The sequence below is a fragment of the Pinus tabuliformis genome, chromosome 8, assembly GCF_031772625.1.
Source record: "Pinus tabuliformis cultivar Carrire ecotype Pingquan chromosome 8, CPIR1, whole genome shotgun sequence".
NCBI classification, from domain to species: domain Eukaryota; kingdom Viridiplantae; phylum Streptophyta; class Pinopsida; order Pinales; family Pinaceae; genus Pinus; species Pinus tabuliformis.
This window is the reverse complement of record NC_142294.1, coordinates 1,182,516,878-1,182,588,966: the sequence shown is the minus strand read 5'-3', so window position 1 is coordinate 1,182,588,966 and position 72,089 is coordinate 1,182,516,878.

Genomic DNA, 72,089 nt, shown 5'->3' with positions numbered 1-72,089 from the left:
AGAGGGCGAAAATTGGTGACCTAGAGATTCTTGTGGATGTTAGTTTCATTTCCAAAGTAAGTGATCTTCCCACCATGGGGGGGAAATGGTCAAAAAAACTACCCTGTGCATGAGATACCTTGGAAGAAGTATCTAGCCAGCAAGGATTGCACATACGATGTTAAATATTTGCAAGTTTCTTTCCTAAAACCTAAGTGGAAAGATTTGGTGTTTTTCCTGCATCATTATATAACATGTGAGGGAAGTTACAGACTAGTGTTTATTTATCATATGTGTCTCCTCATGGTGTTTTTGGGGTATAAACTTAATCTTCGATATTATTTGTATAAAATCCTAGACAAAATAGCCAAATCTTATTAGACCCAAGATAAGAACCTTGAGAGATCCTTATTCCAAAACAACCTTATTGTATTTTGGTTAAAAGAATATCTAACAAACATAAACAATGTGTGGGATACGTCCCTCCTTCGAAATAGATATCAGGAACACCAAAGTGTTGAGCACCTAGGTCTTATAGCTAGGGTTTCGTCTATTCCTCCACTAATCGAATCAATTATGTTTGATCCTGATATTGAGGATGATCTCAATGAGTCTTTCCATGCAGAGAAAGTGGATTATTTTGACAATAATGGGGTTGTAAATCCTTAAATTACATCTCTTCATGTCACCAAGAGAATGGATAAGAATGTTGAATTCCATCATGTGGAATTGAAACTAGAATTTAGGGAAAAATAGGAGTTAAAACCTTTTGACCATAGCCTTTGATTTAAACCTAAAAAATGAGTAGAGGTCAGGCATTCTGTGTATAATTATCAGTGAAGTTTAAACAAACTGAAAGAAAGATATCAAGGACTTGTCATAATAGGTGAAAGAGTATCCCTAAAAAGGAGGTTTTCATTAATCCTAAAGTGCCACCCAAGCCTTCACCGAAGAAGAATAAACCTCGGACTAAACATAACTTAGGTTTTGTGGAAATGATGAATATGTGTGTGATGGCAACAATCCTTTAGAAAAGACTCCTTAGAGCAGTACTCGACATGTACTAGGACCATGAATTTCTCGTTACAATGCCTCACCTAGAGAATCATATTAACCAATTGTTATACGTAAACAACCAACTAAAATCCCTAAACCCATCAAGGAAGAAAAATAAAAATATATAGAAAATGAAGTCAAAATATAGTTAGGAGATACTCATATAATCATTAAGTCGTTGAATTTCAAGGTTGTCATCTCTCCAGACTCGAATCACACTTAATAAAGAATTTACATTATCTATATTTTAAGGGATTTCTAAGATAAATTTTTGTTTTGATTTCAATAACCAAATTTAAAATGGACACTACAAAATATTGATTCTGTAATGTCCTTTGTTTTATTATCATTGTAAGTTGTTAATTCTTATTATGATATTAGTTTCAATGGAGCAGCTAATGTGGATTCCTTTCAGCTATGTTACGATGACTTGTTAGTCCTTGTATGTTTATTTCTTTCAAGTATTTCGGATATGACCATTAGGTCAAAAATAATATATTGTAATTTTGTAAAAAAAAAATGTAGATTTAGCTTGAAATCTAGGTAGGCTCTCGGGGCTATATAAAAACATTTAATTTTGACCAGTAATTAGGAGAGAGAAATGAAGAGAAATGTCGGAAAGCATACAATGATTTTGAAAAGATTTTAAGTCTTTCTATAAGTCTGTTGATTTGGTTTAATTCAATCAAGTATTGCTTGTACTAGCCTTATTTTCCATACTTATTTTTCGATTATCTTCTTGATTCTTAGTAATTTGACTTCTGAGAATTTTGAAGATAGCATATTGTCATTCTAGTGACTTTAATACAGAAATAGATAGTAATTTTCATTGCATTTCTTTTCATTCATATTAATTCAATTTATGTTTGTTTGTATTTGATCATTACCATCCTTCAGTGACTTGTGTCCTAAGGGTGATAATAGTTATAAACATTCCTCTTATTTGTGTTTCTATGAATTGTCTACAAGAATTTAGATTACTTAGAGATGTTATTTTCTTTATATGAATTGAACTAATAACTATGTTGTAGTAGTTTCTAGTGTGTTATTTTATTTCGTTGTTGGTTTATTAAACTATTTCATAAACGAATAATTGGAAGAAAATTCTACTCATAGAAATAGTGATAGTCATATCTCTAGTATACCTTAGCCAAGAAATAGTAGTTAGAATGCATTAACTAGTTCTCTACATATATCAATTATTCTTGATGCAAATTATTAAAACGAACATTGTTTGATCTGCACTGGCTTAAAAGATAAGAAGCTCACATTTTCATAGTTATTTGTCTTTTATTTATTCACATGAAGGATTATTGTTAATTTTAATTTATAATTTCTTATATAAATTAAAATTAGATAGCATTTCATAATATTTTTGCAGAAATACATATAGTTTATTCTTTGAACCAATTACATTAAGTTCTAGTCTTTTATATGTTGTATTATAATTCTTGTACCATTTGTATAGAATTTATTTTATTTTAACTGTTGATGCGAATATGATTTCTGTATCATATTTTATTATTTATTATTTAATAGTTTTAGGTGTATTAACAATAGTTTAGGTTAGTGTGTATCCTATATTAGCTAACCTTTTAGGTTTCCCCCTGGTTCTCTTCTTTGTTAGAGGAAGGATCCAAAGGCCGATGGAGCCTTAAAACGCATTGGGAGTGACCATCCCAAACATCTTGGGATATTCAAAGAGCCACGGTATGGGTCACATCCCCTTTGTTGACTAAGGTATCAAAAACAACGCCAACAAAATGGAACTATATGGAGGGCATACTGGACTCTAAATGGATAGGGGTAGCCAAAAGATACAAACTGTTAGGTCTTCTATTGTCATGAGAAGTCACTTAAGAATTTTTACATATTTATATATTGTTAATCAATACTTCAATACACATAAAATAATTGTCACTAAAAAATAATAATTTGAAACATTCGACAAAAAATACACATTTTACATATAGATATCATTAAAAAAATACGTATTTTGGGACTTTCTTGCTAACAATGACATTTTAAATAAAATAATTTTATGAAAAATTTGAATAAAAAAGGATGGAAAAATAACAAATTTTACGAAATTTTTATGAATTTTATATCCAAAAATAATAACATTTGATTTTTTTTTTTTACCAAACTCACATACAATTAACAAAAAAAAATGTTTAAAAAGGAATTAAAACATACAATTAAAAAAGACAATACAATTTAAAAAAGTAGTAAATTAAAGAAAAACATTAAAAATATAAATAAAAATATAAAATATAAAAAAAAAAAATACAAAAAAAAAAACAAAAAAAAACATTAAAAAGATATACATTAAATAAAATAAAATGATCATTAAAGAAAGTTTAAAAAGAAAATATTTAAAAAATTAAAACATTAAAAATAATTAAAAAAACATTAAAAAATATTAAAGAAACAGAGAAAAAAATTAAAGGAAAATTTAAATTTAAAAAATAAATAAATAAAAATTAAAAAGAATCAACGATGACCCTTCGACACTCCTTTGGCCGGGGTCCTAAGGGTTGTCGGTGGGGCATTGAATGCTTGCTAATCCAACCCTTCGACCCCCTGTTGATGGAGGGTCGATTCTCCACTAGTGAGGGGTGAAGGTCGTTGATTTTTTTATAATTTTTTCTAATGTTTTATTTTTAATTTTAATTCATTTAACTGTTTTTTGTTTATATAGTTTATTTTTTTATTTTCATTTTTTTTTAATGATTTCTTTTTTAATTTTTCATAATGTTTAAATCTTTTATTTTTTTTATTTTTTCTTTTTATTTTAACGCTTTTTATGATTATTTTTTTAATTAAAAAAATGTTTTAATGTTTCATTTTTAATTTTAAAATTTCTTTTGTCAATTTATTTTGAATGTTATTTTGCCTGAATTCATTTTCATGTTTTTTTTACTATATTTTTTAAATTTTAATTCTCCAATATGTGTTTATTTATATGTTTTTAATGTTAAATTTTTTTCTTAGACTATGTTTTTTTTTTTTTTTCATTTTTTTTATATATTTTTTATCTTTTATGAATTTTATTTTTTTTACATCTTTTGTGTGTGATACGTGTGTGTGTGTTTTATTTCTTTCTTTTTCTCATTTTTTTGTTTTTTATTAATGTTTTAATATATTTTTTATTTACTACTTATTATTTTTTTAAACTTCTTTTTTTTAATATTTTTAAATCTTTCCATTTTTGTTTTATTTTGTAAAAAAGATCTGGTAAAAAATAATGCTAACTATAAGTGGACAAACTAAGAAAAATAGGATTTTGGTACTATATAACGTGTCGTCTCTAGGGCTCCTGCTCTGATGAACCCATATTTCTATAGAGATTTCATACTCTATACCTTTACTTCCGATTCCTATCCTTACATAGCAAACAAAGCCAGATGGTGAAATTCGTATTGCATTTATGAGCTCTGCCTTTATGGGAACTGAGCTAAATTAACCAACAATAGATAAACAAGTGTTTTATCTCTTTAAGATAGTAAAGAATTTCAAGTCATATCTACCAAAATATAAAACCAAGGTGATCGTTCCCTATCCAATAGTAATAAACTTACTAGTCCAGAAGGAATTAGGAAAAAAAGGCCCACTCGATGATAGCCCTCCAAGAGAATGACTTAGAGATCAAACTTGTTGATAGTGAAAGGTCAAGGTCTTTGAAAACTAGCCATTGAATCTATTAATCTTCCCAACTAGGATCCTTGTTCTCATCATGAAATATATTTGATCAAAAATAGATTTTATGTGTGCTAGATGATCCCAATTCTCAATATTATGATATTAGGTTTTATTTGTTGAACGGTTCAACATCGCCCCACTTGCAAGCTAAAAGGAGAAGATTGTTAAGGCTCAAATGCACTCCCTATTTTCTCACCAATAATTTTCTATTTTGTAAAAATTATGATGGGATATTACTTTGTTATCTAGAATAAAGTGATTCTTAGAAAGTACTCCATGAATTCCATTTTGGTCTCACTGGTGGTCATTTTGGCAAAGACACCACTACTCACAAGGTATTGAGGGTTGGATATTATTAGCCTACCTTATTTAGAGATGCCCATGCCCTAGTCCGAAGATGTGAGACTCGCCAAAAGACTTTTGGTAGGATTAAAAAAGAATCCTTTCCCCTTCAACCTACTATCGTTGAAGCTTTGTTTCAACAGTGGGGCTTAGATTTTGTTGTTACCATGAATCCTCCTTCATCTCAACAACATAAATATATCATAACAACCACTTATTAATTTATGATATAGGTGGAGGCATCCCCTCTACGAGTGGTTAATGCATAACAAGTACTAGCATTTTTAGATTCTGATATTTCCACTCGTTTTGGAGTTCAGGATTCATTAGTGTTTGATAATGTGTCATATTTTGCCTCTCAGGAGTTAGATGCTTATAACTTATATAAAGGGATTAAAATTAAGTACATAGAAAACTACTACCCTAATGGGAATGGTTTTGTTGAGTCCTCAAACAAAAACTAGCATATTGCCCAGTTTAATGCATTATGGGCTAATCGGGTAACCCCCAAAGATGGAATAAGGAATTATTCCTTTTTCCTTATCTATGGAAGAGAATAAATTTTACCTCCTAATATTTCCTTACCTTCTCTGCAACAATCTCAATAAGTATAGGAAGTGAAATCCTCTGCTATGCAAAAAATGATCATTTCCTTGGTTAAATTGGAAGAAGAAAGAGAATGGTTTAAGCACAAATTGCATCAACATCAGCAAATTATGAAACGTTGGCTTGATGGCAGATCTTCTTCTGATAGAGATTTTGAGGTAGGCGGCCTAGTGCTTAAATGGGTCAAGGCATACAAGGACAAAGAGGAGAATTCCAAGTTTCATAGGTTATGGCTAGGGCCATTCATACTTACAAAAAATATTGACCCAAACACATTTCATCTGCAAACTCTAGAAGATCAGTCTGAACACATTTCAGTTAATGGGAGCTTCTCAAGAAGTATTTTTCGTGAATCACTTTGGGGGTCTATTATATTTGTAAATATGTCTTTTTTAGTTTGCTTCCATTTTTATTTTCAAAATGTTTTTCTTTTTCTCTTGTTGCTTGTGTGATAAATCTGACATCCTGAAAATAAAATAATTTTGCCTGAAATATTTTTTGAGGAAATTTTATAAAACAAATGTTAAGTGTTGATGTTTCAAAATCTTAGATCCACTTGCTTCAAGTATAAACTAATACAATTAATGGTTTATGTTCAAAGTATTTGGTTATCACCATGGAAATGAATATGAATTAAATATTAAGAGAACCTACCACACAACCAACATAATTAAAATGAAGAGTGTGATTAATGTAAGGTTGGTGACCTTAATTTTTTTATGACATCATATCTCTCAAGGATATTTTAGATTTGCTTCCATATATAATAGAAAATCTCAAATGAGATTAACTGCAACCACTCATGGTCCTGGATTCTCTTTGTTCTATCTTCTTGGGGTAAAAATGCTTAGGTAAAATGGGTTTAAGATATGTCCTTGGTATGGTTATAGACGCTTGCTAGCAGTAGTGGCTTCATCTATGACATATGGGATTCTAAATCAATATTTGAATAAGTTTATGAACACATAATTCAAAAAAATGTGAGTCCATGATTTTAAGGGGCTTCTTAGTCTACTTCCCAAGTAGAAAACAACTAGAAAGCTTAAATATGAATCTATAACTAGTATATTGGGATCCAAGCATCTAATTTTGGTTAAAAGGCACCCCTATCAAGGTTATGGACACTTTCTGGCACCAAGGGCAATGCATGTGGTATCAAAATTGCAATTACACAACATCCCTGGTTAGTTATTCCATTTTCTCAACTTGTTGGTCATCGGTTCTCTAAAAGTCTATATGGATTTTATATGAAGTTTCTATTTACTGTTTTAATTTATAGACAAGTATCTTTGAAAAATTTAATATTAATTGTATTCAACAAAAACTGAAGCAAGCAACATTCGTATTGTTAAGCATGCATTTTTCATATAACATCTGATCTTTATTCCCATTACTTAACTCATTTGAAAATAGAGATAACTAGTTCATCCAGTGAGTCAAAAATTGTAGGCTACCTAACCAACTCCCCTCTCATTTTCAAATTGATATGGGCCCCTATTTTGATTTATTTGTTTTCTTTAAATTTTCATAATTGTCTTTCCACTAATATTTTGATAATGGTTTTAAGTATAGGTTTGATCTAGATTATGATATGGATTTCCCCTCATTTCATATTAAGCATTTTTCTTCAAAGAAATGGGAAAAATATCTTAAGCCTTGTTGACTATGATTATTGATCTATTTTTTTCTTGTTATATAAGGTTGTGTATCCCTTTTGTTGAAATAAAAACTTGACCTATGTGTTTTGAGTCACTTCATGGGGTCATAAATTTATTTAACCTAGTCAACATGTTCTCATTGAAGTCTTTAATATGTTACATATATATACTCTCATTTTGATTTTTGGCTTACATTCCATGCAAGCTATAATTGTTATTTGTTTCACATTATACAGGTCAATGGATTATATGAACTTTTTAGGTCTCAAATCCTATCACTACAATGGTTTGTTTGTTTTAGTAAGGTTTATTCACCCGTGTGAAAAGCGTCATTTTAAACTCGATGGTATTGACATTTGGATTTCATTAGTTTTATTGATATGTGGGTATATTTATTTTGGAAAGGGTCACATTCTAACATTTGAAACATTTGCTGAGCTAAGTGCTACAAATATTTGTTTCTTGTTGTACCAATAAATTGATGTTGACCCGACACTAAAGATAAATCCTGATGTGCTCTTCTTGTCTGACGGACTCCCTAACCAATCTGCATCTATGAAGCCTTGGAGATTCACTCCATCATTCTCTTTGTACCATAAACCAAAATCTATTGTGCCTCTAAGGTATCTCAAAACATGTTTTATTTATTTCCAATGAAGCTTGGTAGCTCCACCATAAATTGACTAAGATGAATAATTGCAAAAAAATTATTGGGCCTTGTGTTCACCAAGGACATACAAGACCCCACCAATTGTCTGTAGATAGTGGCATCTACTGCCTCTCTTATAGAAGCATCCTCTTTCCTCTAGATAGTATCTAGAGGAGTATCCATGTCCTAGTAATCCTGCATATGGAATCTCTGAAGGATTTCAGAGGTGTACTTCCCTTGTCCAACAAATATATCTCCATCTCCCTGCCACACCTTCAAACCTAGGAAGTACTACATCAAACCCATATCCTTCATCTTGAACTCTCTTGCAAGGTCCTTCTTGCAAGACTAGATAACCCTCTCATCTTCTGTCTGTATCAAATCATCTACATATAGGACTAAGATGAGAAAACTGACATCTACCAAAATGTAGTAGAGATTGGCATCTGCTTCACTCTTAGTGAAGTCCAATCCACTGAGATAGAAATCTATGTGAGTGTACCAAGAATGAGGTGCCTTCTAAAGACTATAAAGAGCTCTCCTGAGTCTACACATATGTTTCTACCTATCAAATGTCTCAAATACTTCAAGATGCTATATGTAGATCTCTTCTTTGACAATTCCATTAGGGAAGGAAGTCTTAACATCCATTTGGTGGATCCTCCACCCAAATGATGTTGCCAATGCAAGTATGGTCTTGATAAATGAGTATCTCACCACAGGAAAAAAATGTCTCCTCATAATCAACTCCCTCCAGTTGTGAGAAGCATTTGGCCACAAATTTGGCCTTGTACTTCTCAACACTACCATAAGCTACATGTTTCACCTTATACACCCACCTCGAGCCTATAATAGAGTTTCCCTCAGGTTTAGACAGAACCTCTAAAGCATAATTATTCATCATGGAGCCATACTCCTCCACCATGGCATTTGTAATGGGCCTCCTATTTGGCTTGATGCGGAAGTACACATGCTCTCCAACCTGAAACTCCTTAAATTACCTATGCTGGTTTGCATAACTCTTGTGTTTTTCCTATGTTTCCTTTAGGTTCCGATTGATAACCTACATTTCCTATTCCATTTATCCCGACATGTCTAGTCCAATAAGTACCCTATTCACTCAATCACTCCAGCTGATGGGAGTATTACAACTTTGGCTATAAAGTGCCTCGAACAGAGTCATCCTCAGTGACTCTTGATAACTATTGTTGTAAGAAAAATCAACCAGTGGAAGATACTCCTCCCACTTCCACTGCTAATGCATCACATACATCCTTAGCACATCCTCCAGGATCCTATTGACCCACTCTATCTATCCATTTGTTTGTGGATGATAGGTTATGTTTAAGGCCAATTCTATACCAAAACCTACAAATAACTCCTTTGAAAACTTGGAAGTGAACTTAGCATCTCTATCCTACAGAATCTTCTTCGAAACACCATGCAACCTCATTATCTCCCTAATGAAGACATCTACTACATCACTAGCTACATAAGTAGGTTTCACTCAAATGAAGTGAGCTACCTTTCACAATCTGTCAACAACAACCATAATAGAATCATGTTGCCTAGATGTCCTCGACAAGCCTGTAATGAAATCCATTGAAATGACCTCCCATTTTCGCTCTAGAATCGGAATCGGTTGTAGCAATCCACCTGGATTCTTACACTTTTCTTTTACCTATTGAAAATTTAAGCATATAGCCACAAATTGTTCCACTTCATTCTTTAAATTCGCCCAATAGTAGAATTTTTTCACCGTTGTCAATTTTTTATGATATCCTGGGTGACCTTAATATGGATTGACATGAAACTCCCTAAAGATAAGCCTCTTGTGGTCACTGTTGTTCGACACATAGATCATGTCCCTAAATCTGATCAAACCATCCGCTGTGAGATGATAGTCCACATCTTGTTCACCTATAACCTGTTGTTGTAACCTGTGCCTAAGCTCCCTCTATTTGTCATCCTATTGTCATGCCTATAAGATCTGACCCTATAAATTTGTCCCATAAGAACTCATAGCTATTATATGATTCACATGCACATTTCACTAAGAGCATCACAACACTGTTTTCCTTCCCTTTAATGTACCTAATCTCGAAGTCAAACTCACTAATCGTGGCCAATCATTTAACTTTCATGGAATTCAGACTCAATTGATCAAATGTGTATCTCAATCCACTGTGATCACTCATAAAGATGAACTTCTTTCCAAGAATATTTTGTCTCTGCGTCTTCAATGCATGGATGCTTGTTTCCAATTCAAGATCATGTGTCACATAGTTATGCTCATGCTCATTCAATTTCCTTGATTCGTAGCATATCATCAATCCCTCCTGCATAAGGACTCTACCAAGTCCTCTCTTCCAAGAATCTTTTCACACAAAAAATTATTTATATGGATCTACAATCTTTAACAATAGAGCATTTGTCAACAACTGCTTCAACTTCTCAAAACTTGCTACACATTCTTTTGTCCATTCAAATTTATTTCCTTTCCTCTGTAAGGATGTAATAGGATATGCAATCCGTGAGAAGTTCCTGATGAACCTCCTATAATAACCCACTAATCCCATGAATGATCTGAACTCATCCACACTTCTAGGAGTTTCCCATTCCATGATAGATTTTATCTTTTCTAGATCTACTACTATGCCTTACTTGGAAACCACATGCCCCAAGTAATGTACCTTTGTCTGAAAGAAACTTCATTTGCTAATCTTGGCATACAACTAATTCTCTCTTAGCAATCTTAATACTGCTTCTAAATAATCAACATGCTCTTCCTCATTCTTAGAATATATCAATATATCATCAATGAATACAATAACAAAATTGTGGAGATAAGGAGGCAACACACTATTCATCAAGCACAGAAAAGTAGCTGGAGCATTAGTCAAACCAAAAGGAACTAAAATAAATTCATAATACCCATACCTAGTCTGGAAATCAGTTTTGCAGATGTCCTCTTCTTTAATGCATCTTGATGGTATCGTGATCTCAAATCAATCTTTGATAACGATGCTTCTCCCATTAACTGGTCAAACAAATCATCAATCCTTGGTAATGGATACTTGTTCTAAAATGGTTACCTTATTCAACTTCATGTAGTTAATACACAACCTGAGAGAACCATCCTTATTCTTCACAAACAACACGGGTTCCCCCCAAGGAAATACACTTGGCCTAATGTACCCCTTGTCAAGAATTTCCTTCAATTGCAACTTTAATTCCACTAATTCTAGAGTAGTCATCCTGTAAGGTGCCTTTGATGCTTGTGTTTCCCCTGGTACAAACTCAATAGAAATGTCCACTTCCCTGTGAGGAGGAAACCCTGGAATCTCTGCTGGAAACACATTCTGAAACTGCTATAATACTGGGTACCTATTGAATATTTCTGCATCCTCAACATCCTTACCCTTGTCACTGGAAATATGGCCTGCAAATAGTCCACATCCCTTTCTATGACTGCACTTGGCTTGCATAACTATAATCATCCTCACTGATGTAGGCTTCTTCTTTCCCTACAAGATTCTCTTTTTCTCTTTATCATCCAAGCCCTCAATAGCCTTTTCATAGCAATATACTTTGGTTCTATGGAGGTACAACCAATCCATACCCAAAATCATACTATATGATACCAATAGAGGCACATTTTAGATGGGTTGATGTAGGCATACCATCCAACTCAAATTCACAAGCTCTTACCTAGAGATGAACTCTCTTGTTAGTATCTATAACCAACTGTGCCAACCGAGACTCTACATGCACTTATTTTCTCAAGCCATACTTTTTCACCAGGTCAGGATTAACATAACTATAATTAGATCTAGGGTCAATCAAAATAGAAACAACTTGACAATAGAGCTTACCTTCCATCTCAATAATGGATTCCTGGTGATTTGCCTACTTGTTGTCCACAACTGCATAAATACAAGGAATGTTATTGTCCACATCCCCAACCATCTGTGCCACCCTAGATCTATAGATCTAAGGAATTCCACCCTAGTACAATGGACAATCATTCTTGCAATGATCTTTTCCACATATCCAACACTGCAATGGTCCTCTAGCATCACCTCTATTCCGTTACTCTCCAAGCTGTGACCCATGTCCCTTTTAAACTACATTATACTTCTTGTAAGGAACAACATTTATTTCTCACCTACATCATGAGGTATTCTTTGCTTCAGTGGCCACTTCCCTTCAACTTTCTCATTCCCCTTCAAATCATGCTTAGGCTTAATTTTACGCTTTGATTGCTCATAACAATGCTTCAGTTTCCTGATGGGTTCCTCTAATGACCATGGTCCATCAAACTCAATCTGATCTCTATACGATACTGGAAATCGACTATATGAACGAATCAATATCCTTTAAATTTAAAAAGAGGTACATGTAAATATTTTGGAGGGAAAAGTAAAAAAAAAAAAAACAACTTTTTTTAATTGTATTTTTGGCTTATCTCCTTATAGGTTTGCTCAAATTTAAAGTGTAGACACTCATTGGATGTAGAATTAAATTCTGCATCCAATGAGTATCCATTATTTATATTTTTTGAAAGATACACATTGATAAAAATTGAAGATACATTAAAAAACGTGTTGAACATGTTTTTTTTAATGTATTTGCAATTTTTACCAATGTGGGTCTTCTGAAAAGTATGCATAATGGGTACTCGTTGGATGAAGAATTTAATTCTACATTCAACAAGTCTCTACACTTTAAATCTAAGTAAAAACACAAGGATATAATAAAAAAATACAATAAAAAAGTAGTTTTCTTTTTTCCCCTCCAAATTCATAACTATTATTTTATTATTTTAACTATTATTTTATTATTTTTCCTCAGGAGGCCACTTTCAAGGTAAAAGTTTCTCTAATGTGACTTCCCATTTCCACTCTAGAATGGGTAGTGGACGGAGTAGGCCAGCAAGGTGTTGGTGTTCAGATTTAACTTGCTGACATTCTAAACATTTTGCTAAATACTTTGCAATATATTTTCTCATTCTTGGCCATAAGTAATCATTTTTATTACAAATAACAAATTTTGATAGCCCAGGTGGGAAACATAAAGACTTATGTGAAATTCATCCAGTATCAATTCTCTAACTAAAATATGGTTGGGGACATATACTCTGCCCTTAAAACTTAGTAGATGATCCTCATTAATACTATATTCAAATTCTTTGTGAGAGTTGTTAATATGATGGGATTGACGCCATAAAAACTTATATTCTAGATCTTTTTGGGAAGCCTCGTTAACATGTTCCACGAATTTAAATTCTATTTGGTGGTAGTGAAGTTCATACACACAATGTACCCTCCGAAATAATGCATCTGCTACACAATTTTCCTTCCCCTTTAGATGATTAATATTGAATTTGAATTCACTAAGAAATGCATTCCATCTTGCTTGAGGACATTCAAGTTAGCATGCTTAAAATAACTTGTTATACCATTATGGTTTGTCATCAGTAAAAACTTTTTGCCCAATAGATACTGTCTCCATATTTTCATTGCATGGACTACAATAGTTAATTCCAATTAATAAGCAAAAGATCTCTGCTCATGTTCCTTTAGCTTCCAGGACTCATATGCTATCACTTTTCCAGCATGCATTAGCTCTCACCCTAACCCTTCTTGACAGGATTCTGTGCAGAAAACAAATTCCTTGTTTGGGTCAGCAATTTTTAACATGGTGGGAGTGGTTAATAACTACTTAAGCTGCTCAAAACTTTGTTGGTAGTCAGTTTTCCACTTGAAATCCCTTCCTTTCTTTTGCAGAGAAGTAATTGGGTAAGAAACTCGGGGAAACCCCTCAATAAAACAACCATAATACCCTTCCAAACCCATGAAGGATCATGTATCTGCTAAATTTTATGGTACATGACATTCCATAATGGTTCTGATCTTTTGAAAGTCAACGATTATACCTTCAGTTGAAATGACATGTCCCAAGTATTAGATTTGGTCCTTATAAAAATCACACTTGCTAAATTTAACATACAACTGATGTTCCCATAAAGCTTGCAACATTATGCCCATATGTTCTTTATATTCCTCTATATTTCTAGAATAAACCAAGATATCATCTATGAATATCAAGACAAATTTATCTAGGAATGGGTGAAAAATAACATGCATTAAACTCATTAATGTTGCTAGCGTGTTGGTCAATCCAAATGGCAAGACCACAAACTCGTAATGTCCTCCTCTTTTACTCTAATTTGATGGTAACCCGATAACAAATCGATCTTACAGAATATCGTAACACCTTTGACACGATCAAATAAACTGTCAATTCAAGGTAATGGGTACTGGTTCTTGACAATTAATTTTTTAAGTTGCCTATAATCAATGCAAAGTCTCAAAGTTCCATCCTTTTTCCTTACAAACAATATTGGATCTCCCCAGGGTGACAAACTTATGCAGATGTACCCGTTGTCGAGAAGTTATTGTAACTACATCTTGAGCTATGTTAGCTCAAGTATATTCATACATTATGGGTATTTTGACATTGGGACTACTCCAGGGACCAACCGTATTGTAAATTCAATGTCCTTCTTTGGGGTTAGTCCAGGTATGTTCTCAGGAAACACATCAACAAAGTCTTGGATTATTGGTATGTTTTCAATGGAAGTTGTCTTATACTTAGTATCAGAATACCCAACTTCAAAAACATATATTTCATAGAACTTCCTAACACATTTACCTAACTGAGAGGAAATAATGGAACATAATTTTATTGGCTTCTTGACCCCATGTATTTCTTTCCTATAGCCATCTTAAACAAGGTAGCTAATATACTCTTCTTTCCAATTCACTAAGTACCAATGCCCTTCTAACCAGCCCATTCCAATCAACATTTCATAATATGCTAGTGGCAATATATTCAAATTAAGTTTAATCTAGATTGTTTTAAATTTATAAATTTGTAAATGACATTTTTCCACTACCTTAGGGCTGACATAACTTAAACTTATTCCCGGATGAACTAAAATAGACATACTCTAGTCGAATAACTTACCTTCCAACTCTACCATTGTAAGCTGGTAATCCACTTGATGATCTTCCAAGACAATATTGATTATGAGTTTGCTCATCGCTACCTCACCGACCATAGAAGCTTGTTGAACATTAGTAGTCTGCTCTATTCTTGCATGATGGGGGGAATTTTTATAGTAATGAGGTTCCCAAAAACCCCAACACTATAAAGGTGGTTTTTGCGATGGACCAGAATCTAGCTTGCTTGATAACTCTATTTGTTTGGGTTCATTTTTCCATTTAATATTCTGTTGGGTTTTCCCAAACTGTCTATTCGGTTGAATTTTTTGTGTATTATTTAAACTTGTAGCATTTATGTTTCTAGTGTTTTGAAAGTTTTTTCTACCCTTTCTTATGTGACGATCCTTTACCACTATCCCCCTTTTGTCTGATTTGCTAATACCAAATTCGAGACTTACAAATTACCTCATCCATTGTCTTGGGGTTATCAGATTCTAAGCTTTCCTTCATATATATAGATAGACTACTAAGAAAGCATTGAACTTTAGCTTTTACCTCACGAATGTACAAGAAATATCTTAACAAGGATGTAAACTTGTTCACAAATTCGTCCATTATAAGATGACCCAGCTTTAAATGTGAAACTCATTTACTTTTTTGTCATAAAACCATTCTGTCAATTTTTTTTTTTTAAATGCTTCATGATTTTCCTTGTACCAAATTTTCCAAGGTCATTGAAGTATGTCTATACATTATTTGAGTGTTTTAATGAAACATAATTAATGAATAGGGTTCGGGGTTCCATACTCGTTCAAACCATATATCTATATATATCTATAGATATATATATATATATATATATATATATATATATATATATATATATATATATATATATATATATATATATATATATATATATATATATATATATATAGATAGATAGATAGATATAGATTCTCTACAGTATGGTTGTTATTAATTTTTGGACACCTAATCCTCTATGGGTTGGTGTGGAATGTGAACAACCACCGGAGTCCAAGAGACCTTGGAATATGGAATCCAACGGTCACTCCAATATACTATAAATGTATATCATGTCAATAATATATGCAACTCAATGTTTATCATTCATATTCTGCCTTTTCCATGTATGCTTCTAACATTGTATCAAAGGGCAGTGGCATTTTCAGATTCTATTAACTATGCATCCTTTCCATAATTTATCTACCATTTCTCTATTTATAGAAATATTCTAATGTTTCTTGGATGCACCTAGGCACTCTAGTAGAAAATTTCATTACTCTTTGTGAATGTGTATACATTGAGTGTTAGTTGGAATCTTGAAAATTATGCATTGAGACTATTAGTGCTGACTGCTAAGATAAAGAATATGGGTTGTAATTATGCGTTATTTCTATCCATGCACTGGAACCAGACCTGTTAAGCAGTTGGGAGAGATTCTAAATATAGCCACGTCTGAGGAGCCATATTTTCTATAACATTTGCATTTCCAAATGGTTATGATTTGAATATACTTGTCCAGCCTGTCGTTGCTAATTTCACAGTCAACTCCCCTCATACGCACCAAATTTTTTAACCCATACTGCATTGCCATGCCTCTTGCATCAGGTGATATGTTGTCTTCTACGTGTATTCTCCTTCGAATGATACGCTTGCATAATGCTCTTCCTTCTGGAGGACAATGCACAATTGGGAGAGGGACCTATGTAGATGAGAATTGTTATCATGTAGAGGGCAGAGAGCATCGAATACCACACTTCGAATACCAAGCTTGCGTATGGTAAGGTGTTGGAATAAGTCCAATGATTAATTTCTTTTCTTTAAAGGTCTTTTAACCCTCATCAAAACCTTGCATGCTGGGATTTTGAGACATAGAACACATGACGTACTCTCATGCTTCATATTTTTGGTTTTTATATTTGTAAATGGAATTTGTAGAGCTCTGTCACTGAGATTAAATTTCGATTATGTCAAGAACTTTGCAGGTATTGTTATATTATTGGGTATATGATGCACGAATATTATCTTACCTATTTCAGCAAAGTTTGAGCTACTTTTAGTTAATATTCTGGTTAAATTTTGTGCCATTTCAACATTCAACTAATTTCTAGAATTTTCCAAAAATACATTTACCAAGCTATCCTGTATCATTAGCGACAACATTGGCATCGATGAAGGTTCTAGACCAATTGCATATATAAAAATTGTGTATTGATTTAAGCATCTTACTCCCCGACTGAGCAAAAATATTTCAACTTGTTTACTTTTTGTGATCTTGGAAGTGTGGTAACACATAGCATAGAGTTAGGCATAGTTAGTCAGTGTTCACTTCAGTTGAAATTTTCTTCCAAAGCACGATAAAGCAACATTGATAGATATGAAGGAAGAAACATAGGAGGAATGTGGTTGAACATAGAGTGTCACTTAAACTGTAGAGAAGTGCTATTTTACTCAAATTGGGATTTGGTGCACCTTCCCTTCGCTACAAGCCATTGTCTTCCCGGCATGGAGCAACTCTAAAGAATCGATTGTTGATGTCATTGTTCATTGTCCATATTTAATCTCTAGCAGTCTCTGTTCACTATCCATGGTACATGCAGGTTTGTTGATGTTGACTATCTCTCTCTCTCTCTCTCTCTCTCTCTCTCTCTCTCTCTATATATATATATATATATATATATATATATATATATATATATATATATATATATATATATATATATTCAAAAGTTTCGGTTGATGCTGGTTATTAGAGCTCCTTGATGAGTGACACATATTCTTATGGGTTTATGATCTATACTTTTGGAGCATTTATTTTTTCTATAAGATTTCATTTTGAGAGAAGCTTCCTTACGTTCATATTCCAATAGCCATTACAGCAGTATTTTGCCCACACATTTCTAGATTTGATGAATTTTTAGAGTTATCAAACACTCTAATGTTATCTAGTACTCATAACATAGTCCAAATCAATAAGGAAACTCTCTCCGATATTCGAACCTGTTTACAAAATGAAAAAGAAAACATTTATTTTTTGCAGCTTGAATATCAAGTGTAGCAGGAAGAATTACAACAGTGGAGTCATCATTCTGAACATATTTCTATTCATAACATTGAAGAAAACTCACATAAATAACAAGTCAATAATGTTACAGTCGATTCAGATCCAGTTCCCAATGAAGCAGCAAAGTTACATGCAAATGTAGAAATTGAGTCTGCACTTCCCAAGTCGATCATCAGATCTTGGGAAACGCTTGTCCATAACAAGTACAAAACTGGTCTTGGATATGATAAGGATGTGTCCTTTCATATTCCATATTACTCAAATCCCATCAAATTTTATAGTGTTGGGTTTCTTCATGGAAGTTCACCTTCAGCTATTCTATATTCTTCTCCTCTTCCACAACAACAACAACAAAATGTTAAATGCCAACACTGTTACCAAGTTGGTCATATGAAAGATCACTATTTTTATCTTCATCCATGTGATCACTGTCATAAAGCCACTCATTCTTCAAATAGATGCTTAAAAAACAAGCCTCTTGCAAGAAAAAAGATTCATCTTGGATGGATCACTTCTTGGCAATGGGCTTCAATAGTCAAGAAGGTATTTCACTCATACAATAAGATCTATTTTCGAATATTGAAAAGTCTTGTAGTTGAGATCTCTTCATCTTCTCACCTTGTATTTGACACGGGGGGAGGTGATGGTCATCCACAAGCTTCAAAGCCACATCAAGCAACCTAAGATACCAGATTCAGAGTTGTAGCCAGAGACAAAGATGCCCCTGAGCATGCCTTCGGTTAATGATTGACCTTAAACCATCACAGGTTGAGACATCCTTTTTCAGGTTGAGGTTCCCCCTTTTTATGTGGGGTGAGGCCTCCCTTTCAAGGTTGAAGGTTTCCCTCTTCAAAAAATGACGAGCACTTCCTCTAGCAAAAGACCTTAGCTTCATGCCAAATTTGGAAGAGTTCCAGGAACTGCACTAAGCGTTCCAATGTTGGTGGTCATCCTTAAACCACCCCCCTTGTACCAACATTTCAAAGAGAACATTCACCTTAGTGCTTCCATGCATTTTTGCACATTTTCTATTACAGCTCTCTTCTTGAACTCATACATAACTGTTCGGATTAAGGAGGGGAATGTTGGACACCTAATCTACTATGGGTTGGTGTGGAATGTGAGCAACCACCGGAGTCCAAGAGAACTTAGAATATGGAATCCAACGGTCACTCCAATGTACTATAAATGTATATCATGTCAATAATATATGAAACTCAATGTTTACCATTCATATTCTGCCTCCGCCATGTATGTGTTTAACATTAATATTATACATTAATGTTGTATCTAGGGCTAATGTATTTATCCCATTCCATGGTGCAATGAGGTGGCACCAATTTCCCAACACTTTAGATAACTCAACGAACTTTCTCAAAGTACCATTAGCTTACACCTATGAAGCGAGAGTGGTTTGTTGGGTGAGCTCTGTTGCAACCCTTGTAGGTTGGCTTACCTTAGACTCTCATTTGGTAATCAGTTATGTTTGAGAGTTTTTCCATTTATTTTATTAGCCCCTTCTCCCTAGTGGAATCCTGACATTCGACGATAAAATTTACAGGGTTTTTATCCGACAAATGGACATGGTTCCTAGATTTTCCACTCAGGCTTGCTAGGGTTTGTAGGTAAAGGGTACTACACTGGAGTTTGGAGTATGAATATGTTAATTGAAACTTCGCACAATCTGATTCTATGGTTCACCATTCTCTTGTTCTCAGGGTAACAAAAAATGGTCGAGCGACACGTTTTCTTCAAGTAAGATGGAATGATTCCATTCCTTTTAAATGTTCTGTTATCATAGTCCTTATTCAATAGCGTCTTATAGTAATGGTGTTGCATGTAGTTCTCCTGTACAAGTAATGTTTCCAACATGCTAGCAGACTCATGGTGTTTATTTTTTGGGCTCTGCACATGGTGTTTTCTTAGCATAGCATTCTAATGAAGTATTTCTCATACAAGTGTAACAATTCAACTTCTCTTCCTTACATAAAGTCTCTACTGGAGTTATAATGTAATTGTTCTAAAACCCCAAATCTTGAAACAACGGTTGAGTTTTAGGCTAAGGAAAAAGAAAGACACATATTATTATTTGTAGCGATGAACATCTCTCTTCTTAATACTGTGTTCTAGATTGTAACTTTGTGAGGCTCAAAATGTGTGAGAAGGATTTATATTTATTTTCTTCAGCATGTATAGTGATTGTAGTATTATTTCTACTTAAGTTTTGTCTGATATACATACTTATATGCCACATAAATGCAATTATTTTCCTTGTGTTGGTCCCTTGTAAATGGACAGAACTGTGTTCCTTAGGGTTTATTGCCAGATTTAAAACTTGTTGTGGTTTACATTAGGTTCTTTGCATGGTTTACAGTGTTTATGAAATTACTCATTGCTCTAGAAATTAGATGATGTATTGTAAAATTCTTTCATGACTTTTGAATATATAGGAGTTTGCAATAATTTAACCTATAATTAGTTTAGGCAGTTAGTATTGTTTTCCTGGTCTGGTTCTAGTTCAAGATTATCCTCAAGTGGTTGTCTCAGTCTAGCCTTGCCCATGGAATAACCTTATCGGGAACCCCCGAACAATGTTCCTTGTTCTTTGATACTATAGTTGTGGACTCTCTCTAAGTGTGATAGTCACTAATTAACTTTATTTACTACAAAATCTGTTACCCCACATTCATTCTGATAGTTATATGGTTTTTAGCTAGTGGTTCATCATTACATAGGTACTAAATCATGTAATATTTTATTTTCCCATTACATTCCTATTATTGTTCTTTGAAAGAATTTCTATGTATCTATTATCACAAGCAGCAATATGATAGTTTCCACACTTGTACTTACTTGACTCTGTTATCAGAGAGGCATAGTCATGCCTTAACTCATAGAGTCACAATGTTTATGCACAGTTTGTAACTTCTAATCATAAAATGCATTTACATTTATATTTTATTTTTGTTTCACACAACATATTAACCATTCAATCATAAGCACATTTATATTATTGTAGCCATACCGATTCTATTTTTATAAAGGGAAAACAATTCAATAATATATTTATACACAGAATTGTTGATACTTCAACTAACATTCTAGTAGGAAAACTTATCTGCTAAATTAGGCAGACTAGTAATTCACATGGTAACCACATCACCAAACCTTGAGAAATATAGTTACATCATTTTCTCTCCCTTGAGCATCTTTGTACCATAACAGTTCTTTATTAGTAACCCTATAGGGTTAGTTCTCAGGCAACAAAACCCCACTAGGTCCAACCTAGAACTTGCATTAGTCTTGAGGCTTCCATTGGCTCTTTGTCCAACTGTAACACATCCATCTATCAACATTAATTATATATGTAAAAAAAATCTAACTTAAACCACCCCAAAATTACATTTATATGTTAGACGAGGCATAATCAATTATTAACTATCATGTATGACTTATATACAACCTTGCTAAATGCCATTACCAAATTTATTAAAATACAATGGTTTGGACTTTAGATGCTATGTATTAATTGTATGATGATTATTGCGGCGGGATTTGGTTGTATGTGGCATTGACTTTACAATCTTTACATCCCTGTGTATTAAACAAATGGGTACACTATTGGCCTATGCACTAATTGTTTACAGGCCATAGCCTCGAATCCTGCTCAAGAAACGCATGTGTATTTAGTGCTTTGGCTGTCCGGGTCTTGGTGGCTACCTGAAGGTGATCCATCTGTCCTTATCCAACCTAAATCTCAAGATCAGGCTCCTCCATCAATGATTCACCATGGTCCGCTGCATCGAACCATCCTCAGGTTATCGATCCTTCATCTCTCAGCAATGTGGTTTCAATCTGCCTTTGTTTCACTCTAGAATTCTCGAGGGGTTATGGCTCTGCTCTGTCTTGCGGTGTTTGTCTTCGCCTACAATCTAGGTTCACTGGTCTATTCACACTACATTCTGGCATCTTGGAATACCCTGATGAACCCGAAACCCCATCAACGCTCTAGAACTCATTCTACAGAGGAAGGGTCTACAATATTCCCTCCGAAGGTAAGCTTTCAAGTCCCATTTTCCACATAGTTGACTTTTTTTCAGGGTTTAGTGTGTTTATTACTTTTTCTATTCTCTTTTGCATGTTCTAATACAAATTCTCTACATGGTGTAAGGTCTAGTTCCTGAGATGGAAGATTCAGCTTGGCGCTGTGGCAATCCCTCCTTTTGACTTCATTGTCCGCAACCAGTTCCGGGTATTACGATTCCCTGCAATTCTTTCTAGGGTAGGGTTTTTATGGTCAAGCCAACAAGTCTAAAATATAGTGATGAAAGTTTTAGATGGGCCTTTTGAGACAGCTAGAGTCATGGCTCCTTTGACAGTTTGTTTTGTGTTTCTTTCCAGAAGTTTTGCTTGAGGCCCCTTTAAAAAAATGAGGCTTATGGCTTCAGCCGAATGTTGAAGGTTTTTAGCAAGAAGTTTCAGGCTTCCATTCCTGACATTATATTGACAGTTGGAACATTTAAAATGTATGACTAGAGTTTTAATGAGATGAGGGTTTCATAGTTTAATTGCCAAGTTTCACTTGTTTTCCTAGTTTTATTCAAGCACGGAGTTTGGAATGTGAGGGTTACCCTTCCTCGATTTATTCAGAATGTTTGGTTTACACTTCGTTCGATACAGAGTTATAATGCAGCTCAAAATGTATAATTTGTTTTGCATTGAATTAGTCCTAGCTCTATAAAATCTTAGTTTATTTTGACTTAAAAGAAAATTCTTTAGTGGTTTCTTTAGAACCTCGATATGCTACGATATTTTTTATCTCGCTAAGACTATAATCTTCTTTTCTATTGAAAATTTCCAGAAGTCGATTCTTCGATCTTGCATAATTTAATTCGTGAGCTCTGTTATACTCTTGATTGTTGTCGTGGCTATTCAAAATTAAATTTTATATTTGTGCATCAACTAGGGTTTTAACGCATGTAAAGATTTATGGTATAGAATTGTGAACAATTTAGTATCTGCTGATCTTTAAGTATACCTGTTTATTTTATCTATCATTGTTTGAAGTTCTTTCGGTTAATAGATGACTTTAAATGCTTTTCCTGAATTAGATAAGATACAATATAGGGAATTTTACCCTATATGATATTGTAATAGTCATGTTTACAGGAAATTCTTATCTTTTCCAAAATTTCTTATCCTTCTAATTTCTTTGCTAAATCTCCTAATATTCTTAATATAGTTTCTTTCTGTGAATGTAATCAGTATTTTTCCCTCAGTTTCCTATTATTCTCTCGAAGGATTATTTCAAAATAAAATACAAAAAACTCTAATGACATACTTCAAGAAATAGGAAACATTGCCTATAATTCTTACATAGTAATTTACAAATATATCTCTAAAAATTTAGCCAATCCCTAGCTAATGTTCTTATAGATTCAGTGAATAACTTATACAAGCAATTCTTTACTTATCTATTTACATTGTCTAGGACTGAGTCTGGTATAAGTTTTGCACTTTAATTTTCCTCCCTGCGATGAGATTACCTACTCTGGTAAATCTCCCCCCTGTGCTACTCCTAATTTCAGGAGTTCTCTCTCCTTAGAGACTTTAATGTTTACCAGCAATTTGGTCTTAACCAGACATAGCCATTATAGACTACTTGACCTTTCAGCATAGTCCCCCTTTTCTTCTTCTAATCTCAGATCCCTATACTCTTGATCATTTTTGTAAAAATACTCTAGGATTTAGTTTTGGAACAGATAACTGTCTCCATAACTAATTACCTAGTAAAACAGTATTTGCCCATAACTGCAAAATTTATTCTTCCATAACTAAATTCTAAAATAGTTTATAATTCAAACCAATAATAACACTCTGTTTGGTTATAGTAAATAAAATAAATATTTACATTAATGGGAGATATTACATCCCCCCCCCCCACCAAAATGGAACATCGTCCCGATGTTCTCTTCCTACAAATAGACCCAAGAAGTTTTCTCTCATGACCTATTCATATTCCCAGGTGGCCTCTTCCGGCCCATAGCACTGCCACTACACTTTAACCCGGGTGATAACTCATTTACACAGCGTTACTTCTCTCCGATCTAGTATAACTAGAGGTTCGACCAAGAACTTGCCTTCAAGTTCGACCTAAACATAGCAACAAAAAGCACGTTAAGTCATTAACTAGTTATTTAACACATTTGTAAAGAATATCTATATATATACCTTACCTATATGTCTTGCCATTCGATTATGTGTTTAATGTCATACACATACTTCTTAAGTAGAGAAACATGAAAGACATTGTGTACATGAATATGACTAGGTAAGGCAAGTTGATAAGCCACCAGTCTAATTTGAGCCAGGATTTGAAACGGTTCACAATATCAGGGTGCTAGTTTAGCACACCTGGCCCATTGTAAGGTGCTTTTCTTGGCTCGCACTTGAATGTAGACATGATATCCTACTTGGAATTCTCGGAAACTCCTCTTCTGATTGGCAAAGTTCTTTTGCCGGTCCTGAGAAACCTTTAAATTAATCTGTACCTTTTTCACCATTTCCTCCATTTCTTCCAACATGTCTGGCCCTAATAATAGCTTGTCCTCTAGTCCACTCCAACTTAAAGGTGTCCTGCACTTGTGTCCATGTAAAACCTCAAAGGGACTCATCTGAAGGGATGCAAGGTACCCATTGTTATATGGAAAATCCACTAGCTGTAAATAATCTTCTCATTTTGTGGGTTGTTGCATTACATACGTTCGCAGCATGTCTTCAACAACTTGATTCACTCTTTCAGTATGCCTTTCCATTTTTGGATGGTAAGATGTACTAAAGTGTAGTTGTGTGCCCAATCCTTCAAAGAGGGCTTTCCAAAATGCTAATGTAAATTTTATATCTCGGTCCGAAATAATCATCTTAGGGATTTCGTGCAATTTAAAAATGTTCTGCATAAAAATATTAGAAATTTGGACTACTCTATAAGTTGATTGAATAGGTATGAAATGAGCAGATTTTCTCAATTTGTCCACCACCACCATGATGGAGTCATTTTTCTTCCTCGATTTAGGCATCCTAGTAATAAAGTCAATAGATATGGTTTCCCATTTCCATTCTGGCATAGGTAGAGGGTGAACTAACCCTGCTCGATGTTGGTGCTCAGCGTTCACTTGTTGGCATTCCAAGCATTTGGCTAATCATTTTGCCACTTCCTTCTTCATACCATGCCAGAAAAATTCCTTCTGCAGGGTAGAAATCATTTTCTGATACCCGGGATGGCCTGCATAAGGGATCTTATGGTAATCATCAAGAATGAGATTTTTAAGATGTTGATGGTTAGGCACATATATCCTTTTCCTAAAAATCAACAAATTTTTTGCATTTGTTTCATAACCCAATTGTTGTTCATCGCTGTTAGGAATTTTTGCTTGTTGCCATAAATGTTTATATGTTGAATCCTGCATGGATGATTCTTGAATCTGCTTAAAAAAGGTAGTTTGCGATTCACTAAAAGAAATTTCATATAAACAATTTACCTTCTGACTTAAAGCATCTGCCCCCCAATTTTCCTTTCTTTTTAAATGCTTAATTTCAAAATCGAATTCACTTTGGAAATCTGCCCAACGAGCTTGCCTGGAATTTAAAGTTGGTTGTTTGAAATAATTAATCAGACTATGGTGGTCAGTCATCAACAAAAATTTCTTACCTAATAGGTAATGCCGCCACATTTTTAAGGCATGAATGACCATAGTTAGCTCCAAGTCGTATGATAAGTAATTTTTTTCATACTCCTTAAGCTTCCTGGATTTGTAGGAAACCACTCTGCCCTCTTGCATTAATACGCCACCCATTCCTTCCTTAGTGGCATCTGTACAAACCACATATTCTTTGTTGGGATCAACAATACTCAGAATAGGTCCTATGTTAAGAAGTTGCTTGAGTTGATCAAAGCTCCTTTGACAATCGGGGGTCCATTTGAAAACTTTTGTTTTCTTTTGTAGAGAGGTGATAGGATATGCTACGTGGGAGAAACCCTCCACAAATCTCCAATAGTAACCTGCTAAGCCCATAAATGATCTTATGTCCTCAATATCCTTTTGTATTGGCCATTCCATAATGGCTCTTATCTTTTTCGGATCTATGAGAATTCTGTCCTTGGTGATGACATGTCCCAAGTATTGGATTTACTCCTTAAAGAAATCACATTTATTATACTTGGCATACAATTGGTGTTCTTGTAGGACTTGCAGAACAATACGGAGATGTTTCTTATGTTCTTCCACGTTCCGAGAATAGATTAGTATGTCATCAATAAAGATTAATACAAATTTATCTAAGAAATGATGAAATATGTTGTTCATGAGACACATGAAAGTTGTTCGGGTGTTAGTTAGTCCAAATGGTAATACCACGAAGTCATAATGTCCATAACATGTCCTGAAAGCAGTTTCTGCAATATCTACCTCTTTTATTTTGATCTGATGATACCTCAAATAGCTCATCTATCTGGGGAAGGGGGTATTTGTTTTTAATGGTTAGCTTGTTTAGCTGGTGGTAATCCATGCACATTTGCAAGGTTCCGTCCTTCTTTTTAACAAATAAGACCAGAGCTCCCCAAGGAGACACACTGGGATGGATATACTTGTTATGAAGCAACTCTTTGAGTTGCATCTTTAATTTTGTGAGCTTGGGTATACTCATTCGGTATGGTGCTCGAGAAACTGGAGCAGCTCCCGAAATCAGCTGAATAGTAAAATCTATGTCTATTTTAGGGGGTAGGCCCGCTATTTCTTCAGGAAACACATCTGGAAAAATTTTGTATCACATGTATGTTCTCTAGTGATATAGGCTTATCTTTAGAGTCAACATACCATACTTGTATAGCATAAACTTGACAACCTTTTCTGATGCATTTGGCTAATTGAGAGGCTATTATTGGCCTTAATTGCAGAGGTTTATGAACACCTTGCATTTCCTGTCTCTCTCCTACTTCATCTCGATATCTAATAGCGTTTTTTTTACAATTTATTAAGGGCTAGTGATTTTCTAACCAGTCCATACCTATCAGAATATCGTATGACCCTAGGGGTAACATATTTAAATTAGTTATGATAGGTTGACCATCTAATTTCAAGGGGTAGTTGTTTACTTTAGACAAAACTCTTATTTTTTCCTCTGTCGCTAGCTGTACTAATCATGGGTTTTTAAATTTAACAACTTGTAATTTACATCATTCCACTACTCTGGGACTAATGTAGCTTAATGTAGCCCTAGGATCTATTAAAATAGAGCAGCTCTGGTAAAAAATAGTAACTTCAAATTCAACCATAGTTGGCTGAAACTCTGCCTGATTATCTTCAAGAGCTGCATTGATCTTAGTGATGCTTCTTTCCACTTCTCTCACAGTGGATGCCTCCTGAATTTGTGAGATCTGGTCTACTCCCCTGTGTTGAGGGTAGTTTTTGACATAATGCAAGCCTCTACGTCCCCAACAATGTACAAGTGGTCTATTAATTAATTATGTTTCATTTATGTCAATTTGTTCATTTGTCCTCGCTTCACCTGGTACCTTAAATCTGGGCTTATTCACATTCCGATTACCTTGACCTTTATATACTCCCTTGTTTTCGGTGCTCTTATTTCCCTTATGGCTAGAAATGAATTTATTTCCCTTCTTTTCTGCCTACATTTTACTCATATCTCCCTTTGGTTTATTTTTCTGACAACAAATTCGTGCTTTCCAAATGACTTCATCCATGCTTTTTGGATTGTCAAATTCTAGCCATTCTTTCATGAACAATGGAATATTACTGACAAACCATTGTACCTTAGCTTTTTCTTCATGAATATAAGGAACATATCACAATAATGATGTAAATTTTGTTATAAATTCATCCTTGGTCATTTCGCCTAGGTGGAGGTCATGGAACTCTTTTTCTTTTTCATCATGAAACCTCTCGGTCAAATATTTCTCTTCAAAGAATTTCTAGAATTTCTCCCAAGTTATGTTTTGTTCATTGATCCCATGGACTGTATTTACTTCCTCCCACCACAATGTAGCTTTCCCTTAAAGCAGGAAAATGGATAGACGGGCCTTCAACTTGTAGAGCTAGAAATACTTGTTCATATTAATTAACCATGCTTCCGCAGACTCTTCTTTCTTCCCTTCAAAGAGAGGAGCCTTGATTTTACGAAACTCCCCTTGGAGTTCAATATGTTGTTTCTTCTACGTCTTGTGATTAAACACGTTTCCTGATTATTCTTCTTGGTTTTCATCTCCTCTCTCTGTTTCCATATTTTCAGTTCGGAATTCTTGTCCCCCAGTCATGTGGTCGTGCTTGTTGAGCTCCAAAACTACCTTTCCTTAGCAACGTTTCTCATCCTTCCTTCTTTGTTTTCCATGAAAAATGCATCCTTATCATCAAAAACCATTATACATTGCCTGAAGGAGTATATTTTAGTGATTTACATGTTATATTGTTATGTTTGCTACTTGAATAAGTTTTTATCTTTTAGCTACGAAACACAGCCACATTCTGCAGCTAGTCGGCTGTTCCGCAGCTACTTTCATGCTTTTGCAGATTCCAGGTGTCAAGAGGGGAAAATGACTACATCGGTAGCTTGGAAAACATTAGGGCATGGATTGTATCCTATTCATCTTGCCTAGATCGACAAGGAAGACTCTGTTCAAAGGGAAGTCAAACATAGAAACCGAAGGCAAACAGGACTCTGTTCTATACACGTTTCTCAGTGATGGGATCCGAAACAGTTTCCTAAGGCCACGCACTTCATCTGCCACCCGTGAAAACTGAATCCAATAGCCATTACCATAGATTTATGTTTCCAAGCAACCAAGGACAAGAATTCCGCATACTTGCCTGCCTACTTGTTTTGTTGTAACTTATTTTTCTCCTTAAAACAGTTGTATAATTTCTCTATAAATACCTGTGTGAAGAACACAGAACAAGTTCGATTTTGCTCATGTGTTAGTTTCGAATTTCCGCTCTGTAGTTTCAAGAACTCATTCTCTATTTTTAATATAAAGATTGTGTTTCATGGATACCTGAAAACGTTGTTGGAGTGTTGATTAAGTGCATATAACCCGAGACCTTTACAGAGATCCCCTGCGCTGGTTAAGGTTACATTTTATTTTTGTCTTGTCTTTCATAGTTAAACTGTAAATTCACTGTGTTTTTCCATGATGTTTATAACCATTTTCTAACTTGGTTTGTAATGCAGTTTTTGTCATCTTCTTACTAACTCAGAATAGTTTTATTTCAGCACAGAATAGTTCTTTTGTTTCACTACTTTCTAGTTTTTTTTATCAGTATCTTGAAGTTAAGTTCAGTAGTGTAGAGTAATTTATTTCATTTTCTGTTCATTAGTCTTTAGATTTTGAATTAAACTGATCAATGCCATTTTATTGTTAGTTTAGTAACTCATGTTGTAAGTGAATGTTTCTAAAAGCCCTTTCAGTTGATGGTTTGTCTTAAAACTAAGTGGTGAAACATTTCATTTATGAATGAGTCTTTCTCTGCATTTTTATGTTTACTTTCTCTTAGAACAATGAAGTATGGAATCCGTCAAAATGTTATCACAAGGAGGTTGTTCTCCCAAAATTGTGTAGTAGAGTGACAAAGCACTTCATTTAGATTTTATAGTACACTAGTTGCAATTTCATTTCCAGTCTTAGTTTTTTTTCCATTTAGAACAATGAAGTATGGAATTTCTCAAAATGTTATCACAAGGAGGTTGTTCTCCCAAAATTGTGTAGCAGAGTGACAAAACACTTCATTTAGCTTTTATAGCAGACTAATTGCAATTTCATTTCCAGTCTTAGTATTTTTTTCCATTGAGAACAATTAAGTATGGAATTTCTCAAAATGTTATCACAAGGAGGTTGTTCTCCCAAAATTGTGTAGTAGAGTGACAAAGCACTTCAATTAGTTTTTTTATAGTAGAATAGTTGCAATTTCATTTTTAGTTTTTCGTTAAGTTTTGATTCTATAATAGATTACACAGTAGTTGTAATCTCATTTTCATTATTTCATTTGAGTTTTGTTTTCATCATAGATAGCTGCAATCTAATTTTCAGTTTTAATATCTCATTTAAGCTTTGGTTTTGTAACTGGTAGTTGCAATTTCACTCTTGAGTCCTTTTAGTTCATGATTGGGAATCAATAATAAATAGAAAGAATAGAAACTCTGTTTTTATTTTCTTGAATAAAAGCTTTACTTCCAAATCTGACTTTAAGCACTCTTAGTCTTCATTTCATTTCTTTAGCAGAAGTAAATACATTTTACATAATTAGGGATTAAAGTATTAAAAACCCCAAAACACCTTAAAACTAAAAAACACTAAAGTAGGAAGGGCCATCTAGCACATATAGTGCACTACACTTCATCAGTTTATGATGCCCGCATTGATAATTTATGTAGAGCTATTTAGGATAGTAAATTGACCAAACATTTTGGTGTCGTTGCTAGGGAAGTGTAACTAGGTAGCCTTATCTCTTACATTCATAAAAAAAAACAACAAAACAAAACAATGACATGCATAGAGAAAGAGATTCTAGGGGTAGATTTATAGCTAGGGGCATAAGTTCAATTCCCACAACTCCACCTACTCCACCAAGAGTTAGAAAGGACACACCTCCATCCCAGACTCATACTCCCAGCCATAGGATTCCTGGAATTCAAGGGGTAGAAACTCAATTAGAATATTCTCCTACATCATCCACCAAAACAGTCCTAGGAGAGAAGACCTTTTTCACCTCCACAGGGGAGCCTATTGTAGTTGAAGAACTACGAATACCCGGTGAGGAAGAAAAAGTAGGAACTCCCTCTCATAGTCCATTGATAGAAGAACTAGAGGAAGAGGGAATAACCTTGCAAGTTGAGCCCTATTCTAACTTTGAAGAAACTATAATGGCAGAAGAAGAACAAGATGGAGAATTGGAGGAGGGGGTAGAGGGAGAGGTAGAGGAAACAATGGAGGACGTAGAGGTAATAATGGAGGAGGCAGAGGAAATAGGGAAGTAGATAACTCATTTGGATTCCCTATAGTGGACGAGGAAACACATACCACAATGAAAAACATCTCACCATCTATCCTCCCAAACTTTTATGGGTTGAGAAGTGAGGATCCTGAAACATAATTCTTTGAGTTTGAAGTCTTGTGCAAAACATATGACTATCTATAAGACTCTCAAAAACTCAAATTGTTCCCTTCAACACTAAAAGGGGTTGCTTTGAAATGGTTTATGGGGTTAGTCACTCAATCCATTAGAACTTGGAATGACATGAAATAGGCATTTTTGGATAGATACTTGGATTATTGTATGCCTACCAATCATAAAGATGAGGTGTTCAAAATGATGCAAAAAGAAGATGAAAACTTAGAGGATTTGCTTGAGAGATTCAACTATAATTTGAAAAGAGAAAAAATGAACAATCTAGATGAAGAAACTTTGAAAGCTCTTTTGTTAAAGGCCATTAGAGATGAATGGATAGATATCCTTAACATGATGGGGAAGGGAGATATCTCTCAACTTCCATTGAGTGACATAGCAGAACTATGTATTCATCTCTCAAGAGGGAAATCTAAAATCGGGAAAGGGTCGAGAGATCCTTCTCTTGTTAGAGCAAACACATCTGCAACTAGATCTATAAGTAGGGCAGAAATTGGCAATATGCTTGATGAGTTTAAAACTGACATTTTAGGGAGCCTTAATGAGCAACTAGACACCCTTAAAATTAAAAACAAGCAGAAAACAGAGGCTGATGCTTTAGCCATCTTTTGCCCAAAATGCAGAAAGAAACATGCTCTAAGGGAATGCCCTTTAGATGCAAAAATTGTAGAAACTTGTATGATTTGTTCAGAAAGTCTTGAAACTAAGGGTTGTCCCTCAATCCTACGTCTTAAGGTTGTCTTCCAAGAGGAAACAATCCCAAATCCTGCAGAACCTCTTTGTTTTGTTGCAAGAAGACCTTGGCTGGGGCCACAAAATCAAGGATTTAACAATCCAATGTATCTTCAGCCCCCACCAAACTCAAATTCTTGGCAGCAACCTTGGCCTCAACCTCAATCTCAGTATCAATCTCAACTGTGAGCACAAGGGGTACAAAATCCTTATGGGAGATTTGCTCAATATTATCAATATCTCCATCTTATCAGAGTTATCCTCCCCCACAAAATTAGCAACAAAATCAGCAACCACAACTTCAAAATTAGAACCCTTAACTTTCATTACCATTTCCACAACAACCTCCACAACAAAGTCAAAATCCTCAACTCTTACTTCCATTTCAAAAAAAACCAAATCAGCTACCTGCCCAACCATTTCCAAACTCCAATAATAAAAACCCTCAGAATGCTTACATGGTAGAAGGACAACAATTTCCAACTTACATGATTACTCCTCTGGATCTTAATGATGTTCAACTTAGATCTGGTAGGATAATAGAAAAGGAAAAAACTTCTATAATCATTCAAGAACAAGATAACTCTGAGCAAGACTCTCTAAAAGTCAATAAAAGTTTTGAGGGAACATCCCTCCAAAACGAAAACATTGAAAAAGAAAAACAAAAAGAATCAATAAACACAACTCCTGTCATTGAGCAACCGGTATCTGCTTCTACACCTCCTTTTCTTCGCAGATTACAAATTGATAAAGGGGTAGAAAAACAGATCTTGTTGCCTAATTATGACTTTCTAGATGAATTGAAGAATGTTTGTATCAAAATTCCTTTGTTACAAGCCATTAGAGAAATTCCTATTCTAGTTAAGACAATAAAGGAGTTGAACATTAAAAAACCAGGAAGGAAACCAACAGAAACAAAAAGAATTCACCTAGTAGGAAAGATAGCAAACATCATGATGGGAAAGATTGCCATGTGGAAATATGTGGATCCAGGAAGTCCAATTGTCAAGACACATATAAATGGAATTGAAATTCCAAACACATTGATTGACTTAGGGGCAGCAATAAACATTATGAGTAGACAAACTATGGAGCAACTTAAACTTCCTAATCTTCTTTACACACCTACCTTTATACAACTTGCAGATAGATCAGTAATCAAACCAAATGGTGTGCTAGAAAAAATTTCAGTATCCTTATATTCTTGGAAATATCTTGTTGATTTCGTGATTTTAACTCCCGGAATAATTTAGGAGGACATCCACTCATATTAGGAAGACCTTGGCTGGCCACAACTGATGCTTTTATTAGTTGTAGATCTGGTGACATGTATATTTCTGATGGTAATTCAACAAAGAAATTTACTTTTGATCCTCCAGCAAAAGAAATCATAGAAATAGATGACAAGGAATGGATTGATGAAGAAGATGATATTCAAACTCTCTTTACTATGTCAGAAATTAGTGAAGATAGTCAAATTTTGAACACATTGGAAAATTTTGAAACATCTTCAGAAGATGATCATGCACAATTCCAGGAAAAATCTAATGTTGAATACTTGTCATCTAGGTAGATGTCTCTGTATTCTATGGAAGAGTTTGGTAGCTCTACAATTGAAATTTTTCCAGGTAGGACATTGAACATAAACAAAAACTTGGAAAAACTACAACAAGAAGAGCTAACCAAAATATTACAAAAACATTTTGCTGCATTTGAATGGGAATACACCGACATGAAAGGTATTGATCCTAAGACTTGTATCCATCATATCTATATTGAGGAAAACAGTAGACCAATCAGACAACCTCAAAGAAGAATGAATCTAAATCTTAGGGAAATTGTGAAAGAAGAGCTCCAAAAATTACTCAATGTAAACTTCATTTACCCAATTTTAGATAGCTAATGGGTTTCTCCTTTGGTAATTGTACCTAAAAAGAATGGTAAATGGAGGGTGTGCATTGATTACTGAGAATTGAATAAAGCAACCTTGAAAGATCACTTTCCTTTGCCCTTTATACATCAGGTGTTAGATATATTAGCAAGTAAGAAGTATTTCTCATTCTTGGATGGTTTTAGTGGTTATAATCAAATTCAGGTAGCACCTGAGGATTAGGATAAAACCACATTTACTTGTCCATGGAGAACTTTTGCCTACCGAGTACTTCCTTTTGGGTTATGTAATGCAGCAGCGACATTCCAAAGAGTAGTACTAGGAATTTTTTCTGATCTAGTACATGATTTTGTAGAGGTATATATGGATGATTTTACAGTCTATGGTAACAGATTTGAAGAAGCTTTGGAAAATTTGGAAAAATTCCTTAAAAGATGTAAAGAAACAAACCTTTCACTAAGCCATGAAAAATGCTTTATGATGTTTACAAAAGGTATTGTTTTAGGACATCACATTTTAGGAGATGGGATTAAAGTTGACAAATCTAAAGTTGAAGTCATCTCTAAGTTATCAATTCCAAATTGTCAAAGAGATGTTAGAATTTTTCTAGGATTTATAGGATACTATAGAAGATTTATAGAAAACTTCATTAAAATAGCATCTCCACTATTAAAATTGCTTACAAAAGATTGTGAATTCAAATGGAATCATGATTTCCAACTAGCATTTGAACCCTTGAAAGAAAAAATATCTGAAGCACCTATCTTGAGAGGACCAAATTGGAAACTTCCTTTCCATATTTCTACAGATGCTTTAGATACAGCTCTAGGAGCTGTATTGGGACAAAAAGATTTGATTCCTTATGCCATTTACTATACAAGTAAAAATTTTACTCCCACTAAGTTGAATTATATTGTGACTGAAAAAGAATTCTTAGTTGTTGTTCATGCAATTAACAAGTTTAGACACTATATAATAGGCTATGAAACCTTTGTTCATACAGATCACTCTGTAATTAGATATTTGATGAATAAACCAATTACTAATGGAAGAGTTACAAGATGGATTTTACTTTTGCAAGAATTCAACATTATTGTGCTAGATAGACCTCGAAAACAAAACACAGTTGCTGATTTCTTGTCTAGGATTTAGAATATCAAAGAAGACTCTCCAATTGAAGATAAGTTTCCTGATGAATATCTCTTTGCAGTAACTACTCAAACTCCCTGGTTTGCAGATGTTGCTAATTACTTGGTTACAGGGAAGTTACCTTCACATTTATTTCCTAGAGAAAAAAGAAAGATTATTCAAGAAAGTGCAAGATATTCATGGATCACTAACGAATTGTACAAAACAGGGCCAGATCTTATGATCAGAAGGTGTGTCAGGGAAGATGAAATGCCTGATATTCTCAAAGCATGCCATGATGAGCCGTGTGGTGGACACTTTGCTGACAAGAGGATAGCCTATAAAATCCTTTCTTTAGGATATTATTGTTCATCCATCTTCAAAGATGCTAAAGAATATGTCAGAAGGTATGACAGTTTCCAAATGGTAGGGAAGCTTGCTCCCTCAAATGAAATGCCATTACAACCTCAGGTACTTATCAAACCCTTTGAAAAATGGGCTTTAGACTTTATTGGACCTATTAATCCTCCATCCAAACTGAAAAAGTATATATTGGTATGCACTGATTATTTCACCAAATGGGTAGAGGCCAAAGCATTACTTTTTGCTAACGAAAAATCTGTAATTAGTTTTCCTTTTGAGGATATTTTTACTCGCTTTGGTGTTCCAAGAAAAATTGTGACAGATCATGGATCTCAATTCACATCCAACATGATGGAGAGGCTTATGGAGGTGCACGCGATCAAGCATAGGAAATCCACTCCCTATCATCCACAAGCAAATGGTCATGTGGAGTCTACAAATAAAGTGATTGAAGGAATCCTCACCAACACTGTGTATCTACATAGAAGAGATTGGGCAGAAAGGCTTCCTGAAGCCTTATGGGCCTATAGAACTACATGGAGGAACACAACTGGACATACACCCTATGAACTTGTTTATGGGAAGCAAGTCCTGTTCCCTATAGAGTTCCAAGTCAAAACTTTCAAGATGGCAGTTCAATTGGGGATGGATTTATCAGAAGCTCAAAGAAATAGACTGGAACAACTAAATGAACTTGATGAAATCAAACAAGAGGTTGTTCAAAGGACTGGTCTAGTCCAACAATAGAGGGCTAAATGGCATGACAAATACATCAAGGATAAGGAGTTTCAAGAGGCAGATTGGGCGTTGTTATTTGATTCAAAGTTTAAATACTTTCAAGGGAAGTTTCAAACTCATTGGCTTGGGCCATATGAGATTGAAAAAGTTTTCAGTAATGGAGCAGTAAGGATTAGAACAATATATGAAAGTCAAACTCCTCTCCTTGTGAATAGTCATAGATTGAAAATTTATCAAAAACTAATCTCAAAGGAGGAGTTCATTAAGATCTTTCAGAACAATTCTGAAATGAAGTTGGTGAAGAAGAATCCTTCTTCTCCACCAACTTAGTCTTTGTTTTTCCTATCTAAAATAATAATAATAATAATTGTATAAGGTTGAAAACCAATCACTGATTGGCATGCTTATACAGAAAATACAAGGTGAAAATCAGAAGACTCTAACACCCTATATTTTCCATTTCTTTTCTAAAAAAAATGGTGACTCATTATGCATTTTGCAAAATTCATTTTTTAATCTCATTTCACTCTGTTTTACTTTTTCAAGTTTCACTTCACTCCATTACCATATTCCACCAATAAAATTTTTCCTCTCCAGCATTTCTTCCATCTCCATTTTTCATTTATCATCTTGTCATATTTTCACTCATACAGCGATTTCCATTCCATTCATTCACAAGCCATATTTCGTTCTCTGATTTAGATTCTACAACTGTTTCCACATTCTGCAGCTATTCCCATTCTGTAGCTAATCTTGTTCTGCTGCCAATCTAATTCTGCAGCAACAGTTTGATTATCAGTCCAAGCACAAAGAGGCCAGTTCATAATAAAATCTCATATTCAGGCAATTGAGGAGAGAATAACTTTGAAGACCAATCACATCTAAGCACCTGTGGAAGCAAGCAACAAGATATTAGCAAGAAAAAGGTAAGGTTCCAAAGGTAAAAACAAAAACTGATTTCAAAAGGCAATACAAAAACATAAGTTTGTATAACTTGTATAATCACATGACTCCTTGATTTATCATTATGTGATTTGATTGCCATGATGATTCTGCGACACCTTCCATCTTCAATGCCAAATGGTCTAATGATGTAATCTCCATTTTAAACTCAAATGACTCGTACTTAACTAGACTTCTACAACACACCTATTAAACGGTTAGATTAACAACATGACCTATTTGAATACGAATCTTCAAAACACTGATTGTTCATGTATTCCACCAATTTTTTCTCTTATACTTCCGCAACCTTTTTGTGCATACAATCACTCTGTTTTCATATATTTTGTGCATACAAACACTATGTTACCTTGTGCACACAGTCACTCTATTTCCACACATGTTATGCATGCAGCTACTCTATTCTTGTATATCCTGTATGTACAGTCATTTTATCTCATGGTCATAGCCATTTTTCTTCCATATATTCTGTCATTTCGTCTCCATATCCATAGTTATTTTTGTTTCTATATACCAGTTGCTTCATTGTCGTATACACAGTCCTCTTTACGCAATCACTGCATTTCTCAAACAGTGAAGGGAATTTTGAAGAATAGCCAAGAACAGCAGTGATGGGGCTCATCATTAGAATTGAACCCATAGGGGTGAAGTACATGGAGGGTTATCCATGGCTGAAAGGAATGTTACAGAAGGCTGGTTGGTTGAATTTCATTGAAAAATTCAATGGTTACAATAAAAAAATCACCAAAACCTTTGCCAAGTCATTTGATGGAATGGACGTGGAAATAGGTGACATCAAACTTGCAATTACCGAGTCCTTTATAGCTGAAACAACTGAACTACCAAGGTTAGGAGAGAGGTGGTTTAAGAACAAAGAGTTTCATGATGAATCCTGGAAGGTCATTCTCAAAAATCTAGGTATGGACACTTCAGTTTTTAGAAAAGTGATTCCAATCTTTGCACTTAAAAACAAATGGATTATCATGTTATTAAGTTTATTACATGCGAAGGGAGGTTTGGTTCCATGTATGTAGATCATATATGACTGTTAATGAATTTTCTAGAAGATGGAACCCTCAATCTACCCTTTTTCATGTTGAATAGTTTGAGAAGAATGGAAACTAATGTTCAGAGGAAAGTTGAGTCCATAGAAACCACTCTATATCACCATGGACTAGTTTAGTTGAATTTCATTTGAGAAGTGTAGGGGACACATGGGAGGACTTTTTGGTAAGAAACTTCTTCCAAGATGCTCAAGAATTGCCTGAAGGAAGTCCTGTAAAAATAAGTAGGACAAGGAAGACCAGTATCACCATTCAAAACACCCCTGAAACTTTAGCACAGAAAAACAATGAAGAAGAGCCAATCTCTGAAACATTAACAGATACCAGAAAGCAGAAAAAGCAGAGGAGAAAAATGAAAGAAAAGATTGAGGAAATCCACAAGGATATTCCTGAACCTCCATCACCTAAGGAGGATGAACAACTACTTTCTAAGAGACTTATCAAAATCAGGGAACAAATCAAGAAAGGTAAGGAGAAAGGAAAGAGGAAACAGGCTACAGAAGAAGAGATCATAGGCTCCCAAAACTTGAGGAGGAGTTCTAGGCTTAGGGGCAAAGTGAAGAAAATGAAATCAAAAGAAACTAAGTTTATAGATTTAGAGGGAGGAACTCCAACTCAGTCCCTTGACAATATTCCATATGAGAAAAGCTCACAGAACTCTCCTCCACGAAACTTTGAGAGCAAACCAAGAAGAGCCTCTCCAGGCATTGCTCCAATCCAACATCAAATTTATGACTAAATAGAGTCATTGGAGAAAAAGAGTACATCAATAGACCCAGGGACTTCAGCTAATCCCGAGAAGCGTGCCACATCACAAGAAACTTTAACTAGCTCACTTAAACATGAGATCTATGAGCTAGAAGTTCTAAATAAGCACATCCAAAGAGAAAATGAAGCCTTAAAAGAATAGAACAAGTTGGATAAGATTATCCGTGATAACACTATGCTTCACTTAGTTTTCTGGCACAAGAAGAATAGAAAACTAAAAAGGAAGAACAAGAAGCTAAACAGGGCACTCATTAACCTCAAGTATAGATTTCTCATGAGGAAGCCAAGAATGGCAGTTGGTGCAAAGAAAAGAAAGAAGAGATTGGATGTTTTGTCTGAAGTCTCAGAACAAATGCAGTAGGAGGAGGGAGTTCACAATTTTTATTGCATGGGACATACAATAGTCTTGCAGTGGGGGTATGTTGACCTCCAAATCTGCCTTTCCCTTAGCAACTTTTCTCATCCTTCCTTCTTTGTTTTTCCATGAAAAATGCATCCTTATCATCAAAAACCATTATAAATTGCCTCAAGGAGTATATTTCAGTGATTTACATGTTATACTATTATGTTTTCTATTTGAATAAGTTTTTTTCTTTTAGCTACGGAACACAGCCACATTCTGCAGCTAATTGGCTATTCCGCAGCTACTTTCATGCTTTTGCATGTTCCAGGTGTCAAGAGAGGAAAATGACTACATGGGTAGCTTGGAAAACATCAGGGCATGGATCGTATCCTATTAATTTGGCCTAGATCAATAAGGAAGACTCTGGTCAAACGAAAGTCAAACATAGAAACCTAAGGCAAACAAGACTCTGTTCTGTACACGTTTCTCAGTGATGGGATCCGAAGCAGTTTCTTGAGGCCACGAACTTCATCTGCCACCTGTGCAAACTGAATCCAAAAGCCATTACCATAGATTTATGTTTCCAAGCAACCAAGGACAAGAATTCTACATAGTTGTCTGCCTACGTGTTTCGTTGTAGCTTATTTTTCTCCTTAAAACAGTTGTATAATTTCTCTACAAATACCTGTGTGAAGAACATAGAACAAGTTAGATTTTCCTCATGTGTTAAGTTCATATTTTCCACTTTGTAGTTTGAAGAATCCATTCTCTATTTCTAATATAAAGACTATGTTTCATGGATACCTAAAAGCGTTGTTAGAGTGTTGATTAAGTGCATATAACCTGAGACCTTTGCAGAGGGCCCCTGCGTTAGTTAAGGTTACATTTTATTTTTGTCTTGTCTTTCATAGTTAAACTATAAATTCACTGTGTTTTTCCATGATGTTTATAACCATTTTCTAACCTGGTTTGTAATGCAATTTTTGTCATCTTCTTACTAACTCAGAATAGTTTTATTTCAGCACAGAATAGTTCTTTTGTTTCACTACTTTCTAGTTTTTTATCAGTAGCTTGAAGTTAAGTTCAGTAGCGTAGAGTAATTTATTTCATTTGCTATTCATTAGTCTTTAGATTTTGAAGTAAACTGATCAATGCCATTTTATTGTTAGTTTAGTAACTCATGTTGGAAGTGAATGTTTCTAAAAGCCCTTTCAGTTGATGGTTCATCTTAAAACTAAGTGGTGAAACATTTCATTTATGAATGAGTCTTTCTCTGCATTTTTATGTTTACTTTCTCTTAGAACAATGAAGTATGGAATCCCTCAAAATGTTATCACAAGGAGGTTGTTCTCCCAAAATTGTGTAGCAGACTAACAAAGCACTTCATTTAGTTTTTATAGTAGACTAGTTGCAATTTCATTTCCAATCTTAGTTTTTTTTCCATTTAGAACAATGAATTATGGAATTTCTCAAAATGTTATCACTAGAAGGTTGTTCTCCCAAAATTGTGTAGCAGAGTGACAAAGCACTTCATTTAACTTTTATAGTAGACTAGTTGCAATTTCATATCCAGTCTTAGTTTTTTTTTTCCATTTAGAACAATGAAGTATGGAATTTCTCAAAATGTTATCACAAGGAGGTTGTTCTCCCAAAATTGTGTAGCAGAGGGACAAAGCACTTCATTTAGTTTTTTTATAGTAGAATAGTTGCAATTTCATTTTCAGTTTTTCATTAAGTTTTGATTCTGCAATATATTAGACAGTAGTTGTAATCTCATTTTCAGTATTTCATTTTAGTTTTGTTTTCATCATAGATAGATGCAATCTCATTTTCAGTTTCAATATCTCATTTAAGCTTTGATTTTGTAATTGGTAGTTGCATTTCACTCTTGAGACCTTTTAGTTCATGATTCAGAATCAATAATAAATAGCAAGAATAGAAACTCTGTTTTTCTTTTCTTGATTAAAAGCTTTACTTCCAAATCTAACTTTAAGCACTCTTAGTCTTCATTTCATTTCTTTAGCAAAAGTAAATACATTGTACATCATTAGGGATTAAAGGATTAAAAACCCCAAAACAACTTAAAACTCAGAAACACTAAAGTAGGAAGGGCCATCTAGCACATATAGTGCACTACACTTCATCAATTTACGATACCTGGATTGATAATTTATGTAGAAAAATTTAGGACACTAAATTGACCAAACAATCCTCCAGAATGGGGGCTAGTCGCCGATGATTCTATCTATCTGAAAATATTTTTAGGATCTTTTATTATTCTTGCATCAATCTTTCATTGTCTACCTGGAGTCGGGCCATCTCACCTTTTATTTCTTGGAGAGTTGTGCAGAGGTCTGCATTGGGATTTTGCGTATCATCGCCAGCTGCACCCAAACCTCGGGATTGCCTCCCTGAAATGATGTTGGCCATGTTCCCAATATGGAACCGTGTGGTAGATTTCCAGGTCACCTCATGCTGACTATTTGTTGTCTCCTACGTGCACAACACAATTTTGTTATTCCTTATTCTAAAGGCCTCAGTTTTGGAACCTGAATGCTCTGATACCATATGTAACACATCCATCTATCAAAATTAGATATATATATATATATATATATATATATATATATAGATATAGATATATAATAACTTAAACCACCCCAAAATTACATTTATAAGTTAGACGAGGCATAATCAATTATTAACTATCATGTATGACCTATATACAACCTTGCTAAATGCCATTACCAAATTTATTAAAATACAATGGTTTAGACTTTAGATGCTATGTATTATTTGTATGATGATGATTGCAGCGGGATTTGGTTGTACACGGCGTTGACTCTAAAATCTTTACATCCCTATGTATTAAACAAATGGGTACACTGTTGTCCTATGCACTAATTGTTTACAGGCCATAGCCTCAAATCCCACGTAGGAAATGCATGTGTATTTAGTGCTCTGGATGTCCTAGTCCTGGTGGCTACCTGAAGTTGATCCATCTGTCCTTATCCAACCTAACCCTTGGGATCAGGCTCCTCCATTGACGATTCACCATGGTCCACTGGATCAAACGGTCCTCAGGTTATCGATCCTTCATTTCTCGACACTGTGGTTTCAATCTGCCATTGTTTCACTCTAGAATTCTCGAGGGTTTATGGCTTTGCTCTGTCCTGCAATGTTTGTCTTTTCCTACAATCCGAGTTCACTAGTTTATTCACACTGTTTTCTGGCATCTTGGAATACCCTGGTGAACCTGAAATTGCTTCAACGCTCTAGAACTCATTCTGTGGAGGCAACTTCTACAATATTCCCTCTGAAGGTAAGCTTTCAAGTCCTCTTTTCTACATATTCGACCTTGTTTATCAGGGTTTAGTGCATTTACTATAGTTTCTATTCTCTTTTGCATGTTCTAATACAAATTCTTTGCATGGTGTAAGGTCTGGTTCTTGGGACGAAAGATTCATCTTGGCGTTGTGGCAAACCCTCCTTTTGACTTCATCATCCGCAACCAGTTCCAGGTATTACGATTCTCTGCAATTCTTTCTAGGGTAGGATTTTGATGGTCAGGCCACCAAGTCTAAAATAAAGTGATGAAAGTTTTAGATGGGTCTTTCGAGACCACTAGAGTTGTGGCTCCTTTGATAGTTTGTTTTGTGTTTCTTTCTAGAAGTCTTGCTTCAGTCCCATTTAAGAAAAAGAGGCCTACAGCTTCAGCTGAATGTTGAAGGTTTTTAGCAAGGAGTTTCAGGCCGCCATTCCTGATATTACATTGACAGTTGGAACATTTAAAATGTTTTACTGGAGTTTTACTAAGATGAGGGTTTCATAGTTTAATTGTTGAGCTTCGGTTGTTTTCCCAGTTTTATTCAAACGCAGAGTTTGGAATCTGAGGGTTATCCATCCTCAATTTCTTTAGAATGTTTGGTTTACACTTTGTTCGATACAAAGTTATAATGTGGCATAGAAATGTATAATTTGTTTTGCATTGAATTAGTCCTAGCTTGGTAAAATCTCAATTTATTTTGACTTAAAAGAAAAATCTTTAGTGGTTTCTTTAGAAGCTCGATATGCTACAATATTTGTTATCTGTCTAAGACTATAATCTTATTTTTTATTGAAAATTTCTAGAAGTCGATGCTTCCATCTTGCATAATTGAATTCGTGAGCTCTTTTATACTCTTGATTATCGAAGTGGCTGTTCAAAATTAAATTGTATATTTGTGCATCAACTAGGGTTTTAATGCATGTAAAGATTTATGGTATAGAATCGTGAATAGTTTAGTATCTGTTGATCTTTAAGTATACCTGTTTATTTTATCTGTCATTGTTTGAAGCTCTTTCGACTGATATGACTTTAAATGATTTTCTTGAATTAGATAAGGTAAAATAGAGGGAACTTTACCCTATTTGATATTGTAATAGTCATGTTTACAGGAAATGCTTATCTTTTCCCAATTTGCTTATCCTTCTAATTTATTTGCTAAATATCCTGATATTCTTAATATAGTTTCTTTATGTGAATGTAATAAGGGTTTCTCCCTCAGTTTCCTATTATTCTCTTGAAGAATTTCAAAATAAAATACGAAAAACTCTAATGACATACTTCAAGAAATAGGAAACATTGCATATAATTCTTACACAGTAATTTACAAATATATCTCTAAAAATTTAGCCAATCCCTAGCTAATGTTCTTAGATTTAGTGAATAACTTATACAAGCAATTCTTTACTTATCTTCTTACGCTGTCCATGACTGAGTCTGTATAATATTTGCACTTTAATCTTCCTCCCTGCCATGAGATTACCTACTCTGGTAAATCTCCCCCCGTGCTACTCCTAATTTCAGGAGTTCTCTCTCTCCTTAGAGACTTTAATGTTTACCATCTATCTAGTCTTAACCAGACATAGCCATTATGGACTTCCTAACCTTTTAGCATAGTCCCCCTTTTCTCCTTCTAATCTCATATCCCTATCCTCTTGATCATTTTAGTAAAAATACTCTAGTATTTGGTTTTGGAACAGATAACTGTCTCCATAACTAATTACCTAGTAAAACAGTATTTACCCATAACTACAAAAATTATTCTTCCATAACTAAATTCCAAAATAGTTTATAATTCAAACAAATAGTAACAATCTATTTGGTTGCAGTAAATAAAATAAATATTTACATTAATGAGGGATATTACACGAACTCAAGAATACCTTAGGGAAATGACCTGCCTCACACTCACAACATCTCGTGTTGGCTTCTGAATCCAATTCCTTTCTCGTGATGCCTCCAACTTCCTCTCTCGGTTGCCTTCCTTGGCTCTCATCTTTTGAGATCATCTTTTATATCAAAGGATAGAAGGGTAAGTGATTTGTAACTATATGGTAAAATATTTTCCATTTAAAGTGCCTCTCTCAGTTGCCTTGGCTCTCATCTTTTGAGATCATGTTTTATCTCAAAGGATAGAAAGGTAATTGATTTGTAACTATCTGGTAAAAGAGTTTCTATTTAAAGTTCCCCCAGCGAATTCCAAAATTTTCCCTAGTTATTTATCTGTCTTTAAGATAACACAACAATACACTTTAATTAATCAAAACACGACACTTTAATTAATCTAAATTCCTATTAGGATTCCACTAGGCCAAGTCCATAGGCCATGCCCATCAGTTCTTAAGTCTTAAGTAATAAAAGTAAATGCAAGTAATTCACAATATTTATAATCATTGGGTAAATGCAATTAATTCACAATATTTACAATCGTTGGAAGAGCATTACATCAGGAATGTTACATAATCTAACTCCAAAATTAAGTAAATTATATCTAACTTCCATTATACCATAATAATTTAAATAATAAAGAATAGTTTTCCTCTTGCATGCCCCACAATCAAACTATTTCTAATCAAAATATGTCTTCTTGCTTCATGGTCAATTAAACTATGTATACATGCATTCCATGTTTATAGCCAAATGTTTTGTGTTATCACTTTAGGTTCAAATAAATTATTATAATCTCATTAAATTAACTTGTGATTTCATTATCTTAATGAAGGCTTTTGTACCAGTACATTCTCCAACATGAAACAAAATTACATGTCTTTTATATGCCTCTATCTAGTATGGTGCTATATCATAAATACCAACAAAAATAGTATGTCAGACCTATGTTATCAAAATATACATCTCAAAATACTATCACAACATATATGCATCTAATAGAAAATCAACAAATACAAAAAAATAACTTTAAGAGATATTTAACTATAAGTGATTTGAAACTATATGGTAAAAGAGTTTTCCTAACTATATGGTGACCTTAATATGGATTGACATGAAACTCCCTAAAGATAAGCTTCTTGCACTCACTATTGTTCGACACATAGATCGTGTCCATAAATATGATCAAACCATCTACTGTGAGATGATAGTCCACATCTTGTTCACCTCTACCCTACTGCTGTAACATGTGCCTAAGCTCCCTCTACCTATCATCCTATTGTCCTACCTATAAGATCTGGTCCTATAAATTTGTCCCATAAGAACTCATATATATTATATGATTCACCTGAACTTTTCTGCTAAGAGCATTTGCAACCTTGTTTTCCTTCTCTTTGATGTACCTAATGTCGAAGTCAAAGTCACTGATTGTGGCCGACCATCTAACTTTCATGGAATTTAGACTCAATTGATCAAACGAGTATCTCAATTCAATGTGATCACTCATCAAGATGAACTTCTTTCCAAGAAGATATTGTCTCCACATCTTCAAGGCATGGATGCTTGTTTCCAACTCAAGATCATGTGTCACATAGTTTTTCTCATGCTCATTTAGCTTCCCTGATTCATAACATATCACATGTCCCTCCTACATAAGGACTCCACCAAGTGCTCTCTTGCAAGAATCTGTAAACACAACAAATTATTTATATGGATCTACACTCTTTAACAATAGAGCATTTGTCAACAACTGCTTCAACTTCTCAAAACTTACTACACATTCTTTTCCCCATTCAAATTTATTTCATTTCCTCTACAAGGATGTAATAGGATATGAAATCCATGAGAATTTCCTGATGAACCTCCTATAATAACCCACTAATCCCATGAATTATCTAACCTCATCCACACTTCTAGGAGTTTCCCATTCCACGATAGCTCTTATCTTTTCCGGATTTACTACTATGCCTTCCTTGGAAACCACATGCCCCAAGTCATGTACCTTAGTCTGAAAGAAACCTCACTTGCTAATATTGGCATACAACTGGTTCTCTCTTAGAAACCTTAATATTGCTTCTAAATGTTCAACATGCTCTTCCTCATTCTTAGAATATATCAATATATCATCAATGAATACAATAACAAAATTGTCCAGATAAGGATGCAACAAACTATTCATCAAGCACATAAAAGTAGCTAAAGCATTAATCAAACAAAAAGGAACTAAAATAAATTCATAATGCCCATACCTAGTCTGGAAAGCAGTCTTGTAGATGTCCTCTTCTTTAATGCATACTTGATGGTATCATGATCTCAAATCAATCTTTGATAACACTTCTTCTTCCTTCAACCGGTCAAACAAATCATCAATCCTTGGTAATGGATACTTGTTCTTGATGGTTACCTTGTTCAACTACATGTAGTTAATACATAACCTGAGAGAACCATCTTTCTTCTTCACAAACAAAACTGGCTCCCCCCAAGGAAATACACTCGGCCTAGTGTACCCCTTTTCAATCATTTCCTTCAACTAAAACTTTAATTCCACTAACTCTAGAGTACTCATCCTGTAAGGTGCCTTCAATGCTTCTGTTGCCCCTTGTACCAACTCAATAGAAAAGTCCACTTCCCTATGAGGAGGAAACTCTGAAATCTCTGCTGGAAACACATCCTAAAACTGCTATAATATTGGGTACCTCTTGAATATTTCTGCATCCTCAACATCCATGCCCTTGTCACTGGAAATATGGACTGCAAATAGTACACATCCCTTTCTACAACTGTACTTGGCTCGCATAACTGTAATCATCGTCACTGATGTACGTTTCTTCTTTCCCTACAAGATTCTCTTTTTCCCATTATCATCCAAGCACTCAATAGCCTTGTCATAACAATCTACTTTGTTTCTGTGGAGGTACAACCAATCCATACCCAAAAGCATACTATATGAAACCAATGGAAGCAAATTTAGATGGGTTGATGTAGGCATACCATCCAACTCAAATTCACAAGCTCTTACCTAGTGATGAACTCTCTTCTTAGTATCTATAGCCAACTGCACCAACTGAGAGTCTACATGCACTTATTTTCTCAAGGCACACTTATCCACCAGGTCAGGATTAACATAACTATAATTAGATCTAGGGTCAACCAAAATAGAATCAACTTGACAATAGAGCTTACCTTCCATCTCAATAATGTATTCCTGGTAATTTGTCTACTTGTTGTCCACAACTGCATAAATATGAGGAATGTTATGGCCCACATCCCCAACCATCTGCACCACCATAGAACTATAGATTTGGGGACTTCCACCCTATTACAATGGACAATCCTTCTTGCAATGATATTTGTAACATATCCAACACTGCAATGGTCCTCTACCATCACCTCTATTCTGTTGTTGTCCAAGCTATGACCCATGTCCCTTTTCAACTACATTAAACTTCTTGTAAGGAACACCATTTATTTCTCACCTACATCATGAGGTATGCTTCGCTTTAGTGGCCACTTCCCTTCAACTTTCTCATTCCCCTTCAATTCATGCTCAGGCTTAGTTCTAGCTTTGACTACTCATAACAATGCTTCAGTTTCCTTATGGGTTCCTCCAGGGACTGTGGTCCATCAGACTCAATCCGGTCCCTATATGATACTTGAAACCCACTAACGAACCTTTGAATCAATCAAAATCTTTTAGATTTAAAAAGAGGTACATGTAAATATTTTGGAGGGAAAAGAAAAAAAACAACTTTTTTTTTTAATTCTATTTTTGGATTATCTCCTTATATGTTTACTCAAATTTAAAGTGTATACACTCATTGGATGCGGAATTAAATTTTGCATCCAACGAGTTCCCATTATGTATATTTTTGAGAAGATCCATATTGATAAAAATTGCACATACATTAAAAAATGTGTTGAACATGTTTTTTTTAATGTATTTACAATTCCTATCAATGTGGGTCTTCTCAAAAGTATGCATAATGGGTACTCGTTGGATGCAGAATTTAATTATGCATTCAACAAGTCTCTACACTTTAAATTTGAGTAAAAACATAAGGAGATAATAAAAAAATACAATAAAAAATTAGTTTTCTTTTTTCCCATCCAAATTCATAACTATTATTTTATTATTTTAACTATTATTTTGTTATTTTTCCTTAGGAGGCCACTTTTAGGCTAAAATTTCCTCTAATGTGACTTCCCATTTCCACTCTAGAATGGGTAGTGGATGCAATAGGCCAGCAAGGTGTTGGTGTTCAGATTTAACTTGCTGACATTCTAAACATTTTGCTAAATACTTTGTAATATATTTTCTCATTCCTTGCCACAAGTAATTATTTTTATTGCAGATAACAAATTTTGATAACTGAGGTGGGAAACATAAGGACTTATGTGAAATTCATCTAGAATCAGCTGTCTAACTAAAATCTAGTTGGGCACATATACTCTCCCCTTAAAATTTAGCAGATGATCCTCATTAATACTATATTCAAATTGTTTTCCAGAGTTGTTAATTTGATGGGAATGTTGCCATAGAAACTTATATTCTAGATTCTTTTGGGCAGCCTCTTTAAGATGCTCCAAGAATTTAAACTCTATTTGGTGGTAGTGAAGTTCATACACACAATGCACCCTCTGACTTAATGCATCTGCTACATGGTTTTTCTTCCCATTTAGATGCTTAATATTGAATTTGAATTCGCTAAGAAATGCATTCCGTCTTGCTTGATGGGCATTCAAGTTAGGCTACTTAAAATAACTTGTTAGACTATTATGGTTCGTCATCAGTAAAAATCTTTTTCCAAATAGAAAGTGTCTCCATACTTGCATTGCATGGACTACAATAGTTAACTCCAATTCATAAGAAAAAGATCTCTGCTCATGTTCCTTCAGCTTCCAGGACTTGTATGCTATCACTTTTCCATCATGCATTAGCACTCACCCTAACCCTTCTTGATAGGCTTCTGTACAGAAAACAAATTCCTTGTTTGGGTCAACAATTTTTAACATGGTGGTAGTGGGTAATAACTACTTCCGTTGCTCAAAACTTCATTGGCAGTCAATTTTCCACTTGAAAGCCCTTCCTTTATTCTACAGAGAAGTAATCAGGTAAGAAATTCGGGAAAACCCCTCAATAAAATGACCATAGTAACCTTCCAGACCCATGAAGGATCATATATCTACTACATTTTATGGTACATAAAATTTCGTAATGGTTCTGATCTTTTCTGGGCCAACGGTTATACCTTCAGTTGAAATGACATGTCCCAAGTATTAGATTTGGTCTTTATAAAAATTGCACTTGCTAAATTTAACATACAACTAATGTTCCCATAAAGTTTGCAGCACTATACCCATATTGTTCTTTATATTCCTCTAGATTTCTAGAATAAACCAAGATATCATCTATGAATATCAAGATAAATTTATCGAGGAATGGGTGAAAAATAACATGCATTAAACTCATGAATGTTTCTAGCGCATTGGTCAATCCAAATGGAAAGACCATAAACTCATAATGTCCATAACAAGTTCTAAATGTTGTCTTACAAATGTCCTCCACTTTTACTCTAATTCAATGTTAACCTAATCACAAATCGATCTTAGAGAAGACTGTGGCACCTTTGACATGATCAAATAAACCGTCAATTCAAGGCAATGAGTACTTGTTCTTAATAGTTAATTTTTTAAGTTTCCTATAATCAATGCAAAGTCTCAAAGTTCCATCCTTTTTCCTTACAATCAGTAATGGATATCCTCAGGGTGACACACTTATGTGGATATACCCTTTATCGAGAAGTTCTTGTAACTACATCTTGAGTTATGTTAGCTCAGGTATATTCATACATTATGGGGATTTTGACACTGGGACTGTTCCAGGGACCAACTGTATTGTAAAGTCAATGTCTCGCTTTGGGGATAGTCTAGGTATGTTCTTAGGAAACACATCATCAAAGTCTTGGATTACTGTATGTTTTCTATGGAAGTTGTCTTATACTTAGTATTAGAATACCCAACTTGAAAAACATATATTGCATATAACTTCCTAACACATTTACCTAACTGAGAGGAAATAATGGAACGTAGTTTTATTGGCTTCTTGACCCCCTGGATTTCTTTCCTGGAGCCATCTTAAACAAGGTAGCTAATATGCTTTTCTTTGCAATTCACTAAGTACTAATGTCCTTCTAACTAGTCCATTCCAATCAACATTTGATAATATCCTAGTGGCATTATATTCAAATTAACTTTAATTTGTCATCTTCTTATTTCAATTGAACAATCGGGTACCTTAACGATCAATTTTCTCTTGGCTTTGATAGCTAATTTTACCATCTAGGGGTTTTAAATTTATAAATTTGTAAATGACATTTTTCCACTACCATAGGGCTTGCATAACTTAAACTTACTCCCAGACGTACTAAAATAAACATACTCTACCATGGTAGGCTGGTAATCCACTTGATGAACTTCCAAGGAAATATTTATTATGAGTATGCTCATCGCTACCTCACCGACCGTAGAAGCTTCCTGAAAATTACTAGTCTGCTCTAGTCATCCATGATGGGGGGAATTTTTCTAGTAATGAGGTTCCCAACAACCCTAACGCTGTAAAGTTGGTTTTTGCAATGGACCAGAATCTAGCTTGCTTGATACCTCTGTTTGTTTGGGTTCGTTTTTCCATTTAATTTTCTATTGATTTTTCCCAAACTGTCTATTTGGTTGAATTTTTTGTGCATTATTTAAACTTGTAGTATTTATGTTTCTAGTGCTTTGAAAGTTTCTTCTACCCTTTCTTATGCGACGAGCCTTTATCACTATTCCCCTTTTGTCTGATTTGTTGATACCAATTCGAGATTTACAAATTGCCTCATCCATTGTCTTGGGCTTATCAAATTCTAAGCTTTCCTTCATATATATAGATAGACTACTAACAAAGCATTGAACTTTAGCTTTTTCCTCACGAATGTACAATAATATATTAACAAGGATGTAAACTTGGTCACAAATTCATCCATTATAAGGTGTCCCAGCTTTACGTCATGAAACTCCTTTACTTTGTTGTCATAAAACCATTGTGTCAAATATTTATTTTTAAAATTCTTCCTGATTTTCCTTGTACCAAATTTTCCAAGGTCATATAGGTATGTCTATACGTTATTTGAGTGTTTTAATGAAATATAATTAATGAGTAGGGTTCGGGGTTCGATACTCGTTCAAGCCATATATATATATTCTCTACTATTTGGTTGTTATTAATTGTTGGACACCTAATCCTCTATGGGTTGGTGTGGAATGCGAACAGTGACCAGAGTCCAAGAGACATTGGAATATAGAATCCAACGGTCACTCCAGTGTACTATAAATGTATATGATGTCAATAATATATGCAACTCAATGTTTATCAGTCATATTCTACCTCCGCCATGTATGCGTCTAACATGGTATCAGAGGGCAGGGGAATTTTCAGATTCTGTTAGCTCTGTATCCTTTCCAGAATTTGTCTGCCATTTCTCTATTTATAGAAATATTATAATTTTGCTCTGCTGCACTTGGGCACTCTAGCAAACTGTTTCATTACTTATGCATTGAGGTTGTTAGTGTTGAGCATTGAGTTAAAGAATATGGGTTGTAGGTCTGCATTGTTTCTCTCCATGCATTGGAGCCAGACATGTTAACAAGTTGGGAGAGAGACTCATGTTTGTGGAGGAGGTGCTAAATAGAGCCATTTCTGAGGAGCCACATTTTCTATACCATTTGGGTTTCTAGATGGTTATGATTTGAATATACCCATCCAGTCTATCATCGCTGATTTCCCAGTCAACTCCCCTCATATGCACCAACAGTTTTAACCCATATCGCACTGTCATCCCTCCCACTTATGGTGATATGTTGTGTTCTACCTGTATTCTCCTTCATGTTTTATCTCAAAGGATGGAAAGGTAACTGATTTGTAACTGTTTGGTAAAAGAGTTTCTATTTAAAGTTCCCTGAGTGGATTCTAAGATTTTCCCTAGTTATTTATTTGTCTTTAGGATAACACAACATTACACTTTAATTAATCAAAACACTGCACTTTAATTAATCTAAATTCCTGTTAGGCTTCCACTAGGCCAGGTCCATAGGCCAGGCCCATCAGTTCTTAAGTCTTAAGTAATAAAAGTAAATGCAAGTAATTTACAATATTTACAATCATTGGAGGAGCATTACATCAGGAGTGTTACATCATCTAGGTCCAAACGGAAATAAATTATATCTAACTTCCATTATACCATAATAATTTAAAAAATAAAAAATAGTTTTCCTCTTGCTTGGCCCTCAACTAAACTATTTCTAATCAAAATATGTCTTCTTTCTTCATGATCAATTAAACTATATATAAATGCATTCCATGTTTATAACCAAATGTTTTGTGTTATCACTTTAGGGTCAAATAAATTATTATAATCTCATTAAATTAAGTTGTGATTTAATTATCTTAATGAAGGCTTTTGTACCAGTACATTCTCAGTATGAAACAAAAATACATGTCTTCTATATGCCTCTATCTAGTATGGTGCTATATCATAAATACCAACAAAAACAGTATGTCCCAACGATGTTATCAAAATGTACATCTCAAAATACTATCACAACATATATGCATCTAATAGCAAATCAACAAATACAAAAAAAAATAACTTTATGAGATATTTAGAGATCTACCTTCTGAATCATCACATAAATCATTTAAATTATTTAAACTTTTCTAATAGCTAATATGATTCATCCTCAAAATGATTATATATATATATATATATATATATATATATATATATATATATATATATATATATATATATATATATATATATATATATATATATATATATACCTTTTACATTTTGTTATTTGAAACTTTAATGATATTTTTATTAAATTGTAATTTTTAATTATATAAATTATACTTTTGAATATATAAATAAATTTGAAATTTGAAATTTGAAATAATCAAAATACATATTACATCATTTAAATTTACAATTTTCAAAAAACCTATAAAATTGCGAAAAAAAAATCCTTAAATATTAAAACAAACAAATTAATTAAAAAGATAAATTATACTACACATAAAATTATATTATACTTTATAAATAATATAATTAATATAAATTATATCTATCTTGCACCCACTATAATAGTTATATAATAATAAAATCAAAGAAATTGAAAAATTAAATGAGACTAAACCTACAACAATTATATTATAATTTATTAATAATGTAATTAATGTAATAAAAAAGTATTTTTCTTTTTCCCCCTCCAAATTCATAACTATTATTTTATTATTTTTTCTTAAGAGGCCACTTTTAGGCTAAAAGTTTCTCTAATGTGACTTCCCATTTCCACTCTGGAATGGGTAGTGGATAGAGTAGGCGAGCAAGGTGTTGGTGTTCAGATTTAACTTACTGACATTCTAAACATTTTGCTAAATAATTTGCAGTATATTTTTTCATTCCTAGCCATAAGTAATCATTTTTATTGCAGATAACAAATTTTGATAATCAAGGTGGGAAACATAAGGACTTATGTGAAATTCATCCAGAATCAGTTGTCTAACTAAAATCTGGTTGGGGACATATACTCTCCCCTTAAAATTTAGCAGATGATCCTCATTAATACTATATTCAAATTGTTTTCTAGAGTTGTTAATGTGATGGGATTGCTGCCACAAAAACTTATATTCTAGATCTTTTTGGGCAGCCTCTTTAATATGTTCCAAGAATTTAAATTCTATTTGGTGGTAGTGAAGTTCACTAAGAAATGCATTCCATCTTGCTTGAGGACATTAAAGTTAGCATGCTTAAAATAACTTGTTAGACCATTATGGTTTGTCATCAGTAAAAACCTTTTGCCCAATAGATACTATCTCCATACTTTCATTGCATGGACTACAATAGTTAATTCCAATTAATAAGCAAAATATCTCTGCTCATGTTCCTTCATCTTCTAAGACTTGTATTCTATCACTTTTCCATCATGCATTAGCACTCACCTTAACCCTTCTTGACAGGATTCTGTATAGAAAACAAATTCCTTGTTTGGGTCATCAATTTTTAACATGGTGGGAGTGGTTAATAACTGCTTCAGCTGCTCACAAATTCGTTGGCAATCATTTTTCCACATGAAATCCCTTCCTTTCATTTACAGATAAGTAATCAAGTAAGCAATTCGGGAAACCCCCTCAATAAAACGACCATAGTACCCTTCTAGACCCATGAAGGATCATATAACTGCTACATTTTATGGTACATGACATTCCATATTGATTTTGATATTTTCAGGGTCAATGGTTATACCTTCAGTTCAAATGACATGTCCCAAGTATCAGATTTGGTCCTTATAAAAATCGCACTTGCTAAATTTAACATACAATTGATGTTCCCATAAAACTTGCAGCACTATACCCATATGTTCTTTATATTCCTCTAGATTTATATAATAAACCAAGATATCATCTATGAATATCAAGACAAATTTATCTAGGAATGGGTGAAAAATAACATGCATTAAACTCATGAATGTTTCTAGCACGTTGGCCAATCCAAATGACAAGACCACAAATTTGTAATGTCCATAACAAGTTCTAAATGTTATCTTACAAATGTCCTCCTCTTTTACTCTAATTTGATGGTAACCCAATCACAAATCGATCTTAGAGAAAACCGTAGCACCTTTGACATGATCAAAAAAACCGTCAATTAAAGGCAATGGGTACTTGTTCTTGACAGTTAATTTTTTAAGTTGCCTATAATCAATGCAAAGCCTCAAAGGTCCATCCTTTTTCCTTACAAACAGTACTGGATCTCCCCAGGGTTACATGCTTATGCGGATGTACCCTTTGTCAAGAAGTTCTTGTAACTACATCTTGAGCTATGTTAGCTCAGGTATATTCATACATTATGGGGATTTTGACACTGGGAATGCTCAAGGGACCAACAATATTGTAAATTCAATGTTCCGTTTTGGGGGCAGTCCAGGTATGTTCTCAGGAAACACATCAGTAAAGTCTTGGATTACTGGAATGTTTCCTATGGAAGATGTCTTATACTTAGTATTAGAATATCCAACTTGAAAAACATATATTGCATAGAACTTCCTAACACATTTACCTAACTGAGAGGAAATAATGGAACGTAATTTTATTGGCTTCTTGACCCCATGGATTTCTTTCCTAGAGCCATCTTAAACAAGGTAGCTAATATACTTTTCGTTGCAAATCACTAAGTACCAATGCCCTTCTAACCAATCCATACTGATCATAGAAGCTTCCTGAACATTAGCAGTATGCTCTAGTCTTGCATGATGGGGAGAATATTTATAATAATGAGGTTCCAAACAACCCCAACACTGTAAAGGTAGTTTTTGTGATGGACCAGAATCTAGCTTGCTTGATACCTCTGTTTGTTTGGGTTTCTTTTTTCCATTTAATTTTCTGTTGGTTTTTCCCAAATTTTCTATTTGGTTGAATATTTTGTGCATTATTTAAACTTGTAGTATTTATGTTTCTAATGTTTTGAAAGTTTTTTCTACCCTTTCTTATGTGACGAGCCTTTACCACTATCCCCTTTTTGTCTGATTTGCTGATACCAAATTCGAGACATACAAATTGCCTCACCCATTGTCTTGGTGTTATCAAATTCTAAGCTTTCCTTCATATATATATAGATAGACTACTAACAAAGCATTGGACTTTAGCTTTTTCCTCACGAATGTACAAGAAATATCTTAACAAGGATGTAAACTTGTTTACAAATTCGTCCATTATAAGATGTCCCTGATTTAAATCGTGAAACTCCTTTACTTTGTTGTCATAAAACCATTCTATCAAATATTTATTTTTAGAATGCTTCATGATTTTCCTTGTACCAAATTTTCCAAGGTCATAGAGGTATGTCTTTACGTTATTTGAGTGTTTTAATGAAATATAATTAATGAATAGGGTTTGGGGTTCCATACTCATTCCAACCATATATATATATATTCTCTATAATATGGTTGTTATTAATTGTTGGACACCTAATCCTCTATGGGTTGGTGTGGAATGTGAACAGCCACCAGAGTCCAAGAGACCTTCGAATATGGAATCCAACGGTCGCTCCAATGTACTATAAATGTATATCATGTCAATAATATATGCAACTCAATGTTTATCATTCATATTCTACCTCCGCCATGTATGCTTCTAACATGGTATCAGAGGGCAGGGGCATTTCCAGATTCTGTTAGCTCTGCATCCTTTCCAGAATTTGTCTGCCATTTCTCTAGTTATAGAAATATTCCAATGTTGCTCTGCTGCACCTGGGTTCTCTAGCAGACTGTTTCATTACTCTTTGTGACTATGTATACATTGAGTGTTAGTTGGAATATTGAAAATTATTCATTCAGACTGTTAGTTCTAACCGCTGAGTTAAAGAATATGGGTTGTAAGTTTGCGTTGTTTCTCCATGCATTAGAGCTAGACCTGTTAAGAAGTTGGGAGAGAGACCCAGATTTGTGGAGGAGGTGCTACATAGAGCTACGTCTGAGGATCCACATTTTCTATACCATTTGCATTTCCAGATGGTTATGATTTGAATATACTTGTCGAGTCTGCCACCGTTGATTTCACAGTAAACTCCCCTCATACGCACCAACAATTTTAACCCATACTACATTGCCATCCCTCCCGCATCTATTGATATTTTATCTTCTACATGTTTTCTCCTTTGACTGGTATGCTTCCATAACACTCTTCCTTTTGCTTGTATACCCCTTGGCTACTATTTACCTCGGCGCTCGTTTTGGAGGACAATGCACAGTTGGGAGAGCGGCCTGTGTAGGTGAGAAGCGTTATCGCGCAGAGGGTAGAGAGCATTTAATACCACACTTCGAATACCCAACTTGCATATGGTGAGGTGTTGGAATAAGTCCAATGGTTAATTTCTTTGCTTTAAAGGTATTTTAACCCTCATCAAAACCTTGCATGCTGGGATTTTGAGGCATAGAAAATATGACGTACTCTTATGCTTCATATTTTTGATTTTATATTTGTAAATTGAATTTATAGGGCTCTGTCACTAAGATTAAATTTTGACTATATCAATAACTATGCTGGTTTTATTAGATTATTGGGTATATGATGCATGAATATTGTCTTCGCTATTTCAACAAAGTTTGAGCTACTTTTAGTTAATATTTTGGTTAAATTTTGTGTCATGTTGACATTCAACTAATTTCCAGAATTTTCCAAAAAGACATTTACCAAGCTATATTGTGTCATTAGCGACGACATTGGCATCGATGAAGGTTCTAGAACAATTGCATACATAAAAATTTTGTATTGATATGAGTATTTTACTACGTGACTATGCGAAAATGTTTCAACTTGCTTACTTTTGGTGATATTGGAAGTGTGGTAACACATAGCATAGAGTTAGACAGAGTTAGTCAGTCTTCACTTCAGTTGAAATTTTCCTCCAAAGCATGATAAAGCAACATTGGTAGATACGAAGGAAGAAATAAAGGAGGAATGTGGTTGAATATAGAGTGTCACTTAAACTATAGAGAAGTTTTATTTTACTGGAATTGGGATTTGGCGCACCTTCCCTTCACTACCAGCCATCGTCCTATTGGCATGGAGTGACTCTAAAGAATCAATTGCTAATGTCATTGTTTGTTGTCCATGTGTAATCTCCAGCAGTCTCTGTTCACTATCCATGGTACATGTGGGTTGGTTGATGTTGACTATATATATATATATATATATATATATATATATATATATATATATATATATATATATATATATATTTTCAAAAGTTTTGGTTGATGCTGGTTATTAGAGCTCCTTGTCGAATGACACATATTCTTATGGGTTAGTTGTTATAAAATTATATATTACGAAGCAATGGAACACATAAAATATTGCAGAAATATAAACACAGAAAACGCATAAAACAAGAGAGACACAGATATACGTGGTTCACCCAATTTGCGCTACGTCCACCCTGAATAGCCAGTCCTTCCTTTCTATTATCCAACAAAATGAAGAGACACAACCTACAGCAGATCCGCTGTAATATCCTCTGTTTTCTTTCATAGTCTCACCTCTGTGTTTCTTACTCACAGAATACACATCTATTACAGAGCCTCAAATACAATGCCCTCATACAAAGAGAGGGGTTGCCTTCTAGGGCAAAAAAAAAAACCCTAAACTAAACATAAGTTCTACCGTCAGATCATCCGCCTAATGAACGGCCCAGATTGACTAGAAATTACTATACTTTTACAAGGCAATTTTACATCTGTTTTTAGCTTCGGGGGCGCTACCCCCGAGCCCCCACCAGGGGACCGCTGGCCCCCGGACCCCCACAGGTAGGACAAGTCCCCCCCGCACCCCCCCCCCCCACGTGGAGGGGTGTACAAACTTCCTGGGGTATACATCCGGCTGAAATAAAGACCTTTGAACAATCATGCTCCACACACAACAATCTTCCACTTGGATAATAACTCCACCACTTGGATAGTAACTCCACCACTGCTTCATTTGCTGGACAATGACTCCTCTTTGGACCTGGCTGTTTCTCATCTTCTTCGTCATCCTTGAAGACCAATTGAAACTAAGCATGTTCTCAGTTTCTCCCTGGTTACAACTTTTGTTAGCATATCTACAGGATTCTGGCTAGTGTGTATCTTTTCCAGCTTCAACTCTCCATCTTCCAACACTGATCGTATGAAATGGTACTTGAGCTGTATGTGTTTAGTCCTGGAATGAAATGCTGAGTTCTTTGCAAGATGAATGAAACTTTGGCTATCACTATATAACGTGCCCATGTCATGCTCCTTTCCCAATTCACCCATAAACCTTTGTAACCAAATCATTTCTTTACTAGCCTCTATAGCAGCAACATACTCTGCTTCTATTGTTGAAAGTGCAACAACACTTTGGATTTTTGAAACCCAACTGACAGCTATTCCACCAACAGTAAATACATATCTTGTAGTGCTCCTTCTGTTATCTCTGTCGCCTGCCATATCTGCATCAACATATCCCCGTAGGGAAATGTTTGAACCACCAAAGCATAATGCTTGATTTGTGGTACCTTTCAAATATCTGAGAATCCATTTCACTGCCATCCAATGTTCCTTTCCTGGATTGTTCATGTACCTGCTTACAACTCCCACTGCATGTGCAATATCAGGCCTTGTGCAGACCATTGCATACATTAAGCTTCCAACTGCTGATGCATATGGAACTTTAGACATATAATCCATGTCTTCTTGGGTCTTTGTGCACATTTCCTTACTAAGTTTGAAATGGCTAGCAAAAGGTGTACTAACTGGTTTTGCATTGTGCATGTTAAATCTTTTCAACACCTTTTGTATGTACTCATTCTGAGACAATGTTAATTTGCGATTTTTCCTGTCTCTAGTTATTCTCATACCAAGGATTTGTTTTGCAGCTCCCAAATCCTTCATTGCAAATGAATTTGCCAATTCTCTTTTGAGAACATTTATTTCCTCCATGTTAGATCCTGCGACAAGCATGTCATCTACATACAATAACAATATAATATAGCTGCCATCATTTTGCTTTTTCAGATAAACACAATGATCAGAGTGACATCTAGTATAACCTTGTTCAGACATAAACTTGTCAAATTTTAGATACCACTGCCTTGGAGCCTATTTTAAGCCATACAAGCTCTTCTTCAACCTACACACTAGTTTCTCCTTCCCTTTCACTTCATATCCTTGTGGCTGCTGCATATATATCTCTTCCTCCAAATCCCCATGGAGAAAGGTTGTCTTTACATCTAACTGCTCAAGATGCAAATCTTCAATAGCCACTAAACTTAAAATAGTTCTGATTGAAGTCATTTTAACAACAGGAGAAAATATTTCATCAAAATCAATGCCTTTCTTCTGTGCAAACCCCTTCACCACAAGTCTAGCTTTGTACCTCTGTTTTCCTCCATCCTCTTCCTTCAGCCTGTAAACCCATTTATTTTGCAATGTAGTTTTACCTGTAGGCAACCTGACTAAGTCCTAAGTCTGGTTATGCATTAAGGAGTCCATCTCTTCTTCCATGGCAACCTCCCATTTCTTCCTGCTTTCAACCTGCATTACTTCTTCATAACATTCGGGTTCACCGGAATCAGTCAACAATAAATAATATAATGAAGGAGAGTATCGTTCAGGGGGTCTACTTATCCTGGTAGATCTTCTAACACCACTTTCAGGTGTTTGGAGTGCCTGTTGTTGTTGTGGTGGTTGCTGCTATTGTGGTTGTTGATTATTATTATTTTCAAGCACCTTTACTTTTTCAGTGATTTCATCAAGAACTGTGTATTCCTTGTTTTCTTTTTCCTGTTTCTTTTCCTGCAACTGATTCCTATACAAGACTTTTTCATTGAATATTACATATCTGCTCCTAATGATTTTGTGATTTTCGTAATCATATAAGCGATAACCAAAATCATTAACACCATATCCAATAAAGGTACATTTCTTTGACTTTGCCTCAAGCTTTGTTCTATTTTCTTTATCAATGTGGACAAAGGCCTCATAACCAAAAGGCTTTAAAAAAGAGTAGTTTACCTTTTTACCTGTCCATACTTCCTCCGGAACACCACCATCCAAGGAACTTGAAGGCCCTCTGTTTATTAGATAAACAACAGTATCTACAGCATCTGCCCAAAACTATAAAGGCAATCCTGCATGCAATCTCATGCACCTTGCATGCTCCATGATTGTTCTATTCATCCTTTCTGACACGCCATTTTCTTGTGGTGTTCTTGGAACTGTCTTCTCTCTGCGAATTCCATGCTCTGAACAGTACCTATCAAACTCTTTGCTGCAATATTCACCTCCATTGTCTGATCTAAGACACTTCAATTTCTTTCCTGTCTCAATCTCAATCAAAGCTTTCCATTTCTTGAAAGTATCAAATACATCAGATTTATTCTTAATATAATAAATCCAAGTTTTTCTAGTTGCATCATCAATAAAAGTAACATAATAATGAGAGCCACCGAGAGATGATACCTGAGCAGGTCCCCATACATCTATATGCACAAGCTCTAATTTTTCATTCTTCTTTTCTTTCCCAACTCTAAGAAATCTGACTCTCTTTGTTTTCCATAAATGCAATTCTCACATAAGTCCAAATCAATATTCTTCAAAGCCGACAACAAATTCCTTGAGTGAAGAATCTTCATCCCCTTTTCACTCATGTGTCCGAGCCTATGATGCCATAACGCTGCATCTACTCATTTGGAAGTTAAAGCATTAATAGAGTTAGAAATACCATTGCATAAATACAAAGTACCAACCTTTTTGCCTTTTGCTATTACCAGGGCTCCTTTGGTGACCTTCCAAGCTTTATCTGTGAAAGTTGTCACACAACCTTCACCGCCTAACTGCCCTGTTGAAATCAGATTTTTCTTTAGATCTGGAACATGCCTTACCTCCTTTAGTAGCCATTGGTTTCCATTCTGTTGTTTTACAAGAACCTTACCCATTCCAACAATTTTACAGGGTTTATCATCACCCAAACGAACTTGTCCAAAATCTCCTTGAACATAGTCATGAAAGTATTTCTTATCAGGTGTGGCATGGAATGAGGCCCCTGAATCTACCACCCAGGAATCAGTAATATTTTCGAAAGAAAGAATCAAAGCATCTTGTAACACCTCACCTGTCACATTTGCTTCATGATTGTTTTCTTGTTGTGCATCTCCTTCTTTTCCCTTTCAAGATCTACAGTCTTTCTTTAGGTGTCCTTTCTTTCCACATTTCCAACACACTATCCCTGATCTAGACTTGGATCTGCCTTTCCTTGATTTACTGCGATATCCTGAGCTCTTTCCTCTTTCCATTTTTCTTCCCCTAGACTTTGCACTCAAAGCATTACCCGATGTCTCACCGGAGCTTTTCCATCGCATTTCCTCACTAAGGATAGCACCGACAACATCATCAAACTTTAAAGTACTAGATCCAGAGACAGAGTTACTAATGGCCATTACTAAACCATTCCAACTTTCTGGCAATGAGCACAAGAATAACAGAGCTCTAACTTCATCATCAAAGTTTACCCCTACAGAACATAACTGACTTGTAATAGTATTAAAATCATTTAAATGATCTGCAACAGATCCACCTTCCGACATCTTCATATTAAATAACTGTTTCATAAGAAATACCTTGTTTGAGGCCAAGGGTTTTTCATATAGTTTCTCCAACGTCTTAATCAAACCCTCTGTCGTTGTTTCCTTCGAAATGTTGAAGGCGACCGATGCTGCAAGGCACAACCGTATTGTTCCGAGTGCCTTTCTATCGAGAAGGTTCCATTCTTCATCTTTCATACCTGTCAGCATCTTTGCTTTTCCGCCCAATGGTAAGTATAGATCTTTCTGATACAGATAATCTTCCATTTGCATCTTCCACAGTGAGAAGTTTTGGCCATTAAATTTCTCGACCCTAAACTTACCATCTTCTACCATTGCTCCCACTCGAACGAGGAACCCTTCTTTCTTGTGAGTTTATCAGCGAAATAGACCTCCAGCTCTGATACCAATTGCTATAAAATTATATATTACGGAGCAATGGAACACATAAAATATTGCAGAAATATAAACACAGAAAACGCATAAAACAAGAGAGACACAGATATACGTGGTTCACCCAGTTTGGGCTACGTCCACCCCGAACAGCCAGTCCTTCCTTTCTATTATCCAACAAAATGAAGAGACACAACCTACAATAGATCCGTTGTAATATCCTCTGTTTTCTCTCATAGTCTCACCACTTTGTTTCTCGCTCACAGAATACACATCTATTACACAGCCTCAAATACAATGCCCTCATACAAAGAGAGGGGTTACCTTCTAGGGAAAAAAAAAACCCTAAACTAAACATAAGTTCTACCATCAGAACATCCGCCTAATGAATGACCCAGATTGACTAGAAATTACTATACTTTTACAAGGCAATTTTACATCTATTTTTAGCTTCGGGGGCACTGCCCCCGAGCCCCCGCCGAGGGACCGCTGGCCCCCGGACCCCCCAGCCGGGGGGGATTGGCCCCCCCCGCATGGAGGGGTGTACAAACTTCCTAGGGTATACATCCGGTTGAAACAAAGACCTCTGAACAATCATGCTCCACACACAACATTAGTGATATATACTTTTGGAGAATTTATTTGTTTTTGTAAGATTTCATTTTGGGAGAAGCTTCCTTATGTTCGTATTCCAATAGCCATTACAGCAATATTTCACCCACACATGGCTAGATTTAATAAATTTTTAGAGTTAGTAAACACTCTAATGTTATCTACTACTCATAACATAGTCCAAATCAATAAGGAAACTCTCTCTGATATTCGAACCTGTTTACAAAATGCAAAAGAAAACATTGATTTTTTGCAGCTTGAATCTCAACTGCAGCAGGAAGAATTACAATAGTGGAGTCATCATTCTGAACATGTTTCTATTCAGAACATTGAAACAGACTCACATAAACAACAATTAAATAATGTTACATTTGATTCAGATCCAGTGCCCAATGAAGCAGCAAAGATACATACAGATGTAGAAGTCCAGTATGCACTTCCCAAGTCGATCATCAGACCTTGGGAAAATCTTGTCCATAACAAGCACAAAACTGGTCTTGGATATGACAAAGATGTGTCCTTCATAGTCCAGATTACTCAAATCCCATCAAATTTTAGAGTGTTGGGTTTCTTCATGGCAGTTCACCTTTAGTTGTTCTAGATTATGCTCCTCTTCCGCAACAACAAAAACACAATGTTAAATGCCAACACTATGACTGAGTTGGCCATATATAAAATATCACTATTTTGATCTTCATCCATCTAAGCACTGTCATAAAACCACTCATTCTTCAAATAGATGCTTGAAAAACAAGCCTCCTGCAAGAGCAAAGATTCATCTTGGATGGGTCACTTCTTGCAATGGGCTTGAATAGTCAAGAATATATTTCGCTCATACAACATTTGTTCTCGAAGATTGAAAAGTCTTGCAGTTGATATCTCTTCATCTTATCACCTTCTATCTGACACAGGGGGAGTGATGGTCATCCACAAGCTTCAAAGCCACATCAAGCAACCTACCATATGAGATTCAGAGTTGTAGCCATAGACAAAGATGCCCCTGAGCATGCCTTTGGTTGATGATCGACCTTAAACCATCACAGGTTGAGACCTCCCTTTTTAGGTTGAGGTTCTCCCTTTTTATGTGGGGTGAGACCTCCCTTTCAAGGTTGAAGGTTTCCCTCTTCAAAACATGAGGAGTACTTCCTCTAGCAAAAGGCCTTAGCTTCATGCTAGATTTGGAAGAGTTTCGAGAACTGCACTAAGCATTCCAGTGTTGGTGGTCATTCTTAAACCAACCCCCTTATACCAACATTTTAGAGAGAACATTCAGCTTAGTGTTTCCATGCATTTTTGCACATTTTGTATTACAACTATCTTCTTGGACTCATACATACCCCTTCGGATTAAGGGGGGGAATGTTGGATACCTAATCCTCTATGGGTTCGTGTGGAAAGTGAACAACCACTAGAGTCCAAGAGAACTTGGAATATGGAATCCAACGGTCACTCCAATGTACTCTAAATGTATATCATGTCAATAATATATGCAACTCAATGTTTATCATTCATATTCTTCCTCCGCCATATATGTGTTTAACATTAATATTATACATTAATGTTTTATCTAGGGCTAATGTCTTTATCCCATTCCACGGTGCAACAAGGGGGCATCAGTTTCCCAAAACTTCGGATAACTTAATGAAATTTCTCAAAGTACCATTAGCTTACACCTGTGAAGCGAGAGTGGTTTGTTGGGTGAGCTCTGTTGCAACCCTTCTACGTTGGCTACCCTTCTCTCATTTGGTAATCGGTTATGTCTGAGAGTTTTTCCTTTTATTCTATCAGCCCCTTCTCCCTAGCAGAATCTTGACATTCGACAGTAAACTTTGCAGGGTTTAATTTTGTTTTTAATGCACGATTGGATTTCATATTTTAAAAGAAGTTTTTTTTTCATCTTTTAATTTTTTAATGAGGTTATTTATATAGTTGAAATATACTTATTAATTTATTGATTATCCATAGCACACAAACAAGGGATTAATAACAAAGCTTCAAAACTTTCTAAATATCAATAAGGAAATTTTTAACATCACTAAAAGCTATGGCAAGTCAATTAATAAAAATAATTAACCAGATTAAGTGATTTTTATAAAATTCTTCGAGAAGATAAGTTCAACCATGATTTGGCAATTATTAAAGTTATAAATTTCACTACAGGTTCAAGTTATTAGTTCATTTAAATTTTACCTAGAGTGGATTGGTAGATGTAATTTGGCCTAGGCAATTGATATGCTTTAAATTTGTTTTTTCACACACATTAAATATTCCGCAGAGTATTTATTTAACATTAGTGCAGTGGAAATGAATTGACACAATTAACATATTTTTCTTTTTAAATTTTGTTTTTATGCACAGTTGGATTTTATATTTTAAAATTTGAAATTTTGTATTTTTTTTTTTATTTGATTTCTTCATGAGGTTGTTTATATGGTTTATATATCTTTATTATGAAATTAATATTATTTTTATCAATGTATCATTTCATTAATTTTGGGAACCTTGCTTAAATATGTATTTTGTTATAGTTAGCTTGGAATATCATACTTTTTTAGCCGTAGAGTTCATGAACACTAAGCAAGAAGGCATTGGACCATCTTATCACTCTCCTTGTGCTGCCTTCTCAATATTCTCAAATTTTTTATTTATGTTATTACAAATTCTTTGTTAGGTTCACCTCTTGTGTGCATTAGTATATCTTTCTTTTTGGATTATATCCTATAAAGTATTGTTTATTGGCTATTTTTGGTTTTGGTTTTAAATTTTAATTTTTGGACTATGTCTTATAAATATTGTTTATAGTCTTTTGGGTTTTGGTTTTAAATGGGTGTTTTTTTAAATGTTTCACACTTGTCAAGATGTGTTGTTTTTCATTTTCTTACTTAAATGTATTGAGACCATTAAATATAATTAGTACAACAATATTAGAAATATTAATGTGGTTGATATAGCCAACATTTTATAAATATAACAAAAAAACTATTGCAACGTGAAGAATGCCATACCAAGTAACCATGTATAAAAAAGTTATGGGTCAACTTTAACTTGAGAAGAAAAAATAATTACACATTTTATTCTAAAATGAACCATTTTGGTAAATAAAATTTGCTTATATATTAATTTCCACATCTAATTACTATATGAACTTATTAGAATTGGAATAAACTCAAGTCCCTAGGAAATTGGTGGGCAGGGAAATTTAATTTGAGAAAAATGAAAGGAATTACACATCTTGTTTACATCATAATAATTATACATCTTATTCTAAAATGGACCATTTTTCTAAATAAAATTTGCTTATGGTGGGCAGGGAAATTTAATTTGAGAAAAAAGGAAAATAATTACACATATTGTTTACATCTTAATAATTACACATCTTATTCTAAAATGGATCATTTTGCTAAATAAAATTTTCTTATATATTAATTTCCACATCCAATTAGAATATGAACTTATTAGAATTGGAATGTGCATGGAGCCATGTGGCACAAATCTAATTTAATTTGAGAGAAAAATAAAGAATTATGCATCTTGTTTACATCATGTTTCACCACATCTTGCTTCTCAGCATCATGAGAGTAATGAGAGTAAGTTCGAGAATTAGCGATATCTTGTATGTTCTCATTATAAATTTCCAACATTGATTCCTACATTTTAAAATTCCATCCTTGGGAGCGAAGAGTTTGACTAAAATTAAATATTTGTTTTAATATGGTATAAGGTCCTTATGATGAGCCTCTCATACCGACCAAGCATAGGCATAGTATATGTTTTCTCAGACCCCATCTGTAGCAAATTATATCTTCCTTCTTTTTTGTTTCACTAGGTTAAGTAATATAAATGCCATATTTGGTTGTTATTGTAACATATTACAACCCCATATGTAGAAAATTATATCTTCAATCGATTTTTTTTATATCTTAGTTTCCAGGTTTTTATTCATTTATTTATGTTAATTTTCTTCTGCTACTTATACTTTATTTTCTCTTATCATTCGCTTATTCATTATATCTCTAAGTAGCTAGGATGTTTCTCTTATTCATTTGCTTATTCATTATATCTCTAAGTAACTAGGATGTTGGTTCTGAAATGTTTGTGAGTCAAACTTTCAATCTTCAAAATTTCGACATGTAATATCATGTGCATAATATGGATTGATGCATGTCAAAGTAATAGGCAAAATTTTAAGTTTCCAAATTATGTTAACTACCATGCTCATAAGATGGATTGATGCATGTCAAAGTAATAGGCAACGACGATGTTGGTTTTGAAAAGTTCATTAGTCAAAATTTGTAATAGGAAACAAGGATGTTGGTTTTGAAAAGTTCAATCAAAATTTAAAGTTTCCAAAGTTCGTTAGTCAAAATTTATAATAGGAAACAAGGATGTTGGTTTTCAAAAGTTCAGTGAAAATTTAAAGTTTTCAAATTACGTTAACTACCATGCTCATTGATATAAGAATGTTGGTTCTGTAGTCTTCTGTTTTTTCATTTTATTTTATTAAAGTAAATCTAATAAGATCATGACATGGATGGATTGATGCATGTCAAAGTAATAGGCAACAAGGATGTTGATTTTGAGAAGTTCATTAGTCAAAATTTTAAGTTTCCAAATTACGTTAACTAACATGCTCATTGATATAAGAATGGTGGTTATAGTAAATATAAGAAGATCATGACATTGATAAAATGTACAAGGCAATTTCTTTATGAGCTTTTTGGCATCTAGACCTAGTAATTACAACATTGAACAAGTTTTTATTTGTTTTTTTAAATGGTCCACACATTGAACATCTTGTCTAGACCGTGGATTATATGATATGTTTTGTCATAAACATCTCTGATAAGGTATCTCAAACATGAATTTTAATGGAAGAAACATGTTTACTCGATAAGCCCTTGGAAAATAGCCAATCTAGGTATATCATGCCTAGCATAATAGTTTACAAAAACTTTGTTTAGTTCTACTCTTGAATATTAGTGCGAAACCTTCATTTTACATACAAATAAAATGACTGGTTGGCCTTCACATTAGCAATGTCTTCATTCTTAACCATGAGAGAGACCTTAATACCAGTGTGAGAGAGTGCCTTTAGGATTTTTGGATTAGTACCATGTGTCATATTATTGCATTCACTTTATATCCCAATTCCTTTAGTAAAGTCTTACTGATAGTGCATACTACAAATTATATATGTGGACTATTGTATGTGTAAGTATATACTATAAACTAGAAAGTGTATATATGTGCACAACAATATGCCATGCAGTTACAAACATACATTAGATAGTGATGATGAGATAGTGTTAAAGGATCTATTAGATGAAGTCATCCCTTCCATCTTGAAAAATAAACAAAAAAAAATTATACTAAGTGCCAAAAGGTGAGGGTAACATAATCTTACATTTTACCATTAAATAGTAAGAGGGTAACATAATCTTCCATTTTACCATTAAAAAGTAAGATAACATCATCTTAAAGTAAGATAACATCGGATTCTATTCCATCATAATAACTAAACATGAAGCAAAAAACTTATCAAATATTTGCAAGGCATTTAGCCTTTTCAATCTTATTGGTTACAAAAATCATGCACAAAAATGCTAAGAAAATACCACTTTCCCCACTTAGACTAACATAACTAACTAGATACATGGTGATTTCACCCCATCAATATATTTCATGGATCTCTTGACCACCATAGTAGATATTTATTGCTAGAACACTTCACTTTATATCTCTATTTATGATAAACTCTTGGGATTTGATAAATCATAGATAAAGTGTGTACCGGGTATTGTTCTACCAACATGAGATTCTTTGGTGTTTTATTATTCTGGTCATCGCACTCAGCAAAACGATTACAATGGCCACGAAATAGATGGGTAAGATGAAGTGTTTTGGCCTCTTGACTTTGGGGAATGACTGTGGACAATGAGATCAACAATACACTGGTAAAAGATCTTACTCCCAACTTACTCCCAAAGCTCGACCACATGCAATTGTCAATGTTTGGCATAGTGGAACCCTTGTAGATTTTCCCCACATCTACATCTTCAACCCCAGGTCAGTACTTCTAAGGTTCAATCCATGATTGTTCCTTAGAGTTGTGGTTGGTTCTCAATTTTTTTCATTTCTAAAATTAATTGTTGTAGTGTTAGACAAATTTAGTCAATGAAAATGACATGCGTAAAGTGACACCGGGAGGAGAAGCCATATATTTTAGTGGATGTGATGTTGAAACTTATCCTATAATAAGGTAAGATTATGTTATTATTTATATTTGTTTTTAACAAAATCATGTTTGTATGTATATTTTTAATATAAAATTCAATGGGAGGAGAAGCCATATCTTTTAGTGGATGTGATGTTGAAACTTATCACATAATAAGGTAACATATAATAAGGTAAGATTATGTTATTATTTATGTTTGTTTTTAACAAAAACATGTTTGTATCTTTTTAATACAAAATTCAAATATAATTAAGTTGATAGATGTGGTTTATTTTGGAATAAGGGTTTTAGGTTATAATTAAATTATAAAAAATAGTTAGTTGTATTTTATAATTAGTCATAATAAAGTAATGGTTTCCTTAGTCTGTTGATGTAGGTTGGATGGCAACTTCCTCATCTAGCCATTTCCTTGATCCATAATAAAAGCTATGACAAGTAAATTAATAAAAATAATTAACCAAATTAAATGCTTTTTATAAATAGATAGCAACTCCATCATCTAGCCATTTCCTTAATAATAATAAAAGCTATGGCAAATCAATTAATAAAAATAATTAACCAAATTAAATGCTTTTTATAAAATTCTTCCAGAAGATACGTTCAACCATCATTTGGCAATTATTAAAGTTATAAATTTCACTACAATTTCAAGTTATTAATTCATTTAAATTTTACTTGGAGTGGATTGGTAGATGTAATTTGGCCTAGGCAATTAATATGCTTTAATTTTTTTCTTTCATAAACATTAAATCTTCCCCAAAGGATTTATTTAACAGTACTGCAGTGAAAATGGATTGACACAATTATCATATTTTCCTTTTTAATTTATTTAACAGTAGTGCAGTGAAAATGGATGGACACAATTAACATATTTTCCTTTTTAATTTTTTTTCTATTCACGATTGGATTTCATGTTTTAAAATTTGAAATTTTGTATTTTTTTTCCCTAATCATCTTAATGAGGTTTTTTATATAGTTTATATATGTTTATGAAATTAATATTATTTTTATCAATATATAATTTCATTAATTTTGGGAACTTTTGCTAAATATGTATTTTGTTATAGTTATCTTGGAATATCATACTTTTTTAACCTTAGAATTTATGAACACTAAGCAAAAAGACATTGGACCATCTTATCACTCTCCTTCTGCTACCTTCTCAATATTATCAAATTTGTTATTTATGATATTACAAATTCTTTGTTAAGTTATCATATCCTTCTTTTTGGATTATATCCTATAAAGTATTGTTTATTGGCTATTTTTGGTTTTGGTTTTAAATTTTAATTTTTGGATTATGTCTTATAAATATTGTTTATGGCCTATTTTGGGTTTTGGTTTTAAATGGGTGTTTTTTTTAAATCTTTCACACTTGTCAAGATATGTTGCTTTTCATTTTCTTACTTAAATGTATTGGGACCATTAAATATAATCAATACAACGACATTAGAAATATTAATGTGGTTGATATAGCCAACATTTTATAAATATAACAGAAAAACTATTGCAACTTGAAGAATGCCTTATCAATGTACATATAGTCAACATTTTATAAATATAACAAAAAATATATATATATTGCAACGTGAAGAATGTTGTACCAAGTAACCATGTATAAAAAATTTATGGGTCAACTTTAACTTGAGAAGAAAAAATAATTGCACATCTTATTCTAAAATGGACCATTTTGGTAAATAAAACTTGCTTATATATCAATTTCCACATCTAATTACAATATGAACTTATTAGAATTGGAATAGTCTCAAATCCCTAGGAAATTGGTGGGCAGAGAAATTTAATTTGAGAAAAAAAGGGAAGGAATTATACATCTTATTCTAAAATGGACCATTTTGCTAAATAAAATTTGATTATGGTGGGCAGGGAAATTTAATTTGAGAAAAAAGAAAAGAAAATAATTACACATCTTGTTTACATCATAATAATTACACATCTTATTCTAAAATGGACCATTTTCCACATCTAATTAGAATATGAACTTATTAGAATTGGAATAATCTCAAATCCCTAGGAAATTGGTGGGCGGGGAAATATAATTTGAGAAAAAAAAAAGAAAGGAATTACACATCTTGTTTACATCATGTGCAAGGAGCCATGTAGCACGAATCTAATTTAATTTGAGAGAAAAAAAAAAGAATTACACATCTTAT